Source organism: Nicotiana tabacum, chromosome 23 (assembly GCF_000715075.1).
Source record: "Nicotiana tabacum cultivar K326 chromosome 23, ASM71507v2, whole genome shotgun sequence".
Classification (NCBI taxonomy): Eukaryota; Viridiplantae; Streptophyta; class Magnoliopsida; order Solanales; family Solanaceae; genus Nicotiana; species Nicotiana tabacum.
The window spans coordinates 83533784-83605872 of record NC_134102.1 but is presented as its reverse complement, the minus strand read 5'-3'; the positions used below and the strand labels follow the sequence as shown (position 1 = coordinate 83605872).

Below are 72089 nucleotides of genomic sequence, written 5' to 3'. Positions count from 1 at the left end.
AAGATTATGTCTTTAAATTGTGTAGAGCACTGTTGCATACTAATTAAATTATTTTATTCTTTTATATTCATCACCATTAATATATTTTCGTATTTTAAATTTTTCTGACCTGTTCCTGCTAAGTGTTTTACATGTTTAGTTGAAACTCTATTTCTTTTGTTCCGTGCATTATTTGAAGGTTGGATTTCTTAATTTAAATATTATTAAAAATAAAGTATTTTACATTTAAAATTTTGATGTTAAGTCAAGATGTTAAATTTGTGAAATATTATTTTTGCTGGATATTTTGTGAAGATTTTTGTATTCATTGTGATTGATCCATGAGCTCCGTATTGTGAAAATAATGGATATTATTCTGCCGAATATTTTGTGAGACTTCGTACTCATTGCGATTGAGCCGTGAGCTCCCTATTGTGGAAAATATTATTGTTGTTGATTTATTTTGGCAAATTGAAATATTTGAATACTTGAGGTGCAGATTGTGATATATTGTGAAATTGATACGCATGCGGTGAGATAAGGGTGACTTGATACGCGTGGTTAGTAGACGAACTACTAGAAGTCATGCGGTGTGATAAGGGTGGCTTGATATGCATGGCTAGTAGGGGAACTACTACACGTCATGCGGTGTGATAAGGGTGGCTAAAACGCGGGATGCTATTTCGGAAATTTTTTTTAAATAAAATTAAATGTGAAGGCTCTCGCGGTGATATAAGGAAATGAGATATAGTGAATTTATTTATGATTTGGAACTACGAGGCGGCACTTCGGGAGTGCCCTTGTTGATATTTATTTATGGTCGCAGTTGCCTTTGATTATTGTTGTGATTTTCTTAAAGTTGAAAAATTTTTGTTTTGTTTCCGCGAGGTATTATTTGCCCTTATTATGTGTAGTTAAATTGTGACATACTATTTACTTGATTCATTCCCATTGTCATTATTACTGTGATATTGTTAAACTTTCTGCCCTGTCTTTTATTATTTCAAGTAGGGCCCTGACCTGACATCGTCACTACTCTACCGAGGTTAGGCTTGGCACTTATTAGGTACCGCTGTAATGTACTCATACTACGCTTCTCCTGTAACGACCCGACCAGTAGTTTTAAAAGTTGTAGCCCCTTTTTCCTATTTACTGCTCATTCTGTACTTTATAACTGATATATGACTTGCCGGAGTAATTGGTTTAGGTCCGGTGAGGTTTTGGAATGAATTTGAATACTTAGTTCCAAGTTTTAAAGCTTAAGTTCAAATAGTGACCGGATGTCGACTTATGTGTAAACGACCCTGGAATAGAATTTTGATTATTCCAACAACTCCGTATGGTAATTTTGGACTTGGGGGCGTGTTCGGATTTTTATTTGGAAGACCGTAGTTAACTAAGGCTTGAAATGGCTAAAATAGGAATTTAAGTTTGGAAGTTTGACCGGGTAGTTGACTTTTTGATATCGGGATCGGAATCCAATTCTGAAAATTTTTATAGTTCCGTTATGTCATTTATGACTGGTGTGCAAAATTTGAAGTCAATCGGACTTGATTTAATAGGTTTCGACATCGAATGTCGAAGTTGAAAATTCTTAAGTTTCATTAAGCTTGAATTGGGGTGTGATTTGTGATTTTAGTGTTGTTTATGTGATTTGAGGTTTCAAATAAGTTTGTATGATGTTTTAGGACTTGTTGGTGTATTTGGTTGAGGTCCCGAAGGCCTCGGTTGAGTTTCGGATAGTTAACGGATCAAAAGTTGGACTTAAACAGCTGCTGCAATATTTTATGCTAGAAATTTGGGGCCAGAAATCGAAGGCTGAAGACCGAGGCCTAGGATTGAGGCCGAGGGTTAAAGGTCGAGGATCGAGGACGAGAATCAAAGGCCCAGGATCGAGGCCCAGGATCGAAGGCCGTGGACCGAAGGCCCAGGATCGAGGCCGAGGATCGAGGCAGAGGATCGAAGGCCGAGGATCGAGGGCTAAGGGCAGCCTAGACAAAACCGTTAGTTATAAAGTAGGGACTTCATCCCATTTTCCATTTTTTATAAATTAGAGCTTGGGGAGAGTCGATATTTGGGAGATTTTCAGAAAAAATATCTGGGTAAGTGTTCTTAACTCAATTATGGTTAGATTACCCGAATTCATCATTTGTTTTTCCCATTTAATTAGTGTTTTGAGACTGAAATTTGGAAAATTTTTAGAAATCTCATAGAAATAAATTTTTGAAATTTCGGTGTCGATTCAGAGTTGGATTTGAGTGAAACTTGTATGGTTGGACTCGTAATTGAATGGGTTGTCGGATTTTGTGAGTTTTGCCGGATTCCGAGACGTTGGCCACACGGGCGCTTTTTGAGTTAAATTCAGATTTTATTGAAAAATGTAGTATTTTCTTATTTCTTATGAAAAATGTAGGATTTTATTGAAAATGTGAAAGATTATGTCTTTAAATTTTGTAGATCACTGTTGTATATTAATTAAATAATTTTATTTTTATATTTTAAATTTGCTTGACCTTTTCCTGCTAATTGTTTTACCTGTTTAGTTGAAACTTTGTTTCTTTTATTCTGTGTATTATTTGAAGGTTGATTTTCTTTAATTTAAATATTATTAATATGAAGTATTTGACATTTTAAATTTGGAATTGAAGCAACGTATTAAAACTTTTGAAATATTATTTTTGTTGAGTTATTTATTCCCGAATATTTTTGTGAGATTTCTTTTGTACTCGTTGTGATTGAGCCGTGAGCTCCCTATTGTGGAAAAATATTATTGATGTTGTTTATTTTGGCAAATTTAATTATTTGGGCACTGGAGGCGCAAATTGTGATATATTGTGATATTGATACGCATGCGGCGGATAAGGTCTGGGTGTTGAAACGCATGCGGTGAGATAAGGGTGGCTTGATGCGCGTGGCTAGTAGGGGAACTACTAGAAGTCATGCGGTGTGATAAGGGTGGCTAAAACGCGGGATGCTATTTCGAAAAAAATATTTTCTTTAAAATAAATAGTGAAGTCTCCCGCGGTAATATAAGAAAATGAGATATTGTGCATTTATTTATGATTTGGGACTACGAGGCGGTACCTCGGGTGTGCCCTTGTTGATATTGATTTTGATGGCCGCAGTTGCCTTTGATTATTGTTGTAATTTTCTTAAAGTTGAAAAGAATTCTGTTTTGATTCCACGAGGTATTATTTGCCATTATTTTGCGTAGTTAATTGGTGACATACTACTTACTTGATTCATTTCCATTGTCATTTTATTTTTATTATATTGCTAAATATTTCACCTTGTCTTTTAATATTCCAATAGGGCCTGACCTGACCTCATCACTACTCTACCGAGGTTAGGCTTGGCACTTACTGGGTACCGCTATGGTGTACTCATACTACGCTTCTGCACATCTTTTTGTGCAGATCCAGGTACATCTTACTAGCCCAGACATTAGTTAGCTACCAGTGTACAGAGACTTCGAGGTATATCTACCAGCGTCCGCAGACTTCGGAGTCCCCTTCTATCATCATTATGTTACTTCCTTATTTTCTATAGACTTTGATATATAGAGATATTGAAGATAAACTCTTAGAAGTTTGTGATTTATTTTTACCGGGTTTTGGTAGTTATAATTATGTGAATTGCATATTTATTTATTTCATATTTCAATTGTTATTCCACATTGATAGGCTTACCTAGTCTTAGAGACTAGGTGCCATCACGACATCCTACGAAGGAAATTTTGGGTCGTGACAAGTTGGTATCAGAGCTCTAGGTTCATAGGTATTATGAGTCACAAGCAGGTTTAGTAGAGTCTTGCGGATTGGTACGGAGACGTCTGTACATATCTTCGGAGGGCTATGGAACTGTTAGGAAAATATTCACTTCTTTGATTCCTTATCGTGCGCACTGTTGACTTCAAAGTTCTAAACCATTGTCTTTCTATTCTCTCACAGATAGTGAGGACACGCACAAATGGATCCGATGATCAGACACCCGCCCCTCTCTTGGATCCGAAAAAGGCCGGGGCCGGGGCAAAGGCCATGCCAGAGGCCGAGTAAGACCACGTGGTACGGCCAGAGCACCTGCACGAGCTGCTGCAGCAGTGCCACCAGTAGCTCCAGTTGGAGAGCGGGAACCTGAGATGCTTGTTACTACTCCTGCACTTCAGGAGAACCTTGCCCAGTTTTTGAGCATGTTTGGCACTCTAGCTCAGGCAGGGTTGATTCCACTTGCTCCTGCCATATCTCAGGCCGGGGAGGGAGCACAGACTCCTGCCGCCCGTACTCCCGAGCCACGGGCCCAAGTTGACCATGCCCCAGAGGTTATACCAGTGCATCCATTTCTCCAAGTTCAGCCTGAGGTTAGGACAACAGTTTCAGAGGGGGAGTAGCTTAGGCTCGAGAGGTACAAGAAGTACCACCCTCCCAGATTCAGCGGTTTAGCTTCAGAGGATGATCAGCATTTTCTAGAGGAACATCACCGTATCCTCCGTACCATGTGTATTGTGGATTCCAGTGGGGTTTCTTTCACGATATTCCAGCTTAGAGAAGCGGCCTACCAGTGGTGGCGGGCATACGAGTTGGATAGTCCGGCTGAGGCAGCTTCACTTACTTGGACTCAATTTTCAGATATGTTCTTAAGGGAGTATGTTCCTTAGAGTCTTAGAGATACATGGAGCACATAGTTGGAGTAGCTGCGCCAGGGTTCTATGACCGTGTCAGAATATGCTGTCTGATTCAGTGATTTGGCTAGGCATGCACCAGTCTTAGTTGCTACCGTTCGAGAGAGGGTTCGCAGATTTATTAAGGGTCTCCACTCTAGTATAAGATTCAGTATGGCCCGAGAGCTAGAGATAGACATCACATACCAACATGTGGTGTCAATTTCGAGGAGATTGGAAGGTATGCAGATCCGGGAGATGGAAGAGAGGGAAGCTAAGAGACCCTGAGATTCTGGCACATATAATAATTCTCGTGCCCCAGCTGCAGCCCGTCATGGTAGAGGTTATGTGAGCCATCCTATTCATTCAACACTTCCAGCTTCTAGTAGTATTCCAGCTACTCCCAGACCTCAGGTTCCATATTATGCACTGCCAATGTCTTTTGTACCTCCTGTACGGGGTGCCTTCAGCGGGCAGTCTAGTCGATCAGGACCGAGCCAGTCCCAGCAGCCACGTCCTCCGAGGGCTTCTTTTGGGTGTGGTGACACTCGTCATATCATGAGGGATTGCCTCAGAATTAGGAGGGGTGCACCTCCACATATTTCTAAGACGTCACCCATTCCACAGGGCCCTCAGGCTTTTCGGGCCATGATTACTTCACCAGTTGCTACTCCACCTGCATAGCCAGCCAGAGGTGGAGGTCGAACAGGTAAAGGTCGCCCTAAAGGGGGAGGCCAGGCCAGATATTATGCCCTTCCTTCTAGGACAGAGGTCGTTGCATCCGATTATGTTTTCACATGTATTATTTCGGTCTGTCATAGAGATGCATCAGTCTTGTTTGATCCAGGCTCCACTTATTCTTATGTGTCATCTTATTTTGCCCCGTATTTGGGCGTATCCCGTTTTTCCTTGAGTTCTTCTGTTTATGTAGCTACACCCGTGGGTGAATCTATTATTGTTGACCGCCTGTATTGGTCGTGTTTAATTGTTATCAGTGGTTTTAAGACCAGAGCTGATTTATTATTGCTCAGTATGGTGGATTTTGATATTATTTTGGGCATGGACTGGTGGTCGCCCTATCATGCTATTCTTGATTGTTACGCCAAGACGGTCACTTTGGCTATGCCAGGTCTACCGCAGCTAGAGTGGAGAGGTACCTCAGATCATGTTCCTAGCAGGGTTGTTTCATTTCTTAAATCTCAACGAATGGTTGAGAAGGGGTGTGATACATATCTGGCCTATGTGAGAGATGTTAGTATTGATACTCCTACATGATGTATTTCCAGCGGATCTTCCGGGTATGCCACATGACAAGGATATTAACTTTGGCATTGATTTGTTACCGGGCACTCAACTCATTTCTATTCCACCATATCATATGGCCCCATCAGAGTTGAAAGAACTAAAAGAATAATTACAGGAGTTGCTTGATAAGGGTTTCATTCGGCCCAGTGTATCGCCTTGGGGTGATCCTATCTTATTTGTGAAGAAGAAGGATGGTTCTATGCGGATGTGTATTGATTACCACCAGCTAAACAAGGTTATAATGAAGAACAGGTAACCATTGACATGTATTGATGACCTATTTGATCAGCTTCAGGGTGCTAGGGTATTCTCTAAAATTGACTTACATTGAGGCTATCATCAGTTGAAGAATCGGGAGCCAGATATCTCGAAGACTACTTTTAGGACTCGGTATGGTCATTATGAGTTTCTTGTAATGTCATTTGGGTTGACAAATGCCCCAGCAACATTTATGCATTTAATGAACAGTGTATTTCAGCCCTATCTTGACTCATTCGTCATTGTATTTATTGACGACATTCCGGTGTATTCTCGGAGTCAAGAGGATCATGAGCAGCACTTGAGAACTGTGCTTCAGACCTTTAGAGAAAAGAAGTTATATGCGAAATTTTCAAAGTGTGAATTCTGGCTTGATTCAGTAGGATTTTTGGGTCATATAGTTTCATGCGAAGGGATCAAGGTGGAGACGAAGAAGATTGAAGCAGTGCAGAGTTGGTCCAGACCGTCTTCAACTATGGAGATCCGGAATTTTCTTAGTTTGGCAGGGTATTATCCCCGATTTGTAGAGGGTTTCTCTTCTATTTCTGCACATATGACCAAATTGACCCAGAAGGGTGCTCCGTTCAGGTGGACCGAGGAATGTGAGGAGAGCTTCCAAAAGCTCAAGACATCTTTGACTACAACTCTAGTATTGGTATTACCTACAGGTTCAGGGTCTTATACTGAATATTGTGATGTGTCAATTATTGGTCTCGGTGCAGTGTTAATGCAAGACGATATGGTGACTGCCTACTCATCCAGACAGTTAAAGGTACATGAGAAGAATTATCCGGTCCACGACCTTGAGTTAGCAGCTATTGTTCATGCCTTGAAGATTTGGCGGCATTATTTGTATGGTGTCCATTGTGAGGTCTACACCGATCACCGGAATTTACAACATCTGTTTAAACAGAAGGATCTTAATTTGTGGGAGCAGAGATGGTTGGAGTTGCTTAAAGATTATGATATCACTATTCTCTATCATCCCGGGAAGGCCAATGTAGTGGCCGACACATTAAGTCATAAGGCGTAGAGTTTGGGTAGCTTAGCATATTTTCCGGTAGCAGAGAGGCCTTTAGCCTTAGATGTTCAGGCCTTGGCCTACCAGTTTGTTAGATTGGATGTTTTCGAGTTGAGCCGAGTTTTGGCTTGTGTGGTTTCTCAGTCTTCTCTTTATGATGACTCCCATCTGCTTGTCCTTAAGGACACAGTTGAGCACGATGATGCCAAGGAAGTCACTATTGGAGATGACGGTGTATTACGGATGCAGGGTAGGCTATGTATGCCTAATGTAGATGGTTTGCGTGAGTCAATTCTCCAAGAGGCTCACAGTTCGCGGTACTCCATTCATCCGGGTGCTACAAAGATGTATCAGGACCTGAGACAACACTATTGGTGGAGGAGGATGAAGAAAGACATAGTGGTGTATGCAGCTCGGTGTCTCAATTGTCAGTAGGTAAAATATGAGCATCAACGACCAGGTGGATTGCTTCAGAAGTTAGAAATTTCGGAGTGGAAATGAGAGCAGATCACTATGGATTTCGTTGTTGGGCTTCCAACGACTCAGCGAAAGTTTGATGCAGTTTGGGTGATTATGGATAGGCTGACCAAGTCAGCTCATTTCATTCCTGTGATGACTACCTATTCTTCCGAGCAGCTGGCTCAGATCTATATTTGCGAGATTGTCAGACTTCATGGCTTACCGATATCCATCATCGCTGATCGGCGTACGCAATTCACATCACGATTCTGGAGGGATGTACAGTATGAGTTAGGTACTCGGGTTTAGTTGAGCACAACATTTCACCCTCAGACGAACGGACAGTCTGAGTGGACTATTCAGATACTGGAGGATATGCTTCGTGCTTATGTAATAGATTTTGGGGGTGCTTGGGATCAGTTCTTTCCACTTGCGGAGTTTGCTTACAACAACAGCTACCGGTCGAGTATTTAGATGGCTCCGTATGAGGCCTTGTATGGTAGGCGGTGCTGGTCTCTAGTGGGTTGGTTCGAACTAGGCGAGACTAAGCTATTGGGTATAGATTTGGTTCAGGATGACTTGGAAAAGGTTAAATTGATTCAGGATCGACTTCGTACAGCCCAATCGAGACAGAAGAGTTATGCTGATCGGAAGGTTCGTGATGTTGCATTCATGGTTGCTGAGCGGGTCTTGCTCCGGGTTTCTCCTATGAAGGGTGTGATAAGGTTCGGGAAGAAGGGCAAGTTAAGCCCTAGGTATATTGGGCCTTTTGAGATTCTTGACAGTGTTGGAGAGGTGGCTTACAGACTTACACTACCACCCAGTCTCTCTGCATTTCATCCGGTATTCCATATTTCTATGCTACAGAAGTATCACAACGATCCGTCTCATGTGTTAGACTTCCGTTCTGTTCTGTTGGTCAAGGATCTATATTATGTTGAGGAACCAGTGGTTGTTTTGGACAGGAAGGTTCGAAAGCTGAGGTCAAAGAACATTGCTTCCGTGAAGGTGCAGTGGAGAGGCCAGCCAGAAGGAGAGGCTACTTGGGAGACTGGGCGGGAGATGCAGAGAAAATATCCACACCTATTTGAGACTCCAGGTATAATTCTAAACCCGTTCGAAGACGAACGTTTGTTTAAGAGAGGGAGGAAGTAACGACTCGGCCAGTCATTTTAAAAGTTGTAGCCCCGTTTCCCTACTTACTACTCATTCTGTGCTTTATAATTGATATATGACTTACCGTAATAATTGGTTTAGGTACGGTAAGGTTTTGGAATGAATTGGAACACTTAGTTCCATGTTTTAAAGCTTAAGTTCAAATAGTGACCGGATGTCGACTTATGTGCAAACGACCCCGAAATAGAATTTTGATTATTCCAACAGCTTTGTATGGTGATATTGGATTTAGGGGCATATTCGAAATTTTATTTGGAAGACCGTAGTTAAATTAGGCTTGAAATGGCTAAAATAGGAATTTAAGTTTGGAAGTTTGACAGGGGAGTTGTCTTTTTGATATTGGGATCGGAATCCAGTTCTGAAAATTTTTATAGCTCCGTTATGTCATTTATGACTGGTGTGCAAAAGTATAAGTCAATCCGACTTGATTTGATAGGTTTAGACATCGAATGTAGAAGTGAGAAAGTCTTAAGTTTATTAAGCTTGAATTGGGGTGTGATTTGTGATTTTAGTTTTGTTTGATGTGATTTGAGGTTTCAAATAAGTTCCTATGATGTTTTAAGACTTGTTGGTGTATTTGGTTGAGGTCCCGAGGGCCTCGGGTGAGTTTCGGATGGTTAACAAATCAAAAGTTGGACTTAAACAGCTGTTGCAAAAGCTGCTGCAATATTTTATGTTGGAAATTCGTGGACAGAAATCGAAGGCTGAAGACCGAGGCCTAGGATTGAGGTCGAAGGCCGAGGATCGAGGCCCAAGATCGAAGCCAAAGATCGAAGGACGAGGATCGAGGCCCTGGATCGAAGGTCGAAGATCGAGGGCCGAGGGCAGCCTGGACAAAACTGTAAGTTATAAAGCACGGGACTTCGTCCCATTTTCCATTTTTTACAAATCAGAGCTTGGGGAGAGGGGAATTTTTGGAGATTTTTAGAGAAAATATTGGGGTAAGTGTTCTTAACTCAATTATGGTTAGATTACCCGAATCCACAATTTGTTTTCGCCATTTAATTAGTGTTTTGAGATTGAAATTTGGAAAAATTTTAGAAATCTCATAGAAATAAATTTTTGAGATTTCGGTGTCGATTCGGAGTCGGATTTGAGTGAAACTGGTATGGTTGGACTCGTAATTGAATGGGTTGTCGGATTTTGTGAGTTTTGCCGGATTCCGAGACGTGGTCCCCACAGGCGATTTTTGAGTTAAATTCGGATTTTATTAAAAATATAGTATTTTCTTATGAAATTAATTCCTATAATTTTTGTTGACCGTATTGAATTATTTTGGCTAGATTCGAGCCATTCAGAATTGGATAATCGAGGAAAAGGCCTACTAGTGGACTAAATTGGAGCAAGTCGAGGTAAGTGACTTGTCTAACCTTGTGAGGGAAAAATTTCCCCTAGGATTGGTATTGAAGTGATATATTATAATGTATTGAAAGTCGTGTACACGAGGTGACAAGTGTGTACACGGGCTAAATGTGGAAGATTATGTCTTTAAATTGTGTAGATCACTGTTGCATATTAATTAAATAATTTTACCTTATTATATTCTTAATCATTGATTTAATTTTTATATTTTAAATTTTCTTGACCTTTTTCTGCTAATTATTTTACATGTTTAGTTGAAACTTGGTTTTATTTATTCAGTGCATTATTTGAAGGTTGATTTTTTTTAATTTAAATATTATTAATATGAAGTATTTGACATTTTAAATTTGGTATTGAAGCAACGTATTAAAAATTTTGAAATATTATTTTTGTTGAGTTATTTATTCCCGAATATTTTTGTGAGATTTTTTGTACTCGTTGTGATTGAGCCGTGAGCTCCCTGTTGTGGAACAATATTATTGATGTTGTTTATTTTGGAAAATTGAATTATTTGGGCATTTGAGGTGAAAATTGTGATATATTGTGATATTGATACGCATGCGGTGGTATAAGGTCTGTGTTTTGAAACGCATGCGGTGAGATAAGGGTGGCTTGATATGCGTGGCTAGTAGGGACTACTAGAAGTCATGCGGTGTGATAAGGGTGGCTAAAACGCGGGATGCTATTTCGGGAAAAATATTTTCTTTAAAATAAGTTGTGAAGGCTCCCGCGATGATATAAGAAAATGAGATCTGGTGAATTTATTTATGATTTGGGACTATGAGGCGGTACCTCCGGAGTGCCCTTATTGATATTGATTTATGGCCGCAGTTTCCTTTGATTATTGTTGTGATTTTCTTAAAGTTGAAAAGAATGTTGTTTTGTTTCAAGAGGTATTATTTGCCATTATTTTGCGTAGTTAATTGGTGACATACTACTTACTTGATTCATTTCCATTGTCATTTCAATTTTATTATATTGTTAAACATTTCACCTTGTCTTTTATTATTCCAATAGGGCCTGACCTGATCTTGTCACTACTCTACCGAGGTTAGGCTTAGCACTTACTGGGTACCGCTGTTGTGTACCCATACTACGCTTGTGCACATCTTTTTATGCAGATCCAGGTACATCTTACCAGCCCAAACATCAATAAGCTACCTGTTTACGGAGACTTCAAGGTATATCTACCAGCGTCCGCAGACTCCGGAGTCCTCTTCTATCATTATTATGTTGCTTCCTTATTTTCTTTAGCCTCTGATATATAGAGACATTGAGGATAAATTCTTAGAAGTTTGTGACTTATTTCTACCGGGTTTTGGGAGTTGTAATTATGTGAATTGCAGATTTATTTATTTCATATTTCAATTGTTATTTCGCATTGATAGGCTTAACAAGTCTTAGAGACTAGGTGCCATCACGACATCCTACGGAGGGTATTTGGGGTGATGGCATCTGCACATCTTTTTGTGCAGATCCAGGTACATCTTATCAGACCAGGCATCAGTGAATTATCCGTACGAGGAGACTTCGAGGTATATCTGCCAGGGTCCGCAGAATTCAGAGTCCCCTTATATCTTATTATGTTGCTTCTTTATTTTCTTTAGACTCTGATAGATAGAGACATTGAGGAAAAATTCTTAGAAGCGCGTGACTAATTCCTACCGGGTTTTGGGAGTTGTAATTATATGAATTTCAGATTTATTTATTTTGGATTTCTATTGTTATTCCGCATTGATAGGCTTACCTAGTCTTAAAGACTAGGTTCCATCACGACATCCTACAGAGGGAATTTGGGGTCGTGACAAGTTGGTATCAGAGCTTTAGGTTCATAGGTGTTATGAGTCACAAGCAGGTTTAGTAGAGTCTCGTGGATTGGTACGGAGACGTCTGTACTTATCTTCGGGAGGCTGTGGGTCTGTTAGGAAAATGTTCATTTCTTTCATTCCTTATCGCGCGATATTGATTTAGCTTGAAACATATATCTCATATTCCTTTGCATCCACTCGTGTATGACATTGCACATTCGGTATCACTTGTGTGTCGACGGTTCGTGATGCCGCAGATGGACTACGAGGGAGGCAGAGATTTTCAAACATTGCCTCAATGTGTAGTTCTGACTGAAGATGTGGATGTATTGAGAGATCACCCAGTGGATCATGTGGGCAGGAGGAAACAAACCTTGGCATCTGGTTGATTTATACGAGCTGTGAAGGTTAATATTGTGGACCATCGGACGTTGTGACTTATGACTTCGCGCCGAGTGGGGGAGTACACTATCAATGGATGGATTGTAGGGTCATGTGTTATATCAGTTTTGGCCTGAAATGTACATATGTTGTACTGAAAGATTCTCCAAAATTTACACATGTTTATGGCCTGAGATTTCGTAGAGGATAAGGTTGGGACTTGCGGTATGTCCGCTTCCTTAATAACCCTATACTTCAGTACCAAAGGAGTTATAGAAACAACTTTAAATTTACAAAAGGTCTACGTAGGGTGGACATCACAGTTGCGGACTTTGGGGGTGCTTAGGAGGAAGTACAGTGGTTGACGAGATTCTGGACTATGTGGTTCACGCCAAGATTTGTCTGTATGGAGCTCTACTTTTGTGATCGTTGTGTATAAATAGGGGTAAGAGTTACCCCAACGAAGAATCGAAGAGTATGTTAAGAAATAGGTCAGCTCAACAGTGTTGAGTCAGCATAACAAAAGAAGAAATTGGACTTGGAAGAGATAATGCACCACCGGTGTTCGTGGAAAGCCTATGAAGGGTGCAGACTAGACAATGCAGCACCGCCCACTTGGCTCAGTTCTAAAAAACGCTTTTGAAAGAGTTTATTTCCAAGACTCTCCGTAATGCGTGGCGCATTACGTATATTCGTTATGCTTTCGATAGCTTTTTCTTTGTAGCTTCTTTATGTTTATTTTCTTATTGGTTAGTGTTTAATTTAGTAGCTTCTTTTTTATTTAGTAACTTCTTTTTATGTTTTAGTAGATAATAAACCTTTAGTTTTATTAATGCCACGGTGCTTTCCAAGGGTAGTTTTTGTGTGAATCGGGTGACTCTTCCCAGCGATGGATGGCATGACAACCTTCTTAAGGGACTGAGTCCGTTTTTATTGTTTAGGTAATAATAGTAATAGTAATGAATAAAAAGACCTAAGTAAGTTATGCTCGAAGAGTTAAACATGCTTCACTCGGTACCAACACACTTAACTACGTGCTTATGGTTAGAAACAAGGCTTTTGAAAGAAATAACTCTAGTTGGTGACTTTGTGACTCTTGTATTGACTTAGGTAATCATCGAGTGGTTTAATCAAACCATAGTGATTTTCAATCTTGAATGTGGTCGTTGTGGAACCTCGACTCTATCCTCTTTAACAATCCAGCTACGTGAGAGGTGAGATGTTGTTGTTGCTAGTCCAATTACCGGTTCGAATGGTCTAGAACTTGCCCCAAATGTGTTTCAAGGCAAAATCTTAAGTTTTTCTTGGCTTGAGAAGTGATTGTAGGCTCTCCTTGACCCGCTTGAAGTTTTCCATTACCCACCAATGTTTCTATCCGTAGTCAACCCATTTGAGCCTCGAACCTTTCTCATTTGATAACAATGTTACAAGCCTTTACCCATTTTGTCGTGACCCTCTTTTGGCATCTGAGCTTTCCTTAACACTCTTGTGAAACAATTGGCTAAAAACATAAGAGAGACGAGGAACTTGAAAGAGGTATCAAGACACAAAAAGAGAAAAAGAAATGATGAGAAGGAAAGGGAAATAAAAGAAAAGAACAAAAAGAAAAATGCAAAAAAAATGAATAAGTGGAAGAGTTGAAGGGATTCAAAGAGAGGTAATGATCCAAAACATGGAGAAACTAAAGAGGGAGACAATGAATTCCATGATCAAGAAAGAGTGATGTTAAGTCTCTCTAGTTTCCCAAGGAAAAGAAAGTGCCTCAAAGAATTGACAAAGTGTGAGCCGAGAATAAAACAAAATAGAGTGCTTAAGGAAAGGTGAACCCACTCAACCATAGTTTATCCAACCCTAATCTAAAAGCCTTCATTACATCCCGAAATAAGCCCTACTTGATTTCAAGCCGAGTGAGATTACATTAGTGGCGATCTACATGAGGGGCAAGCCTATGGTACTTGAAGCCGTACTTGCGACATTCTCTTGAGAGAGGTGAGTGAACCTTGCATAAATCTTTGGATTGAGTGCTAAAATTCTTAAGTGAGATATTCAAACGGAGAGTAGGAGAGGAGGAGTTTGGGATCCACAATGACCTACATGAGAGAGCGATCTTACTTGATGAATAAAGGCAACTCTTGATGCCCAAGTGTCACATTAGTACTATATGTGAATGAATGTTTAACTTGTCGCCTTGTTGATAATACATAAGTAGTGTAGGTAATTGTTGGTCCCAATTGATGTGTGAATGACTCACCTTTGACTAGCTAAAATGACCCTTAATTGTGGAAGTGGGAACTATTTTGTTTGCTTGAGGACAAGTAAAGACATAAGTTTGGGGGAGTTGACTAGCTAAAATGACCCTTTTAGTTTTTGTTTTAGTCTAAAGTGTTGAATTGTATTCCCGAAACTAATAAAATGTGCAAAATTGCAGGAATGTTGGATGTTGGACTCCCGAGATGAAATCCGACTCAAAAAGGAGTAGTCTAAATACAAGGCAATAAAAGGCACGGAAGCTTACAATGTGCGGTCCGTAGAATTCCATCTGCGGCCACAATCAAAGAAAGAAAACTCAGCAGACTTTTGAGCAAATTACGAATCGCACATGAATTGTACGGCCACAAAAGCTGGGCTAGGATCCAAGATCAGAACTTCCTCGAATTGCGGTCCGCACAAGATTTGCGGCCACAGAAGATTATCTTGCGGCCGCAATCATACTATTGCGGACCGCAGAAGAGTGTCTTGCGGCCGTAGTGCTAAATCTGCGAATCGTAGAAATATTGCCTCGCAGTCGCAGTTCAGAATTGTGCGGCCGCAGAATCCCAGCTCCGGCCATATGAAGAATTCCGCGGACCGCACATAGATTTGTGCGGCCGCCAAATCTCCCGAAGGGCATTTTTGTCCGAAATTTCTAGCCTTGTATAAATAGACGAGTTTCACAAAATTAGGTCAAGTGTTGACATTAGCAATTTCTGTAGGCGTTTTTCTTTGCCTCTTTTGGAAGTTTACTATATTTTAATGTATTTTACAATAGATTTTATTATTTTAAGCTTACAATATGAGTTTAATTAATCTTTCTTCTCTATTTTCTTCAAACCCAAGTATGAGTAGCTAGATGTTTACTAGGGTTGTGACCCAACCCTAGTGTGTAAACCTTATGGGTATCTAATTTAGTACTTATTTATGATTGGGTGTTTATTATTTAGCCTAGTTCATACTTTAATTTGTGGAATTAATGGCTGCAAACATTAGTTCATGCCTATTTGACTTAGTCTAAGAAAACTTGGCTAACAAGGAATTGGGTTAATGGAGAGATTGATTAACCCAATTAAAGGGTTTTACCTAGAGATGGTAATAACCCGACTTGAGCTTTTATCAACTACTTTGTGTGATACCAATTTGGTCTTGAGAAAGCCAAATTGGGCATAATCACTCTTTGACCGAGAGGTATTGAGTGGATAATTGAGAGTTGATAGCTATAATAGACCCCGATCAACAAAACAAGCATTAAGGTCTTTATCCCATTAGGCAAACACCTAGATAATGGTCACAATCCTAGGCTTTTTACCAACTTGAAAAACATCAAAAACAACTATTCCTAGTCTTCTTTCTTGATTCTGCAAACTTTAGTATAAAATTAGAAATAGAAACAAAACCTTTTTGAGGAAGTGTAAATCAAGACAATTCAATCTTGCGCATTAAAATATATACCCCTAACTCCCATCTTAGCTCCCTGTGAATTCGACCCCGACTCTTCGTTGGGTTACTATAATTGCAAACAATTGTTTCATACCTTTTTAGAGGTGTGTATTTGGACATGATCAAAAAGAAGCCATGCAGCTTAGGGAAGAGCTCAGAAGAGATAGAGAAGCTCATGATCAATAGATTGCCACTCTTGTGAAAGCCTTAGCCCCTCCCCTTCTTACCCTCGATCCTGGTCTTTTACCCCTTGTCTCCCGTCTATTTTGTTGGCCTAATGTGCTTTGCTCTTTTGTCCTTCTTGTCTAGTTCTGAGTAGTTTGCAGGATAGTTTAGTTTATTTTATTTTAATGTTTTAGTTCAAGGCCCTAGGCTTCATTTTGCACTATTTAATGAATTCTCTTATGTTGTTTACCTGCTTCTCACATAGTTTATATTATCGACATAGTTCATTTGTCTTGATATTTCCTGTGCTTGTGTTATAGCCTCCATGGCCATGAATCTTGCATTAACTGTTGCTTAGACTGTCTAACATCTTTTTGTGTTTTTTTCGATGATGCCAAAAGGGGGTGATTGATGATGTACTTGTTCTGAATTATATTTCTGTTGTGGTTCTCAACTGTGATGTAATGTGAGTGTTTATGAACGCCATTACCTGGTTCATGAGCACAAAGTTTGTCATCATCAAAAAGGGGGAATTTGTTGAGAGTTGAGGTTTTGATGATTAATAAAGTGTGTCTACTGAACGTGTGCTAAGAACCAGGTCCTCAAGGTAGCTGTTGAAGGTTCTTACAAGGTAGTAACTTTTACACAATGTTACTAATAGTCCGAGATTGCTGGAAAGGGCTCTTGATGCGATAAGGACTGTTGCCCAAGAATATCTACCCGCGTAAGTGAGAGATAATAGTCACAAGATTCGTGGAGTCCTTGGAACTTTAGGAATGATGTCAAACCAAAAGTTGACTGTGTGTAGGACTCCCAAATATCTCGGAGTACTGTAAAATTAATTTACTTTCCCTACAGACTGAAAAGACCATCCTTTTTCACATCAACTGAAGAACGACATACAACATTTCCAGTTCAGCACTCAAGTTGATCGTCGGTGTCAGTGTTCTTCTTGAGTCTGTTAGTTCATATGTATTAGAAAGTTGAGTTGTAATCAAGATGTCATTCAAAACTTGTTAGTTGGAGTAATTGTTTGAGTGTACAAGTTAGAGTAACTTGTAATTCATTCAAGTAGTTGAAGTACGAGAAGTGTGTGGGTATTGATTTACAGGCCTTATAATCAGTACATTTGGCTTATTTGTTCTAGTGGAATTGAAGTTAAAATCTTACGTGGTAGGTCGTAGTTTACGGTAGAAGAAGTAAGTTTTTACCCTTTGGAGAGGTACACTACTAGAAATTCGCTAAAAACCGACAAAAAAACCGACCAACGTTGGTCGGTTATGGCAAATTACCGACCAAAATGCGACCATTACGGTGTGGACGGTGTTTTGATGGTCGGAATGGCTTACCGACCAAAGTTGGTCGGAAATTACCGACCAACTTTGGTCGGTATATTAAAACGACCATCTGACAAGTTTAATTACTTACCGACCAACTTTGGTCGGAAACATATTTTATTAATTTAATTTTACCGACCAAAGTTGGTCGGTTTAACTAAATTATGTTTTTTATTAATTATTAAAATTAAAAAAAACCGACCAACTTTGGTCGGTAATTGAAAAATATATATTTTTTAAAAATAATTAAAATTAAACATTACCGACCAACTATGGTCGGTAATCTCAACAATGCAAGCAAAATACCGACCAAAGTTGGACGGTAGTGTTGAATTCTGGGAATTCAATGTTCATTAACCGACCAACTTTGGTCGGTATTTTGGAATAATTTATTTTTTTATTAAAAACCGACCAACTTTGGTCGGTTTTTCTGGGTTTAATTTTGGCATAAAATGCCTGTTTTGGCAGCTACACCACCTGCCAACAACACAACAACAACAACACAACAACAACAACAATAACAACAACAACAAGAACACAACAACAACAACAACAACACAACAACAACAACCAAAACATTCAATAAATACTTTAAAACTAACAAATTAAAGTTCAATTGAACATAAAAATCCAAAACCAAGTTAAAACTAATTACAACTAGTTCAAAACTGGTTCTATTTGTCTAGTTCAAAGTATATAAAAGTCAAGGGGTGTTTTCTACAACATCATCATCACCGTCTGATGAACTTTCATTTACAAGAAGATATAGAGAACGGTCTTTTGGAGGACGGGAAGCACGATCACGGGGAGGACGGGAGGAACGATCACGAGCAGGACGGGAGGAACGATCACGTGGAGGTCGACCCTCTGGAGATGACTCATGAGATCGGGGCAACGGAAAGCTCCACTAGATAGGAGAGTTCTGATCTGAGCATGCATGCCAAGGAATTGAGCATCTCTAAGCCTTTCTCTTTCCTTGGCCGCTTCTAGCTCTGATGTGAGCTTTGTCACTGTCTCCCGCATAGCGGAGAGGCTCTCCCTATTAAGTTGCTCGCCTTGTGAGGAAGTCCCTATTCCTCGCATTCCACACTTATAGCGATGGAAGTTTTTAGTAGGAAGCCCGTATAGCTTCCCCCATTTTGGACCGGTTGGGTTGGCTCAACCTAGTCACCAGCTGGATGACTACGGATGAATTCCTCCACGTTACTTTGGTAGCGACCCTATATTATTTTAAATTAAATCAGTATTTCAAGTTTTTTATAAAAGTAAATTATAATACTTAAATAAAATAGAAAGCTTACATATGCAGTCGAGGCCCGGTCCTCGACCCACCTATCTTGATCCCCCTCTTTCTTCTTCTTCACAGTATGTGTCTCCTTGAATAGCTCATCATGACTCATTGGACGCCCATACTTCTTTTCCTGAAAACAAATTAATTTAGTTAATAAACAAAATAGATATACTTAGAAAAGTAAAATAATTTAAGCAATTACGTACCAATCTTCTTTTTATTGTCCCTAGGCTGATCGCACCTCCAGTGTGCAAGGAGCCTCCCTTCTCGGATGCGCGAGCTTTCTTTCCTTTCTCGCTCCTCTCTAAGAACTCTGCGGTAAGCCATTGCCTTTGCAAATCATTCCACAAATTCTCAAGTAACCAGCCAAGCCTCTTGTTCTTCTTTCTAGCATCCGAGAAAGCATCCGCCAATATCTTGTGAGCTTTATGATGAAAATTTGTAGCCACTTTCGCACTATAGCGGTATTCCCATACACACTTGCTCTGTATTTCAAAAGTTAAATATTAGATGGAAACATCATAAATATAAATTATTAAACTGTTTAAAAGAACATTTATACCTTAAATTGATTGAAAATTTGCTCCTTCAGTGAGAATGGGCAATCAGTCCAAGTCGCATAAGGGTCATCATAAAGCTTTTTGATGGCATTGGTGATTATCCTCGTAGTCTTATTACCCGGCCTGAACCTGCAATTTAACAATAAAAACACATTAATATCTTAGTAAAAATGTTACAAATCAATAGACGCAAAAATAATGAATAACACTTACCCATCACCCTCAGGGACTATGATGATCCTGCCATATCGATCATAATGCACTACCTCATCATCACCATCCGAAGCATGTGTATCAGAGGCATGTGAAGACGGTGTAGGCAGGTCGGAGCTAATGCCTCACAGGCGAAGGCCTGCAATAGATGGAGTCGATGATGAAGATGGTTGCGATCCCTGTGACTGCCACATAGCTGGATGCGACCCAAGTGGATGTGATACCGATGGCTGTGACCCGAGTGGCTGTGACCCGAGTGGATGTGACCCGAGTGGCTGTGACATGGGTGGATGCGATCCATGTGGCTGTGATATGTAGGGATGTGATCCATGTGGATGTGATGCAGATAGCTGTGAGGCAGCTGGACTGTATGTCGGACGTATAGTCCTGTGGCCTTGTGATGGAAGACTGGGTGTCTGAATGAAGGTGTACGGCTCGTGATGCTGTGGAAGCTCAGTATAGCCGTGTGGTGGAGGATAAGACATAGGCATCTCTGAAAAGGGTGGACACGAGGGAGTATTATTTTCTACCCTCCTCTTTCCCTTCCTACCCTTTTCTCGACCCCGAGAACTAGTAGGGTCATTGTTACCTTGACCCTTGCCTGCCATCTGCATAATATAATACACATTTAGATTGAAACATATAAGAAACTAGCTATAAAACGAGAGTGCTTTAAAAAACCAACTTTTTAATCTTCATCGACGTATTGTTCCTCGTCCGAGAATTCTTCGTCCTCACTTGTTTGAGCTTCATCAATTGATTCTTCGTCCTCATTTTCTATAATTGTTACTTTATTTATATCAACTTCTTCCAATATGCGTTCAGGATGTTCCAAATCATTTTCTAACTGATCGTCCACTATTTGATGAACATTGGAGATATCGTTTTGATATGCAACATCTAACACATTCTCGATTTCCACCCTACCTACAGGCTTAGTTTTTATTACAACCCACCAATCGGACTTATTCCGCCGCAATGGATAAGGAGCATAATACACTTGCCTAACGTTATGTGCAATTATGAAAGGATCATAGCGATCATACTCCCTCGTATGATTAACCTCAATTATGTTGTATTGGTTGTATACTCTTGTACCTCTTGTTGGATTTGGGTCAAACCACTTGCATCTAAAGAGTATCAATTTCTTATATGGCCAACCTGTATATTCTAGTTGTAATATTTCTTTGACCACACCATAATAATCAATATCTCCAACTTGGTTACCATCATCACCTTGAACCCACACCCCGCTGTTGTTGCTATTTTTATTTTTAGAGCAATCCTCTGTATGAAACTTATAACCATTCACTACGTACTTAGACATTGTTGTGACCTGAAGCCCAGGTCCCCAAGATATATCTTTCAAAAATTGATTTACACAATTATTTGGATTATTTACCTACATAGAGTTAAAAATATTCATAAGTTAGCACAACTTATGAATCAATTTTTATACATTCACTACATATGTATATATATATATATACACTTACAAACTGTTTGAACCACGTATCAAATCTCGTATATACAGCATCATAGCCATATTGACCCACGAAGTGACTGTGACATATCAAATATTTTTAGTAGTTGCATCAATATGTAGTCACAGTAAATTTTACATTTTGATAACTAATAAATCAATACTTACTTGAGAAATGATACAACTTCGGGACAATTTAGCAACACATGAAGTGTAGCTGACTTGTACTCCATATCACTCAAACTTCTCTTTCTAACATCCTTAGAACATCGGTCTGGTTGATTGAATATGGACATTGGTGGATATAATGGATCATTCACACATTCGACCGTGTGCCTATTGGGCCTATTCCTAGAACATGGCACGTTACTCTCAAAATAATAAGAACAAAAATGTGCAGTTTCCTTTGCAAGATAGGCTTCGCATATAGATCCTTCAATCTTATTCCTCTGCTTAACAAATTGTTTGCATTTGCCAATTGTCCTACATAATCTCATGTTAGCCAAGAACATTCAAATAAAATAGAATATTACATCAAACTTATAATATTACCTCTCAAAGGGATACATCCATCTGCATTGAACATGCCCTCCAAGTCGTGCCTCGTGTACAAGGTGTATTGGAAGGTGTTCCATCACATCAAAGAAACCACATGGGAATATTTTTTCCATCTTACTAGAAATTACACGGATGTTCTGGTCCATCCGAAGTAGGTTTTCTTCCCTTAATGTGGTAGAACACAAGTCTTTGAAAAACAAACTAATCTCTATGATGGGTTTCCAGATTCTTTCAGGCAAACCACAAAATGCAATAGGCACTAAGGTCTCCATGAAAACATGGCAGTCATGACTTTTCAAATGGCTCAACTTCCCTACCTCCATATCTACTTTTTTCCAAGATTCGACGCATAACCCTCAGGCATCTTCAATTTCGTAACCCAATCACAAATTTATCGTCTTTCCTCCAAAGTGAATGTGTAACTTGCTTTGGGCTTGAACACCTTACCATTGTTTGCTGTCTGCAAGTATAATTCAGGCCGCCTGCAATATTCTTGTAAGTCCATTCTAGCCTTCGGGTTATCTTTTGTCTTACCTTTAACATCCATCACTGTGTTGAACAAATTATCAAAATAATTCTTCTCAATATGCATGACATCAAGGTTGTGTCGGAGAAGATTATCCTTCCAATAAGGCAACTCCCAAAATATACTCTGTTTCTTCCAATTATGATTAACACCATATCCGGGGAATCTATAAGGTGGAGCCTCAGTAACTTTACTGAAGTTCTGGACCCTCTCCCAAATTTCCTCACCTGAAAGTATCGGAGGTGGAGAATCATATTCCACTTTATTCTTTTTGAATGCATTTTTCATCCTTCTAAACTCATGATCATCAGGCAAGAATTGACGGTGACAATCAAACCATGATTGCTTTCGGCCATGTTTCAAAGTGAACGCTTTACTATTTTCCATGCAGTAAGGACAAGCTAGCTTCCCAGCAACCATCTACCCAGACAACATTCCATATGCAGGAAAATCATTAATAGTCCATATTAAATTAGCACGCATATTAAAATTCTGCTTGGTTGATATGTCATATGTTTCAATACCATCATACCACAATTGTTTTAGCTCATCAATCAAAGGTTGCAAATATACATCAATCAAACTTTTCGGATTATGTGGACCGGGGATAATACAATTTAAGAATATATATGGACTAGTCATACACAACTCAGGTGGTAGATTATAAGGTGTAAGAAAGACAGGCCAACATGAATATGGTGTCGCAGATATAGAAAAAGGCGTGAAGCCATCAGCACACAGACCTAACCGAATGTTCCTTGGTTCACTAGCAAAATCTGGATATGTCCTATCAAAGTGCTTCCAAGCTTCTCCATCTGAAGGATGACACATAACACCAGGTGGTCTTCTATTTTCAAAATGCCATCTCATATGAGGAGCAGAACTCATCGACGCATATAACCTCTTTAACCTAGGTATAAGAGGTAAATAATGCATTGCCTTGACAGCGACCATATTCCCGCTGGAAAGCCTCTTGAAACGAGGCTTTTCGCAAAATTTACAACTGTCTAAAGTTGCATCATCTTTATAATATAACATGCAACCATCTTCACAACAATCAATTCTCATTGACGAAAGTCCTAACTTAGAAACCAATCTCTTCGCCTTATAGAAATCACCAGGTAAGTTGATATTAGGGTCAACTAGTTCACTTATAAGGTCAATGAAAGAGTCCATGGCTGCTTGAGAAATATTCCAATTAGATTTGATACTTAGTAATCTAACTGCAACAGACAGCTCAGAGTGCGGACTTCCTTCACGTAGTGGACGACTAGCTTCCTCTAACTGTTCATAAAAATGTTTTGCGTCATCATTAGGAGTTTGTTCAACATTTTTATTAGGCTCACCCCCAAAAGCATCCGCAACCATATCCTGAATTCTAGAATCAAGATTTATATTCTCCACCGACCTACTACTTTCACCAACAACCATGTTATGAAATATCTCACGGCTACCATCGATCTCTCCATGATTAGTCCACACAAAGTAATTCTCTATAAACCCCTTCCTATAAAGATGAAGCTTAACTTCCTCCGATTTTTTAAACTTCATACAATCGCACCTGACACAAGGGCACCTAATTACTCCTTCACTTTGGTATGGTGGAAGTGACATTGCATGTCTAATAAAGTCATCAACCCCTTCTACAAAATCCTCCCGCAATCCCCGCCGATTAGGATAATTTCTATTGTACATCCAAGTACGATGTTCCATCTATACAAATAAAACAAGAACAAATTAATTTATTCTACAATTATAAATTAATTATATCTTTTTTAGTTAATTCAAGATAATTATTTTTTCCTAATTACATCAATTTATATCCTAAAAGTTCAATTCATATCCAAAAGGTCCAATTCATATCTTAAAAGTTCAATTCATATCCTAAAAGTTCAATTCACAAGAACAAATCCTAAAAACTAAAATTTCAATTCATATCCTATGAGTTTAAACATAAACTAACTAAACTAAAGAAATTCAACATATACACTAAAAGTTCGATTCACAAGAACAAATTAATTTATTCTACAATTATAAATTAATTATATCTTTTTTAGTTAATTCAAGATAATTATTTTTTCCTAATTACACCAATTTATATCCTAAAAGTTCAATTCATATCCAAAAGGTCCAATTCATATCTTAAAAGTTCAATTCATATCCTAAAAGTTCAATTCACAAGAACAAATCCTAAAAACTAAAATTTCAATTCATGTCCTACGAGTTTAAACATAAACTAACTAAACTAAAGAAATTCAACCCATACCCTAAAAGTTCGATTCACAAGAACAAATTAATTTATTCTACAATTATAAATTAATTATATATTTTTTAGTTAATTCAAGATAATTATTTTTTTCTAATTACACCAATTTATATCCTAAAAGTTCAATTCATATCCAAAAGGTCCAATTCATATCTTAAAAGTTCAATTCATATCCTAAAAGTTCAATTCACAAGAACAAATCCTAAAAACTAAAATTTCAATTCATATCCTACGAGTTTAAACATAAACTAACTAAACTAAAGAAATTCAACACATACCCTAAAAGTTCGATTCACAAGAACAAATTAATTTATTCTACAATTATAAATTAATTATATCTTTTTTAGTTAATTCAAGATAATTATTTTTTCCTAATTACACCAATTTATATCCTAAAAGTTCAATTCATATCCAAAAGGTCCAATTCATATCTTAAAAGTTCAATTCATATCCTAAAAGTTCAATTCACAAGAACAAATCCTAAAAACTAAAATTTCAATTCATATCCTACGAGTTTAAACATAAACTAACTAAACTAAAGAAATTCAACCTATACCCTAAAAGTTCGATTCACAAGAACAAATTAATTTATTCTACAATTATAAATTAATTATTTCTTTTTTAGTTAATTCAAGATAATTATTTTTTCCTAATTACACCAATTTATATCCTAAAAGTTCAATTCATATCCAAAAGGTCCAATTCATATCTTAAAAGTTCAATTCATATCCTAAAAGTTCAAATCACAAGAACAAATCCTAAAAACTAAAATTTCAATTCATATCCTACGAGTTTAAACATAAACTAACAAAGAAATTCAACCCATACCCTAAACTAAACTAATTCATAACTAATTGACTAATTAACAAAACTAATTAGTTAATAAAACTAATTAACAAAACTAATTAAAACAAGACCTAAACCCTAATCCTCAATAAAATGCAATGTTCAAATAATTGAAACACTAATCAATTAAAACTAATTCATAACTAATTAACAAAACCTAGAAATAATAAATAAATGGGTTGTAATTCAAACCTAGAATTTTTAGGAGATGGAGAAGGAGAGGGGCGGCAGTGGCAGTGGCAGCGGCGACGGCGACTGTGCGGCGACGGCGAGGGTGAGGGCTGGACGGCTAGGGCGAGTGCTGGGAGAAGGAGAGAGGGGAAGGTTTTGAGTAAAGAGGGAAAAATTTCAGAGAAATGGGGGTTTCCCCCATTTTTCACTTCTCTGATTTTAGAATTACCGACCAAAGTTGGTCGGTAATTTTGGTCGGTACATTAAGTGTTGACCGTTTGACCAAAAACCGACCAACTTTGGTCGGATTTTTTTAAAAAAAAATTTAAATTTTTTTTTTGTGTGTTTTTTTTCTTAAAATATTATAAACTATAAAAAAAATATTATAAACTACAAGCATTTATTTTATTTAACTATGCAATTATTATAAATAATTATAAACTATAAGCATAATCTATATAAATAATTATATTAACTATTTAATTTTAATAAATTATAATAGCATCTATCTAAATAAATTTTTTAAGTTATAATTAAGTATGTGAGTAATTTCTCACCCACACACATACACTATATTGTAATTGATGCTAATAACTTCTTTTTTCATTCGTTCATCACTAATAATGCATGACATAGATTAATCGATATATAGGTCGAGACGTTTTGATAAATCATCGATTAATATTCATCAATACATCTAAGTAAGTTATAAGTCGATGAATCAATTTACAAATAGATATATTTGATGATAAAGTATATATACTAATTAGTATCTTCCCAAGTCTATCCCTAAAAGAACCCGACCCTGTGGTCCTAGCGCTTCGTGTTCTTATATATATATATACACATACAAACACACTTATACACATACAAACACACTTCACTGTAATACTTTAACTATATATATAGCTTGTTATAGTATATGTTAGTGTGTATATATATAACTTGTTAAAGTTTGACCATGTTTGACCTATTAATTTAACTCGTTTACTTAATACTAATATCTTCTTTCGTTTATTTAATTTGTGATCCATATATATATATAGTCAAAGATGTTTAGTATTAATTCTTTTATTTTTCATTCATTCATCACTAATAATACATGGCATAGCTAGATTAATCGATATAAGTCGAGACGTTTTGTTTTTACTATTAGTCGATATAGGTCAAACGTTTTATTTTTAATATTCATCGATGCATCTAAGTAAGTTATAAGTCGATGAATCAATTTACAAATAGCATGTTATATATAGTATATGTTAGTGTATTCATTATTTGTATTACAAAAGTATTAACGAATTATATTTATATTATTTAGATAGTAAATATAAAAGTAATTCGAAAGTTTGATCAATGTTGACGTAATAACCGACCAACTTTGGTCGATTATTTTGCAGAAAATAACAATTACCGACCAGCTAGCTAGCGCAGTTACTGCCAAACCCAATTCTTTCCCTTTCCAAATCATAAAGCACATTGAATCCCCGCTGTTGAACGTAACCAATAATGCTGACATGCTCATCGTTTTCCTTTGCAGCAAAAGCCAAACACTTCACTCTATCATCTTTCATCCATAAAATCCCATTGTTTGACAACTTCACATCAGTAGTAGTACTAGTTCCTTCTCCAAAATGGAATTTAATCTCTGGTAAAACAATTTGTTCGTATCCCTTGAAGCTGTAGCAGGTGTCCATCAGCTCATCAACATTTTCTAATAATGTGTAACTCGACATCGACTGTCTAAAAGCAGCACGAAACGCAGAGTATACAGCTCGTGGCAATCGAGTGATTACCGTTCCACTGTCTATAACTGTTCCTTCATTAGTGAATGTTGTCGATGTGACGTTGAGTTTATTTCCAGCTACACTTATTCCAACTAGGTCAAGATAGTAGAATACTGGTTCGGGGCCTTTTACCAATGGTGTAAATTGGTTTGAACAAGCGTAAGATTTCTTCTTGGCTTCATTCCCAAATTCTAGATTTCCCACATGGCTATTTGTTAATGGGACATAATAACTAAACATTTGCGTTGATGACGCACTTTGAATTTGAGATGGAAAAGATAACTCTCCTCTGCCAAGTCCAAGTATTCCAGCTACATCACCAAAGTTATTGCCAGTTCCATCAACATTTTCTTGGCCACAACCAAATCGGAAGTTGTTTATTGCACCAATACCCTCTATAGTGAGAGTATCACATCCCCAAATGCCATTCGTATATGAGTTATCACCATAACCAACACGAAATGGAACCGATGTATTATTTGTATATGTCGAGGATTTTGAAGGGTCATACAGAGGATTCTCTGATTTGCAACCTTTGGTGCAGGATTGGCAACGTACCCAAGTTGGTTGGCTACCAGTATCCATCATTAAGTAATAATCTTGTTTTGGTGTGCCAAGACCTATCTTTACATTATAGACCCCCCCAAATTCATACTTACCTTCAATAGTTGGATCAAGTCCATCCTCAGAAAGACTGTTACTGTAAAGATGGTCATTCACTCTTTTATTGATTGAACGAACTCTAGCTTGATCCCAATTTAGAAGTTCGTTGGATGATGCAGTTTTCGTTCGACTAGTATTTGGAAAGCAAGGTCCAAATCTTGATACGATCTCCAATTTTTGCGATCCGATTTTCGAGCCTATATTATACCATAATAATTTCATCAGCACTATCAAAACAATTCCAATAGATGAATAAGGCAACTTGTTAAGCAATAGCCAGAATTTAAGTTTCGAAGAGGGGTGAAATAACAAATACGAGAGTAGTAAAAACTGCAGGGGTCAAACCCAGAAAAGTGAAAAGCGAGTTCAAAAATGAATAATAGACGATAGGAAAAGTAAACGGCACTAGATTAAAGAAAACAAAAGACGCAATAACTCTATGTGAAAAACAATTGAGTCAATAACACTAGCAGCATATTGGTAAAGGGGTAATGACCAATAATAACTAAAATAATAAAAATGATGTTTAGTGTGAAATGCTTGACAACTTCCCTCTACTTTTGTTATCACAATTGTCTTATGGTATGCCACAAGCTTTATTATTGTTACGACAAAATTTCATATATATGCCGTCGAGTGAACCATTAACTCTAATATTTATTAATTAATATATCATAATACGCATATAAACATATTATTGGGGATAGAATTTACGGGTAGATAAAGATTAATAATTAATATAATATACCTGAGCTTGACCTCTGGCAGTAGGGTTTTGGCTCCAAAGAGCTGACATTAACCACCTTATAGTGAGGTGGTGCTCTGATTGTTTCTCCATAAATAGGCAGTGTTTGGTAATACCCCAAAAAGAAGCATATTGTTACAATATGTTTAATGATCCAAGCCATATATATATAGAATGAAATTCAAAACAGGATTTTGTTTACGTTATATGTGCTATGATTCTTTGATCCTTTAATTTGTTTATACTATTATAGGATCAACCCACAATTTATAACTTGAGCTTGAATCACACATACTTAAAAAAGGACAACAAGTCAATGCTTCAGGACGACGACCTCAAGTCTTTGCATGTTTTTTTCTTTTTTCTTTTTTTTCTTTTTATTTTATTTTATCATCTTTTTTAGTTTAAGTTATCTTTTTTCGTGCCACACATTATTGACCAAAAGGTGGGGGGAGAGGAGAGGAACTTCATTGGAAGATTATTCTAAAAGTTGAACGCTATATTTATCAAATTATGAGATTATACCTTAACTCATCTTATTATTTTGTAAATATAAGCGTTAACAAAGAACTAAGAGAATATCCATTTCTAACAAGAAGTCGAATTAACTCACAAATAAGCCAAGCTATAAATCCTCCATTAGTTCTATATTATTACTATTCAGTATAATCGACCAATTTCTGGTAACTGGATATCGTAAAATAATATATATATCTGGTGAATGCCAGTTCAAAATTTTCTTTTCATATTATAAAACTTAGCATTTCAAAGAAAATCCCTGCAAACCCAAAACATTTAACTTTTAAGAAGAGCATTTAGTGGTAGGTCAATACAACTGTAATTTTTTACATCGTATAAATACAAGATTCAATCTTTACCAGATCGACCCTCTCTTCACCTTGGTCTTCCATCTATTCCCCAAAATAAAATAGAAGAAAATTAGAGAGTAAAAGGTGGACAACAATTTCAGACGAGCTGTGAAGTATAAATAGAACAAACAAGCACTTTTAAAACTTCAAATATGTGGCCTTCTAATTAAACTTTGTCACTTTAATTGAACCTCGGCATTCAAATAATAAAATTAAATTGTGCTATATGATGTAGATTCTAACTACGTAATATTTTATTTAAAAGAAATTAAGAAATCTATCATTTGACGCAAGAAAATTTATATTTGTTGATTATCATTAAATACGTAACAATTCAAAATTAATATAACACTGTGGTCCAAATGCCTTCATCATTCTCTTTACAAAAGGAAATCTCGAATTATAAGAACGTGACTGCTTAAAATTCAAAATTCATAAGTGAATATATCTCCGAAATAGTTAAGAAGAAACCTATAGTTTCACATCATAGTATTTATCTAGAACATCACAAATAGTGAAAAACAAAGGGTAAGATTATGCCATCATTCATGACATTGTGGAACGTGAACTATAACTTCTCTAGTCTTTGCCCTCAACAAAATAAATAATTGAATTAATACATACATATTTAAGGAGATTTGGAAAATGGAGAAATAAATATCATAATATTAGTATTTTGGATATTATTATTCCCATAAAGTAATAGGACCCTTGACCCAATCATAATTGAAGAGCAGGTCAGTCCGCAAGTAGTCCAAATGAATGGGGTCTTTCATCTTAAAGCCGGTCAATGAAACCAGAATATACGTCTATTTGCATGGTAGAAATTTTCCCTTTTACTATTCTACATATTTCTGTCCTTTTCTTTGATTGAGAATAGTGTTTAGTAACTAACTGGAATAGTAAATTATAACTAAATGTCTAATAGTAAATTAGTAATAGATAGAGTATTGGAAGTGGAAGAAGGGTTTTTGATTATTTAATATATATATATATATATATATATATATATATATATATATATATATATATATTAGATGTTGAATTTATTTGCCTAAAACTAAAATATACAACATATAATATAAAATGTATGTTTGGTTCTACACTAAAGAAATGTGGATAAACTTTTGTTTTTAACTTTAACTTTGATTCTCTTAAGACATTAGGAAAAGAGCTTTAGAGAAGAACACCTTTATCATTTTATTATTTTATCATAGGATAAGTGTATACGGTAAAAATCGATTAGTCCTTCGTACGAACTGGTCGAAATGGTAATGCATTGGATCGGAGAAGCGTCTTCATAATATCAGGTTGAGGTCCGAAGTCAGGTCACCAAGTTTCGAGCCCTAGGGACTGATCAATGCCGAGTTTGATGTCATTATCGAGCTCGAATCCAAATCGAACTATGATGCAAAGTGAAGTTATCGAGCTTATGAGGCAGAGACCGGCCAACACTGACCCCGAATCAATACAAGGATCCGAGTCAGAATCGAGCTCGAGTCAATATCGAGCTCATAGACAAGAGCCGTTGCAATCCCACTAGAGGAGAGAATCCTGGCAGGAATTATGAAAAAGTTAATTTACCATGGGTCTCCCACTATGTATTTTTAATTATATCTAAAGTAGAATCCCTCCACTATAAAGGGGGTGGTTATTATTTCTGTAAGAACCAGGTTTTTGCATACATTGTAACTGAGATATCATACACTCATATATTGAAGAGATATCCTTTTTTAGCTTCATAAATTAATTCATCTTGCTTAATCTATAAATCATCTTCTTCCCAACTTTGCTTATTTTTCATTCTCTACAGTCAACACTTGATATTTTTATTTATTCTTATGATTTGTTTCAAGTTAAACCACATATCCTTAGAACTACGAACAAATTTAACTCAATCCGTTTTTCAGGTAAACAGTTTGGTGCCCACCGTGGGACTAAGGGTAACAGTGGCTATTTGACACGAATCTCTAAAATACTCGCCATTTCATGCTTATTTTGAAGCATCTCTGATTTCATATTAGCAACAACGAACTCCCGATCAATGGCCTTGCCTATCGACAACGAAGCTGGCCTTCAAGATGAGAACAATAACTTGGCGCCCGGTGGAGAAAGGCCGCTCGTCAATGCCGTTAGAGCTCGAGTCGAAGTACCATTGGACGTTAACTCACATGTGGCCATCGAGGCAGGCCAACGTTCTGAACCCGAAAATAGCATTCATGGTGGTACTCGATCTGCAACTCGAGATACCCATAACGTTGAAGAAAACGGAGTCAGCTTGCGTATGATTTTTGAAATGTTGTAAGCTCAACAGGTAGCAATAGCTCAGTTGCAGAGTCAAACCCAGATACCGAGCGGGTCGGAGTCAAATTCGCCCCAGGAAGTCACTCACAAAACGGAACCAACTATGGTGAGGTCAAATGAGCATTAATCGGGGACTAATCCCGAAATTGTTAAGATGTTCGAGGAACTGACAAAATGAATAGAATCAGGAGAAAAGAGGATCGAAAAAAACAACAAAAAGGTGGAAACGTACAACTCCAGGGTTGATCATATCCCGGGGGCACCCCCAATATTGAAAGGCTTAGATTCCAAAAAAATCGTACATAAGCCTTTCCCCCCGAGAGTGGCCCCTAAACCAATCCCAAAGAAGTTTCGCATGCCCGAAATTCCTAAATATAATGGGATAACCGACCCCAACGAACATGTCACCTCTTACACATGTGCCATTAAAGGAAACGATCTAGAAGATGATGAGATCGAATCTGTATTATTGAAAAAATTTGGTGAAACCCTATCGAAAGGAGGAATGATATGGTATCATAATTTACCATCTAACTCTATTGATTCTTTTGCTATGCTTGCAGATTATTTCGTAAAAGCACATGCAGGGGCCATAAAAGTCGAGACCCGAAAGTCGGACCTATTCAAGGTAAGACAAAAGGATAATGAGATGCTAAGAGAATTTGTGTCTCGCTTCCAAATGGAACGAATGGATCTACCACCAGTCACAGACTATTGGGTTGTTCAAGCTTTCACTTAAGGTCTGAATGAACGAAGCTCGATGGCTTCACGACGGCTGAAGCATAAACTAATCGAATACCCAGCTATTACTTGGATCGATGTGCACAATCGGTATCAATCTAAAATAAGGGTCAAAGACGACCAGTTGGGTTCCAGGTCCGGTTTTAAAAAGGATACCGATCAAGAACCAAGTTCAAGCAAGGATTGATACCGGCCGTACACCGGAGATCGTCGGCATAGCGAATTTTTACGTAACCACGTATGAGGAAAAAAGAGAAATGATCGAAGCCAAGAGTCTCGGGGACTGATGAATAGAAATGGGTTCGATAGGCATACCGGACCTAAGGAAGCACCACGGTTATCGGAGTATAACTTCAGCATCGATGCATCCGCCATCGTGTCGGCTATCGAACGCATCAAGGACACTAAATGGCCTCGACCCATGCAGACCGATCTAGAGGAACCCCAATCAAATGTGTGAATATCATGGCACCCATGGACACAAAACGGAAGATTGCAGGCAACTAAGAGAGGAGGTAGCCCGGTTATTCAATAAAGGGCACCTTCGAGAATGTTTAAGCGACAGAGCCAAAAATCATTTCAAAAACAGGGATTTCGGTAAACAAAACGAACAGGAAGTACCAAAGCACGTCATCCACATGATCATCGATGGCGTCGATACCCCTCAGGGGCCGGTACTTAAACACACTAAGACATCGGTTATGAGAGAAAAATGATCTCGAACTTGGGATTATGCACCCATAGGAACCTTGTCCTTTAATGATGAAGATGCAGAAGGAGTCATGCAACCTCACAACGATGCACTGGTAATATATGTACTTATGAATAAAACTAAAGTTAAGCGTGTGTTAATTGATCCAGGTAGCTCGGCCAACATTATTATATTGAAAGTTGTAGAACAGCTCGGTTTACAAGATCAGGTCGTACCCGCAACCCTGGTTCTAAACGGATTCAATATGGCATGTGAAACTACTAAAGGCGAGATATTTCTGTCAATAAACATAGCCGGGACTATCCAGGAAACGAAGTTCCACGTAATATAAGGCGATATGAGATACAATGCCCTTTTTGGAAGGCCGTGGATTCACAACATGAGAGTTGTACCTTCGACCTTCCACCAGGTTCTTAAATTCTCAACATCGGAGGGAATCAAAATAGTATACGGGGAACAACCGGACACAAGGGAAATGTTTGTCGTCGAAGAAGAAATTCCGATATTCTCGCCTTCATGGGGTCGGGCTCGAAGGGGGAACGTGATGCCAAATAGCAATCACAGACATCAACTTCGAACCAAATAGAAGATCAGAAGATTGACGAAGATGATAAGCAAGGGATCCCAATATCCTTCGTAGTCCCTGATGATTTCGACGCTACCCAATCAATGGTAGAAGAATTGGAGCAAGTCGTACTACTCAAATATCTGCCCGAACGAAAGGTATACCTGGGAACGGAATTAACCCCTGAACTCAGGAAAAAGTTTATTCGATTTCTTATTGATAATATAGATTATTTTTCTTGGTCCCATTTAGACATAACAGGGATCCCAGCGGATATAACGATGCATCGGCTAAGCCTGGACCCTAGGTTCAAACCGATAAAGCAAAAGAGAAGACCCCAGTCTGAGGTAAAACACGCATTCATAAAGAACGAGGTAACTAAACTTCTCAAAGTAGGGTCCATTCGGGAAGTGAAATATCCCGAATGGTTAGCCAATGTGGTTGTAGTCCCTAAAAAAGGAACAAACTTAAATGTGTGTAGATTACAAGGATTAAAACAAGTCATAGCCCAAAGATTCTTTTTCACTGTCTAACATCGATCGCATGATCGATGCCACGGCCGAGCACGAGATACTTACTTTTCTCGATGCCTATTCCTGGTACAATCAAATCCAAATGAACCCGGAGGACCGATAAAAGACTTCGTTTATCACCAAGTATGGAACCTATTGTTATAATGTAATGCCCTTCGGGCTAAAAAATGCAAGAGCTACTTACCAACGCCTAGTAAATAAAATGTTCGAGGAATAAATAGGTAAATCAATAGAAGTTTATATTGATGACATGCTAGTTAAGTCCCTGCGCGCAGAAGACCATTTGGCTCATTTGCAGGAAACATTCGATATTTTAAAGAAATACAACAAGAAGCTCAACCCCGAGAAATGTGCTTTCGGGGTCGGATCGGGCAAGTTTTTTGGCTTCATGGTATCGAATCGAGGGATCGAGATCAACCCCGATAAAATTAAGGCCATCGAAGACATCACCGTCGTGGACAGTGTAAAAGCCGTGCAGAGGCTAACAGGACGGATTGCTGCCTTAGGCCGATTCATTTCAAGGTCGTCGGATTAAAGTCACAGATTTTTCTCTCTTCTCAGAAATAAGAACTTTCACCTGGACCCCGGAATACCAACTAGCATTAGAGGAATTGAAGATATACCTATCGAGCCCACCACTACTGCACACTCCAAAGGCAGACGAGAAACTTTGCCTGTACTTGGTAGTATCAGAAATCGCGGTAAGCGGGGTCCTAGTTCGAGAAGAGCAATGTACGCAATTTCCCGTTTATTATGTAAGTCGAACCTTAGGGGAAGCAGAAACTAGATATCCATACTTAGAGAAATTGGCACTGGCACTGATAAGCGCCTGTAGAAAGTTAAGACCATACTTTCAATGTCACCCCATATGCGTATTAACCACTTACCCATTTCGTAATATTTTACACAAGACCGAATTATCAGGACGATTGGCCAAATGGTCCGTTGAACTCAGTGGGTACGATATCGAATATCAACCCCGGACGGCCATCAAGTCTCAAACTTTAGAAAACTTTGTGGCCGATTTCACGCCAACCCTCGTACCCGAAGTCGAAAAAGAACTATTGTTGAAATCGGGTACGTCATCGGGGGTATGTACCCTTTTCACAAATGGGGTTTCAAACCTAAAAGGGTCCGGGATAGGCATCATTTTAAAGCTGCCTACGGGTAGCACTATTAGGAAATCTATCAAAACTACTAGGTTGACTAACAATGAGGCCGTGTATGAGGCCATGATTGCAGGTCTTGAGTTAGCTAGAATCTTGGGAGCAGTGGTCGTTGATGCCAAGTGAGACTCTTTACTGGCAGTAAATCAAGTAAACAAAACCTTCGAAGTTCGAGAGGATAGAATGCAAAGGTATTTGGACAAACTATAGGTAACTTTGTACCGTTTCAAAGAATGGACTTTACAGCATATACCTCGAGAACAAAACAGTGTGGCCGATGCACTTGTAAATTTGGGATCATCGGTCGAGGAAGATGAGATCAGCTCGGGGACTGTCGTTCAACTCTCGAGGTCTGTGATCGAAGAAGGTCATGCCGAGATAAATTCTACAAGCTTAACCTGGGATTGGAGGAATAAGTATATTGAATACTTAGAGAACAGAAAACTCCCATTGGACCCTAAATATTTGAGGGCCCTGCGAACCAAAGTTGCTCGATTAACATTGAATGCAGATGGAACATTGTACCGAAGGATATTCGATGGACAATTGGCAGTATATTTAGGTCCATGAGACACCGACTACATCCTACGTGAGATTCACGAGGGTACTTGTGGAAATCATTCTAGTGCCAATTCATTAGTCCGAAAAATAATCAGAGCAGGATATTATTGGATCGATATGGAAAAAGATGCAAAGGAGTTTGTTCAAAATGTGACAAATGTCAAAAGTTTGCACTAATGATCCATCATCCCGGAGAACAAATTCACTCAGTTCTATCTCCATGGACATTCATGAAATGGGAAATGGACATCGTCGACCCTCTGTCATCGGCCCAGGTAAAGCTAAGTTCATTTTATTTATGACTGACTATTTCTCTAAATGGGTTGAAGCACAGGCGTTCGAGAAAGTGAGAGAGAAAGAGGTTATAGACTTCATCTGGGATCATATCGTATGTCGATTTGGGATACCCGCCGAAATAGTGTGTGATAATGGGAAATAATTTATCGACAGCAACGTGACTAAATTCCTAGAAGACCACAAAATCAAAAGGATATTATCAATACCGTATCACCCTAGTGGGAACGGACAGGCCGAATATACGAACAAGACTATCATTCAAAACCTAAAGAAAAGGTTGAACGACGCTAAGGGAAAATGGAGAGAGATCCTGCCCGGAGTTATTTGGGCATGTCGAAAAACATCAAAATTCAGTACGAGGGCAACCTCGTTCTCTTTAGTATATGGCTCTGAAGCCTTGATTCCTGTCGAAGTCAGGGAACCTAGTCCCAGGTATCGATATACAACAGAAGAATCAAATCGTGAGGCTATGAATACTAGCCTCGAATTATTGGACGAAAAATGAGAAGCCGCTCTCGTCCAATTGGCCGCCCAAAAGTAGCGGATTGAAAGATACTATAATTGAAGAACCAATCTTCGCCATTTTAAAATCTTAGTGCTAAGGAAAGTCACCCTTAGCACCCGAAATCCAAATGAAGGAAAACTGGGTCCGAACTAGGAAGGACCTTATCAAGTACTCGAAAATGTCGGTAAAGGATCCTACAAACTCGGTATTATAAACGGCGAACAACTACCAAGCAATTTAAACGCATCACACCTAAAACGATACTACTGCTAAGGTACGACCCTCCCATATTCGTTTATATTTCGAAACTAACCCTTGCAGGAGTTCAATCAAAGAACAAGGATGGTTCATTCAACACGAAGCCTTAGGTCTGAAAGCACGCGTTGCACTTTTTTCCCTTAGACCGGTTTTATCCCAAATGGGTTTTTTGGCAAGGTTTTTAATGAGGCAACCATTGATCGTGCTAACAGTATCCAAGACCTATTTACAATCAACCTCGAATACTAATGGGGCATTACTCTCAAATATATCAAGTTCGATGCAAGAAAGTTACTTCATAACAACAGGGTTCCGAAAGGAAAAATTGTAAGAGCCAAATGGTCAAAACGAACCATGCTCATGTAGATTGTTCGATCCCTGGTATAACAAATAAACACATGTATAACAATATGAAAAGAAACTTCTTTGCCCATGTCTCGTGTTATCCTCTATTTTCATGATCTATTACGCAAACAGGCTCAAGGGCCGATGATTATCCCATAAATCGGGGACTGCCACTCGACCATTAGGCCTAAGGGCTACATTACTTCGAGTTTGAATCACTCACTCAGCTACTAAGACTACGGGCTACCTTATTTTGAGTTCGAGCAAACACTCAATCAACCATTAAGCCTACGGGCTACCTTATTTCGAGTTTGAGCAAACACTCACTCGACCATTAAGCCTACGGGATACATTACTTCGAGTTCGAATCACTCACTAGACTAATAAGCCTACGGGCTACATCATCTCAAGTTTGAGCAATAACTCACTCGACCATTAAGCTTACCGGATACATTACTTCAAGTTCGAATCACTCATTCGACTACTAAGCCTACGGGCTACCTTATTTCGAGTTCGAGCAAACACTTACTCAACCATTAAGCCTACGAGCTATATTACTTCGAGTTTGAATCACTCACTCGACTACTAAGCCTACGGGCTACATTACTTCGAGTTCGAATCACTCACTCGACTAATAAGCCTACGGGCTACATCATCTCAAGTTTGAGCAATCACTCACTCGACCATTAAGCCTATGGGCTAATTACCTCGAGTTCGAATAACTAACTCAACTAATAAGCCTACTGGCTACATCATCTCGAGTTTGAGAAATCACTCACTCGACCATTAAGCCTACGAGCTACATTACCTCGAGTTCGAATCAGTCACTCGACTACTAAGCCTACGGGCTACTCTTATTTTGAGTTCAAGCAAACTCTCACTCGACCATTAAGTCTACAGGCTACATTACTTTAGGTTCAAACAATCACTCAACTCAACTACTAAGACTATGGGCTACCTTATGTCAAGTTTGTGCAAGCACTCACTCGGTTATAAAGGCTACAAGATCCAAATTCGATCAAATTGCCTAAAGCATTATGAAATACTTCATAAGGCATGAATGAAACAAAATCTTCTCTAGGAAGAGAATAAAATAGAGGTGAGTCAGGAAAAGAAAAGATCTTTATATATACAAGAATATTTACAATGTTCGAACAGGACGCTGCATAAAAAACCAAAATTAAAACTAAGGGTTAAGTTTCTTGGTTATCTACGGGGGAAGTCTCTTCTCCATCGGGCTCCTCCCTGCTCTCGGACCCACTTTTGCTCCCATCATTGCCATCATCATCATTACCACGATCATTATCATTGGAAGCCAAGGCTTCAGCATCGGCTTCAAGCTCTTTTGCTCTTTTTATCTCTTCGGTGAGATCAAAGCCTCGAGCATGGATCTCTTCGAGGGTCTCCCTCAGAGATTGGCATTTAGCAAGTTTAGCAACCCAATGTCCTCGAGTATTGGCGGTCTCGGCTTGCCTCTCTTTTTTGTACCTGAGCAGCTTCAGCATCCGCCTGATAGACGGCCATTAATGCATTTGCATAGGACTTTGCTTTTTCGGCATTAGATTTGGTTTTGGAAAGTTTGGAGGCCAACTGAGCCTCGAGTTCCTAAATTCTTCTCGCTTGAACCGAGCTCTTCTCCTTCATGTCTTGAAGTTGGCTTGTAGTCGATGACAATTGGGCCCGACCAGTCTTCTTTTCTGCAGCAAGATAGTCCATGCCATCTTTCTATCCCTTGGTCTCCGCCCTTATTATATCAACTTCCTCACGAAGCTGCCCGATCGTCTCGAGTTTCTGTTGTAGTTGTGAGATCGAAATATTAGCCTTCAATCCTGTATCAAGCCCATGAGTTCTTAATATTATCATTACCTTCTCGGTCACGTCGGTCTGGTCTTGATAAGCCTTGGCCAACTCAGCTCGAAAGCCTTTGATTTCTTCTTCTCTTTGCTTGGAAAGGAGTTTGAGGGCGTTCCTATCCTCTGTAACCCGTCGGAGGTCGGCCTCGAACCGATGCAGCTCAACTCGAGACCAAGAACAAGCTTCTCGATGAACTGCCACGGCCTACGAAGAAAGAAAAAAAGAAGTTAGAAAAGAATAACAAACATAAAAGTAATATAAACGAAGAGAGTTAAAGCTTACCCGATTCAGAGCTTGCTGCACTTCACAGACTAGACACAACACATCACTAGGGCCAGCATCATCCTTGACCCCAGTAAACAAATCACAGAAGCGGTCCTCCCCTTCATGAGATCGGCTCATCTCGAGGGCCCCTAAAGGTTGGGCTTCTCGAATTGCCCCTTTGGAAAAGGCAGGGAGAGTGGGAGAGTCTCTGATTACTACTTCCCCTAGCGACTCACTTGGGGCGTTCTCCTCAGTTCGGAGAGCTTCAGGACCGGCCCCTTCCGATATACCCACCATTTGTTGACCTCGGTGGGAAGCATCCTCGATCTTTAATGATTTGGGGACTCCGACTGAACCTTTCTCTGATACCTCCTCTGTCTGAGGCGGAGCTTTATAAATCACCATCGATTCAGCTGCCTTTAGCGCATCGATGGTTTTCTTTATTCGGGCCACCAATACGGACCCGTCATTTTCTTCTTCTTCTTCTTCTTCGTCTTTATCCCTTAGGCGCAAAACTGATTCTACAGTCAAAGGAATGGTGTTCTTCCGCAGCTTACGAGCCATCCTCGCCTTCGGTTTTGGATCTTCGGAGGTGGAGGCCCTTTTTCTCTTATTATCCTTCACCAGCTTTCGATCATAAGCCGAAGCCTCTTCCTCGACGGATGAGGGCCTCAAAACTACATCTTTGCCCACACCTACATATAGAAAAATTGATTTGAGTATATGGGAGGCATCTCGTTCGAACTACCAAAGATACGAGAAAGAGGCTCACCATGATTTTTGGACTTCCATCGACCCTTTGACAAATCATGCCACAAGAGCTCAGCGTATGTGGAAGTCGAAGCTAGATCCCGTACCCAGTTCTTGAGATCGGGGACTGCACGGGCATCTAAGGAACCGCTGCATCACAAAAAGGGGGATATCGGTGAGAAAAGGAACGAAGGGGAAAAATAGTAGTAGGAGACAACAACAGAATTACACTTATGCTTTATGTTCCATTCCTCGGGAAAAGGCATCTTTTCAGTCGAAATCAGTTTCGAAGCCTTTACTCGAATGAACCTGCCCATCCAGCCTCGATCCATGTCTTCGTTTATACTCGAGAGAAGAACCTTGGTAGCCCGACGCTAAAGTTTTATTAGCCCGCCTCGAAAGAGGCGAGGACAGTACAATCGGATGAGATGGTCGAGGGTGAAAGGCAAACCCTCGATTTTGTTCACGAAGTAACGGATCAAAATAACAATCCGCCAAAAAGAAGGATGGATCTAGCCTAGGGTTATTTGGTATTGATGGCAGAAATCAATAATAACAGGGTCGAGGGGACCTAACGTGAAAGGGTAAGTATACATACTTAAAAACCCTTTCACGTAAGTGGTGATATCTTCTTCAAAAGACGGGATCGCTATTTCTTTGTTCTCCCAATTGCAATCTTTATTTAGCTGTTCGAGGTGCCTCTTGAATATCGAACACATATACCTCAAAACATGCTCACATCGGCCGGGAACCGACGAGCCTTTGTCGATCTTAAAATCAGACGTAAGAACACACGCCCCAAAAATGCATTCCTTAGGTCGTGGCTCCATCAGTGTTTTATCGGTGGCACGCTGTGAAGAAGAAGCCTTTTCTTTCTGTGGAATGGTTTTTGATATTTTCGTCATATTTTGGATTTAAAGATCGAGAATAGAAGGACGTAACAAGGATTTGGTGTTTTTGAAGAAAGATTTTTGCAGAGAAGAATCACAATTTGCTAGTGAATTCAGAAAGTGTGAGAAAGAAGTTAGAAAATTTAGAGTTTGAAGATGTAAAAGTGATTAAAAGTGAAAAGGGGGTTATTTATAGGTATAACAATGGCGGTTCAATTTCGATAATGGCCGACCAACGTCTGACACGCATTAAATGCCTTGAAAAACTAAATTGACGGGACAGCTATCACGTGTGACATGATCGAGCCCAATGTAAACGTCAGCTTATATCTGATCGAGCCGTTGGGAAATCATATCGTTTCTCGCTACATCCTTCCCGAGAAACGAGAGAACTATCTGTATACGGTAAAAATCAGTTAGTCCTTCATACGAACTGGTCGAAATGGTAATGCATTGGATCGAAGAAGCGTCTTCATAATATCAGGTTGAGGTCCGAAGTCAGGTAACTAAACTTTGAGCCCTAAGGACCGATTAATGTCGAGCTAGATATCATTATCGAGTTCGAATCCAAATCGAACTATGATGCAAAGTGAAGTTATCGAGCTTATGAGGTAGAGACTGACCAACACTGACCCCGAATCAATACAAGGATCCGAGTAAGAATCGAGCTCGAGTCAAGATCGAGAGCTCGAGTCAATATCGAGCTCATAGACAAGAGCCGTTGCAATCCCACTAGAGGAGAGAATCCTGGCAGGAATTAAAGAAAAGCTGATTTATCATGGATCTCCCACTATGTATTTTTAATTATATCTAATGTAGGATCCCTCCACTATAAAGGGGGTGGTTATTATTTCTGTAAGGACCTAGTTTTTGCATACATTATAACTGAGATATCATACACTCATATATTGAAGAGTTATCCTTTTTTAGCTTCATAAATTGATTTATCTTGCTTAATCTATAAATCATCTTCTTCCCAACTTTGCTTATTTTTCATTCTCTACAGTCAACACTTGATATTTCTATTCATTCTTACGATTTGTGTCAAGTTATACCACATATCCTTAGAACTACGTATAAATTTAACTCCATGCGTTTTTCGAGTAAACCAATAAGTAATAACGATTTATCCAATATTTTTAAATATTTTTAAATTTACAATTGTGATACAGAATATAGATTCTAACTGTGTAAATTTATTTTTTTAGTATTTAAAAAGGATATATGAATTTTCGATGAGAATTAGACCTCTGAATCTCCTTCTAATTCCTTCATTTTTAAAGATGTAGTACTTCAGAATTAGGGTTGTTTAAGGGGAGGGTACTGGGTTCTTAAGGGTTAAGGGTACGAGGAGTGTAGAGGTAGGGGAAGGGTTCCTCAAGGTTTTTTCGTTAAAGAGATTTAAAGGTATGGGGTAAGGGTACGTTTTCTGGTACCCTACCAGTTCCCCTACCGGTCCTAAGGGGAGGGGAGGTATTTAAAGGTGCAGTACGAGTATTTAGGGGTATTTTTAAATTAAAAAAATTAAATATTATATTTAAATACAAACAATCATTAATCCTGCTTGAAATAGATTTCAATAATATCGATTAGTTCTTCGCTTGAAATTGATAGCACTTATTCTTCTGCGTCCCCACTATCTCCGGTAGATAGTACTTTACTATAGGCTAGGCATCGCCGTCTTCTTGAATTATTTCTGGAAGGCCAAAGTTTCTTCTCTTCCAATATTTCAGCAAGTCTTCATTTCCTTCATCAATGCAAACATTATTTCTAACAGTTGTTCTAGGAAAATCTTGAAAAGCATGATTATACATTTCTTGTATGTAACGGCTAAACCCGTACTGGTTAGAATTTGTTTTAAAATGAGGACTCCCTCCTTAGCATTACCCTTAGTCAATATATTACACATTTTTCTTAATAATAAAAAATTAAAATTACAATACATAGCAACACAAATATAACAAAAAATAAATGCGAAAATTAATATGAGTGCTAGAACGTTAATTGCAACTAGAGAGAGAGAGATGGAGAATTAGAGAGATATGAGAGTTTTGTGTGAAAATGAAAAGAATGAAATGGGGGTATTTATAGTTTTAAAATAGAGTCAAAGTGTATTTGAACAAACTTAGACGTTAAAAAATATAAATTAGGAGGTGTGGGTGTTAGGGGGCTAGGGAGGCAAAAATAGTTATTTTGGCTGTTGCCAACGACTATTTTTTATATTTGGTTAATGGTACAAAAATAACCACATTTAAAAAAAAATATAAGGGTACCGGTTCGGTACCTTAAGGGTACCAACTGGACCGGTACTACCAGTACTTTTCCCGATACCCTCCTAGTCCCCTTACTCTTTATCCAAATCCCCCACCCTACCCCCAATTTGGACCGGTACGGTGACGGTACCGGTAGGGGTATTACCCTCCCCTTAGACAAACCTATTCAGACTAGCCCAAAATAAACGGGTTTTTCGGCCGACTAGATGTCTTCACAGGGTAAGGGCTTTAGCCCATTAGCCTACAGTAAGGGGTGATTTGCGAGAATGGCCTTGAAAGTGGGTGATCTTGATATTTTAACCTCATTTTTCATAGCTAGAATTTTGAAGTTTAACAAGTGTTGCCCTTCGCCTGCCCCACAGGCAATACTTTTGGCCTTAAAGATTCACCTATGGGTATAACTTCTTGTATAGAAAAAGGTGAAAAAAGAAGGGAAAAATCCAATTTTGCATCTGAGAGAAAAAAAATATCAATGTTAACTAACTCATAAAATGCGATCAATATTAGCCAATTACTCATCAAATACTACTAATATTAGCCCAGATGACTTTTTGATTGCCTACTTCAACGTACATCAAAATATGTTCAATGAACAACTAACTCTTAAAAGTGAACAACATATACTGAGAGAGGATAATCAAAAAAAAAATCCATTCAGAAGAAAAAAGTATGCATATCATTGTCTTTGATTAAGAAATAACTATGCTTGCCGGTCTTTATATGGACATGAAAAATCTCCACAATAATAAATTATGATCTTAATTTCAGTCCCTTAACAAATGCTGTCAGGAATCCAACTTTAATAATTTTATCCTACGCAAGTAATCAATAAAAAATTGGTCAAGAGCACTAACAAGAGTTATGTTGCACCCTATTTTGCATGAGTCAAAATAAAATTCAACTAGTGGTTTCCCTCACCACCTAATATTTAAAGGTATATTAAGGTACTTATTTAATTGTTAAGATCATTATCCTATTAGTTTGTTAACCAATGAGATTTGAGTAAGGGTTCTTGTTCTTCTAAGGGGAAGGTGTTAGACACCCCCTAGAATCTACCTAAGGTAGCTCTATAGGACTTAGACTAGGTTCGAGGAATAAAAATATCTATATCTACTTAGTTAGTGCTTAAAGATGTGCGCCTTATCTAAGTGTATGTTTTAAAACCTATTAATTTTGGAAGAGAAGCAGTGTATATACCTTGAAAAAGTGTAGATTTTATTTGAAAAAAAAAGTCTTTTGAAAAATGTCTATTAAATGAGTGCTTAGAAAAGTTGGTTTATAATACCTACTTCACTAATAAAATGAGCTTATGTTTTAAAATATTTGACGTTGAAACAAAAGTGGCCATTTGTATAAAGTAAGAATCATTTAAGAAGGTGGAATTTAGATATACCTTGAAAATTTGATTTCAAACCTTATATTCAAATTTGAAGAAATCGTTTGAAGATCTTTTAATCGCAGCAGTGTTTGTTTGATTTGCAGAAATAGCCAGCTTATGGAAATCATTTTCTGGTGTTTTCAGTTTTAATATATGTATAATTCATGTATAATATGTATATAATCGAATATAATCTGTATATACTGATAAGAAAAAAATAAATTGCAAATCCGACCGATTACTTTTGTAATGATTCCAAAAACTAAGAGGCCGTTGGTTAGAAGAATTGGAGAAATAATTCCAGCATTTAATAACATATGTATAATTCATGTATAATATGTATACAATCGTGTTTAATCTACGTATACCAATTAAAAAAGCAAATAATAAATTTGGCCAATTATTTTTGTAAAGATTCCAAAAACTAAGAGATCGTCGGTTAGAAGGATTGGAGAAATAATTCCAGCATTTAATAACATATGTATAATTCATGTATAATATGTATACAATCGTGTTTAATCTATGTATACCGATTAAAAAAGCAAATAATAAATTCGGCCGATTATTTTTATAAAGATTCCAAAAACTAAGAGATCGTGGGTTAGAAGGATTGGAGAAATAATTCCACCATATAATAATATTATGTTTGGTTAGAAGAATCAATATTAATAATAACAATAACCCTAGCATAATTATATGCAATGTTTCACTGGCGGGGAAAGACTAATTCGCATAATTTTATGCAACATTTGGTTGGCGATATTAAATAATTATTGTATTAAGTTTAAAGAAAATTACATATTATATTATGTGGGTTAAAATTAATATAAAATAATATTAATATTTGTATTATCAATACGAGAAGTAAGTGTTCTACATACACTAAAAATATCCTTAAAGTAAGTAATGCTCGCATAACAATCCTTTGATTATCAATTCCTGCACAATTTCTATAATATTAAATACCGCACAATACTTCATCATTATTCACCACACAAATATTAATTTCTTGCAATTATAACCTCTAACATAACTAGCATGTGAATCAAAACGATCTCTGCGAAATCAAAAAAGGCCACTATGTTATCACTAGAAAGTGGCGATTTCCCTTGTGTCTACTGAACGTGCACATCCATTGGGGGGTCCAAAAATTCATTCAAATTAAAAGAATGAAAAAAAGGAGAAGGAAATAACTGAGAAAGAACACCAAAAAACTTTTCAACCCCGTGTTGTTTCCACCTTCATCTCTTCAACTGGGAAATACTATTTTAGGGTTGTAAGCAACTCTTTTCAACACAAAGTGGAGATTTAATCTAACCATAAAATTTATGAATTTGAGCAATTTATATTAATTGGGTCACGAATCTAACTGCAAATTGAATTAGAACGTAATTTTGAAAATCGAGTAACTGCTTAAATTTTCCAATATGATTGTTGGATAAACCAAAATTAAACAAAAATAAAACTAAAAATGAAATTCCATAATTAAAGTCGTGTATTCAAATTTCAAAATAATCGAACAGATAAAAAGACGGATTCTAAGAGACTGGTTGGATAGGAATAACAAGTAAGAGAATGACAAATTATATGGTTAATTCTAGAACATTATGATACTAGAACTTTAAAGAATATGTTAAAAATGGGTAATTGATGATACTAAAATGGAGAAATTCAATGATTATAGGGATAATTAATTCCCAAATGACAGTACATTGTGTTTTTATATTGTTCATACTTCAACGACATGATCATTGGAAACAGTTTAGAACTATTCGGCACTCCCTTAGCTTGAGCTTTTCAACTACTGACATGTTTTAAAACTTTTTTTTTTTTTCACATCTGGTGCTTTTATGCTTGGAACAATTGATAGAATCCCCACTATCAGGAGAAATTCAAAGTACGATAGTGTTTTTTTCTTATTCCAGTGGCAAGAATACACATGCATAAAAGGTCAGGATAATTATGAGCCAGATTCACACAGTAAAAGAAACCATAAGTAACTTAATTTGTAGGAATAAATGAGCTTGTAAAAGATTATAACATGATTACACAATTATGCTAATGAAGCAGAAATATGAATCGGCTTTTATCATTAAACACGACCCCACAACTACGTTGTTTCCAATTAATTTTCAATATTCTTCTAGGTCTGATCAGCTATCACAGTTACTAGCAAATCCAATTCTTTCCCCTTTCAAATCATAAATCACATTCATTCCTCGCTGCTGAACGTTACCAATAATGCTATAGCTTTCCGTTGCAGAAAAAGCCAAACATTTCACTCTATCATCTTTCATCCATAAAATCCCATTGTTTGACAACTTCACATCAGTAGTAGTACTAGTTCCTTCTCCAAAATGGAATTTAATCTCTGGTAAAGCAATTTGTTCGTATCCATTGAAGCTGTAGCAGGTGTCCATCAGCTCATCAACATTTTCTAATAATGTGTAACTCAACATGGACTCTCTAAATGCAGTACGAAGTGCAGAGTAAACCACCTGTGGCAATCGAGTGATTACCGTTCCACTGTCTATAATTGTTCCTTCATTAGTGAATGTTATCGACGGGACGTTGAGTTTATTTCCAGCTACACTTATTCCAACTAGGTCAAGATAGTAGTATACTGGTTCGGGGCCTTTTACCAATGGTGTAAATTGGAATGAACAAGTGTACAATATTTTTAGCACTTCCGTCCCAAAATACATATTTCCAACAAGGCTATTTGTTAATGGGATAAAATAGCTAAACATTTTCATTGACGAATCACTTTGAGATGGTAAAGATAACTCACCTCTGCCAAGTCCAAGTATTCCAGCTGCATCACCAAAGTTATTGCCAGTTTCATCAACATTTTCTTGGCCACAACCAAATCGGAAGTTCATTATTGCACCAAAACCATCTATAATGAGAATATCACATCCCCAAGTACCATTTGTATACGAGTTATCACCATAAATGACGTTAAATATACCATTGCACGAACTGTTTGTATATGTCAAAGAGTTTGAAGGATTGTACAGAGAATCGTCTGATTTGCAACCTTTAGTGCAAGATTGGCAACGTACCCAACTCGATTCACTACCAGTATCCACCATTAAGTGATAGTCTTGTCGTGGTGTGCCAAGACTTACCTTTACTGTATAGGACCCATAATTATAATTAACCGGATCATTACTGTAAAGGTGGTCATTAACTCTTTTATTGATTGAACGAACTCTAGCTTGATCCCAATTTAGAAGTTCGTTGGATGATGGAGTTTTCGTTCGACTAGCATTTGGAAAGCAAGGTCCATATCTAGATACGATTTCCAATTTCTGCGATCCGATTTTTGGACCTATATGATACCATAATTATTTCGTCAGCACTTTAAAACCAATTTCAATAGATGAATAAGGCAACTTAACTCTAACTCTAATACTATATCATAATACGCATATAAACATATTATTGGGAACGATGCGATTCCATACCATCACACACATACTAATGAGACACCCAAGAATTTACGGGTAGATAAAGATTAATAATTAATACTATAATATACCTGAGCTTGACCTTTGGCAGTAGGGTTTTGGCTCCAAGGAGCTGACATTAACCACCTTATAGTGAGGTGCTGCTCTGATTGCCTCTCCATAAATAGGCAGTGTTAAGTAATACACCAAAAACAAGCATGTGGAAATATGTTTAATGATCCAAGCCATATATAGAAGGAATGAAACTCAACACAGAATTTTGTGTTCGTTACATGTACGTTGATTCTTCTCTCACTCTTTATACTATTATAGGATCAACCCACAATTTATAACTTGAGTTTGAGGCACATATACTTGCAAAAGACAAGAAGTCAAGCCAACGACGACTTTGTTTTTTTTTTTTTTTTTTTGATAATAAAGGAAGCTTTATATTAGTACTACGAAGTTTGCAAAATATTACAACACATAGTTATGTCACTTAGGACATTTTCATTCCCTAGACTTGCTAGTGTATTACATATACTTTCTGGTAAATATTTAAAAAAGGGATTATCTCCTTGCTTGTCCTTTACATAAGTTTGCACAGCAACATGGGGTGGACTTGCAAAGTCTTTTGCCTTCTTGAGGTTGGACTGACTGGAAGCTTTCTTAGCTAGTATATTCCCTAACGACGACTTGGAGTCTTTGGAATTCTTTTATCCTTTTCCATTTAAAAATAAAAACTTTTTTCCACACATTATTGACCAATCTTGAATCATTGACAAGGTGGGGAAGGGGAAGGACATCTTTGGAAGATTATTTTAGAAGCTTTGAACGCTATATTTATCAAATATGAGGTTACACCATTAGAAATAACTTGTTTTATATTATGTATTTTTATTAGTAATTAATATAAGCGTCAACGAAGAACTAATAAGAGAATATCCATTGTAATAACAGGGAATTAACTCACGACTAGGCCAAGATATAAACCTCCATTTATTCCCAATTATTGACCATGTCTCCTAAGGGTGAATGACACGAATGAGACACTTAGTGCTAACTTCAAGTTTAATAAGTGTTGGCCTCCCTTGCTCCATAAAAATGCTTTAAATAGCATTTTTGACTTTTGACATTAAAATTTTGCCCATAGGGCAAGCAAAGGTCAAAATATCAAGAGTGGCCAGGTAAAATACATACATGTTAATCCATTCTCGCTAAATAAAGTACTATACATCTAGGGATTGAAAGTTCAAACTTTTCTAGTCATAATACAAAAATATCATTTGAATGAATCACACTCAAATTCCCAAACTCACTTAATTTTTAAAAAGAGCATTGAGTGGTAGCTAGCGTACTAGAAATCTAGAACTTATATTATTAGGCCTCAACATAACTAATTGAATTAAGTTTCATTTACGTGCATACAGTTAAGGACATTGGAAATTTGAGAATTAAATGTCATAATTTTCGTATTATTGAAATTATTCGAATCAAGTACTAGGCTAGAGAACCTTTGACCCAATTATAATTGAAGAGTAGGTCAGTCCACTAGTAATCCAAATCAACGGGGTCTTTCATCTTAAAGCAGGTCATTGAAACCAGAATATACGCCTATTTGCAGGGTGGAAATTTGCACTTTTACTATTGAACTGATTTCTTAGAAGATCACTGGACTAACAAAAATTACTTAAGAAAGTTATTTTACTTTGTTTTGTAATTGAAAAGTTACTTTACTTTGCCCATTATAACTGAAAAGACAGTTTATACTTTCAGGAACATTTCTGGTTGTTTTCTACTTATGCGTCAATTTTCTTCTCAATCCAACTATTTAAGAAATTAAAAGAATCCAATACAACTATTTATCAGCCCGCTTCAGCACCCTACTATTTATCTATCAGGGATTTTTTATTTTTTAGAAGATAGTCTAACAGATGTAAGAAGGTTGCCTTTAAAAAAAAAATTAACATTATCCATGTTAGAGACACATGCATGTCATACCAACGGCTTTTCTTTGGTCCCCTTGTACTGCAGTAAAAAAAGTAGTAATTATTTTTGGTAAAAAACTGAAAAATATCATCATTAACAAATAAAAAATAATACACCTAAAGAGAACCTTATTAATTCCAAGAACATCTCATAATAGGGCCTCAAGTTAAGCACTAATTACAGAAAAGATTACATCTACGAGCTCTTTTTGACTTCCTAAACATTCCTATTCTCTCCTGAATTTGTGTTTGTATCCGCTGTAAAATACAATCTTTCTTGGAACGATCCGACCGGTCGTTTTAAGAGTAATAGCTCTGATCCCCTATTTTTTGCCTTCTCCGTGTGTGTTTCTTCTTATGTGACTTGCCGGGAGGTCTTGTTTTTGGTTACGGAGTGTTTTGGGACACGTAGTCCCTAAAACGGAAGCTTAAGTCTTAGGATTTTGACCGTAGTTGGAACTATGTGAACACGACTCCGGAATAGAGTTTTGTTGGTTCCGTTAGTTCCGTTGGGTGATTTTAGACTTAGGAGCGTGTCTCAAATGTGATTTGGATATCTGTAGTAGAATTAAGCTTGAATTGGCAAAAGTTGGAATTTGGGCGAATTTGGCCGGTAATGGAAATTTTGATATCGGGGTCGGATTTGATTTTCGGGAATTGGAGTAGGTTCGTGGTATCATTTAGGACTTGTGTGCAAAATTTGAGGTCAATCGGATGTGGTTTGATAGGTTTCAGCGTCGTTTGTGGAATTTGGAAGTTTAGAAGTTCTTTAGGCTTGAATCCGGGTGTAATCTGTATTTTGATATTGTTTTGGGTGATTTGAAGGTTCGACTAAGTTCGCATTGGGTTATATGACTAGTTGGTATGTTTGGTTGAGGTCCCGGGGCCTCGGGTTGATTTCGGGTGGTTAACAGACTTGATCTAGAGTTGATGAAGCAGCTGAAGTGCTGCTGCTACAGGTGTAACCGCACTTGCGGAGTGGGCACCATAGGTGCGAGCCCGCAGAAGCGGCCAAGGATGAGTTGAGTAGAGGTTGCAGGTGCGAAGATTTTCCCGTACATGCGATGGCCGCAGAAGCGGGAAGGTGGGCACAGGATCGAGATCGAGCCGCAGGTACGATGGGTTTCCTGCACCTGCGATAGGCGCATATGCGGTCCTTTGATCGCAGAAGCGGAGTCAGCGGATAAGTGACTTCCGCAGGAGCAGGAATGTTTCCGCAGAAGCGGCCCCGCATATAAGAAAAGTCTAGGCCGAAGGTTTAAAAGTAAGAGTTCGCGATTTTAGTATTATTTCAACATTTTAGACTCGGGCTTAGGCGATTTTGGAGAAGATTTTCGAGGTGATTATTGAGGTAAGCTTCTTGTACTCGTTTTGGATCATAAAACTTGTTTCCCCACTAATTTCCCAGCCTAATTAGTGAGATTTTGAGGTGCAATTTGCGGGTTTAGGGCTTGAGTATTGGAGAGTAAAATTTGGGGATTTGGATGACCAAATGGTGTCGGATTTTGATAAATTTGGTATAGTTAAACTCGTGAATGAATGGGCTTTCGAGTTTTGTGACTTTTGTCGGATTTCGAGGCATGGGCCCGGGAGCCGGGTTGAGCCTATTTCGGATTTTGGCTTACAATTTTATATTTTTCTTGTGGAATTAATTCTTTTAGCATATATTAATTGTATCGTACTATTATGGCTAGATTTGGGGCGTTTGGGGACTGATTTTAGGGGCAACGACATTTTGGAGTAGGATTTTGCACAGCTTTGGCTTGAGGTAAGTAACATGTTTAAATCTGGTCCTAAGGGTATGAAACCTCAGATTTTTGGTATGATGTGATTATTTTGGAGGTAACGCACATGCTAGATGATGGGCGTTTGGGCGTGCACCATGGGGGATTGGGACTTGGTCCGTCCCGTGAGAATATAAAGTCGAATAGCTTATTGTTAATTACATGTTCCCTCTATCTTCTAGAAATTTGACTGCCATTCATGTCAGAAATCATGCTTAGGCCATATGTTATCACTGTTGGGACCCGCAGCGGTCAAGTACTTGTTGATTAACTGTTATTTGCTGTCTTGAACTCAGTCATAGTGCTACTTGCGAGTTATATCTCTGTTTCCTTTGTTTTCTTGTTGAGACTTGTTATTAACTCTTTTGGCTGATTTGTATGATTTCTGAAAGCCCGAGAGGGATGGAGAGGTTAGTGACTGAGATAGGGCATGAGTGCCGAGCTGTGAGCTATGTGAGGGTATATGGATAGGGTTGCACGCCGCAACGAGCCTTATGGCTATTTATGGACTGTGGATCGGGTTGCACACCGCAACGAGCCTTATGGCTATTTATATGATTTGACCGGGCTTCACGCCGCAACGATAAAGTGCTTGGGATGAAAGGATCCCCTCCAGAGTCTGCACACCCCCAGTGAGCGCAGGTACCTATTGAGTGTGAGTACTGAGGGCTGAGAGCCGAGTGATTGAGCTGTTGTGACGAGTTGAGTGAGTGTTGCCCAGAGCGGTTGTACTTGCTTTTTATTTGTTGATGCACTTAGTTGCTATTTGTCATTGTTGTGAAATTTCTGAAAGATGTTATATCTAGATCACCTGAATTTGAACTGTATAAAACTGAGTTGACTTAAACTACCGGATTTGAAAGCATGTCTATTCTTTGCTGGAACTGTTGAAAATAAACTGTATTTGTATAGCTCATCACTACCTTCTCAGTTCCTTATTTATTTTTGTTACTTACTAAGTTGGTTATCTCACGCTACACCCTGCACTTCGTACGCAGATCCAGGTGTTCTCAGTCATAACGGGTGTTGATAGTTGAGCAGCTGATTCCGGAGACAATCGAGGTAGCTGCATGGCATTAGCAGGCCTTCGCTCTCTTTCATTTTCTTTATCGCATTTCAGTTCTTATTCCTTAGATGTTGTATTATACTACTCCTGGTATAGATGCTCATGTACTTAGTGACACCCCGATGTCGGGCTAATTTTTTTGCACTTATGCTATTGGTTTTTACCCCGTTTTTATGAAAAACTCCGGTTATTTTAAATGTCTTAATTCATTTCTGTTAAATGTTGAAAGTATTTTGGAAACGTCGGCTTGCCTAGTATCGCGATAGGCGCCATCATGACGGGTTAGGTTTTGGGTCGTGGCAAGTTTGTCACACCTCCTTTTTCCCGGGGGGTGGGGGGATAATGGAGTTTTTTCAATTAAAGTGACATTAATCGAAATGGGATTATTTATTTATTCAAAGTCGCCACTTGAAATAATTTAGGGTGTCCCAAGTCACCGATTTATTTTAAATCTCAAATCGAGGAAACTTGACTCTGTTTTAAAGTCTGCGAAACCAGAAGACCGGGTAAGGAATTTTGTTAACCCGAGAGAAGGTGCGAGGCACTCCCGAGTTCCGTAGTTTTAGCACGGTCGCTCAACTATTAATAATTGGCCTAATTATCTGATTCATTACATGTTTAAAACCTATTGTGCATTTTTAACCTTTTAAACCGCTTTTAATTATTTATGGAATCTGTTTGAACAAGTTGCGATCTCGCACACTCGTTTTTAACACATTGCGAATCACATCACATGAAATGCACCCTCGATTTACAACATATTTATTTTATTATTATTCGAAGTTATGGTCGAGTCACATGAAATGCACACCCGAATTGGTGATTATATATCGTGACTATGCCACGAGAATCATACCCATAGTCACGATGATTTGTTTAAAACGCGTCTAAAGCACTCTAACGGTATTCATTATTCTTCCTAAACTTTTAGATTATTGCAAGGTCGTGAGATATGAATAAGTAAATTAATTATAGAAAAGGTTGGCTAGCTCATGTGCTTACAACCTCCAACGATACTCACTGAAACTCGACCCGAGAGAAAGCTAGCAGTGACTAGAGACGGAGCCGCTTATGGGTCTGTTTCGCAGCTTGATTTGCTGCGATTTGAGGCTAGTGTCGCGGCTGTTTTGGCGAGGGGGAAAAGGAAATTTCTCCGGTCACTTCTCCATAGACGGTGGCGGCAACGCATCAGCAGTCCTAAGAGAAGAGAGAAAGGAACGTGAGAGGGAGAAATGGGTTCGACTGGAATCAGTCTTTCTCCTAGGGTTCGGCAGTTGTGTATTGTGTTTTTATCGTGTCATTTTTTAAGGAGGAGGAGTTTTTATCTATGGTGGCTGTGATTTTTTGTTTTGAGGAAGAAGAAAGAGTTTTTCTTTGGGGGTGCGGCCCCTATCTCCAGAATGAGAGATAAAAAGATGTAGGGTTTTGGGGAGGAGGAAATCTGATGGGCTATTGGCTATTGGGCTCAGGTTTGGTCCAATTTGGGTCATGGCTTGACATTTGAACAAAGCAAGACTTTAGGAGAACTAGTCCAAATTAAATCTTCTTTCTTTCTTTGATTTTGATTTTCTTTTATTAATTAATAGATGAAAAAATAAAAATACTACTCCTAAACTTGAAATAGCAAGGTAAAATACTAATCACTCAAAGTTTATTTATCAAACTAATATATTTTTTGGAAAATATTTTCTTTCTTTGTAAATGAAAATAAAGCTTATATTAAAAATGTGACTCTTTTTTTTTTATTGTTTTTCAATTTTCTTAAGTAAAATATATAAAAGGAGAAATAAAAACTAAAATATGTAGATTAAACTTAAAATATATATACATACTAAAAAGTGATAAAAAACTCAAATATAGTAAAAAATTAGGTGCTCACAAAGTTAGTATCAGAGCCTAGATTACATAGGTCTCACGTGTCATGAGCAGGTTTTGTATAGTCTTGCGGATCGGTACAGAGACGTCTGTACTTATCTTCGAGAGGTTGAAACTTCACATTCTTGAATTCTTGTCGTGCGAATCTTTTGATTCTGGTAATTAAATTTTTATTGTTCTAATTCTCTTACAGATGGTGAGGACACGTACTACGGTACAGGATGGACAGCCACTAGTACCACCAGTCATGGTCGCAAGAGGCCGAGGTCACGGTAGAGGCCGTGGTAGGTGCAGAGTTGCAGCTCGCACCGCAGCTAGGGTAGCACCTGCAGATCCACCAGTTGCCCTAGTTCAGGAGCAGGCTCCAGATGTGGACGAGCCTGTGGGACCAGCTCAGGCACCACCTGTGCCTATTGTGATTCCAGGACTTCAGGAGGCCTTAGCTCAGATCCTGACAGTGTGTACCAGTATTACTCATGCGGTCTCTGTTCCGACCACCGCAGCCACTTCTCAGGCCAGAGGAGGTGCTCAGACTCCCGCCTCGTGGTCAGGGTGGATTTAGCGATGTTCCTTCTGGGGGTCAGTTCTAGTAGAGGTCGTCCTTTCAAACATACTCAGACGCTCGCCCAGTTCACCGTGGTGCATCATTTGGCCATGGTTCACACAGTTATCAGCAAGGCCATTCATCTCTCAGTGCTCTTCCAGCTCGGAGTTCATCCCGCGCTCTATTGGGTCAGGGCTCGTCTATGCCAGGTCCTTCTACCAGTTATCCCGATGCCAGGGGCTCTCTTCAGTCCCCAGCACTAGCACCGGGGAGTTGCTATGAGTATGGAGAGTTTGGTCACATGAGGAGGTAGTGTCCCTGCCTAGTGGGAGGTCCAGCTCAGTAGAGGAGCCAATTTATGACATCAGCACCAGTTTCTTCACCACCCGCTCAGCCAGCTCGGGGTGGAGCCCAGTCAGCTAGGGGAGGCCGATCAGGGGGTGTCCAGGCCCGTTTCTATACTCTTCTTGCCAGAACAGATGCCATTGCTTCGGATGCTGTGATTATAGGTATTGTCTCAGTTTTCTATAGAGATGCCTCTGTATTATTTGACCCTGGTTCCACTTATTCATATGTGTCCTCGTATTTTGCTCATTTTCTGGATATGCCCCATGAGTCTCTAGTTTCACCTGTTCATGTGTCTACGTTGGTGGGCGATACTGTCATTGTGAACCATGTAAATCGGTCACGTGTGGTGACTATTGGGAGTCTGGAGACTAGAGTGGATCTCTTGTTGCTTAGTATGGTCGATCTTGACGTGATTTTGGATATGGATTGGTTGTCTCCATGTCATGCTGTTCTAGATTGTCACGCTAAGACCATGACGTTGGCGATGCCGGGGTTGCCGAGGGTTAAGTGGAGCGGCTCTATAGACTATGTTCCCAATAGAGTGACTTCATACTTGAAGGCTCAGCAGATGGTTGAGAAGGGTTGTTTATCTTATCTGGCCTTTATGAGGGATGTTGGTGTAGAGACCCCTGCTATTGATTCTGTTCTAGTGGTGCGAGATTTTTTGGATGTGTTTCCAGCAGACCTGCTAGGCATGCTGCCCAACAGGGATATTGATTTCGGTATTGATTTGGTGCCGGTCACTCAGCCTATTTCTATTCCACCGTATCGTATGGCACCGGCGGAGTTGAAGGAATTGAAGGACCAGCTTCAGAAACTCCTTGATAAGGGGTTTATTCGGCCTAGTGTGTCACCTTAGGGTGCACTAGTTCTATTTATAAAGAAGAATGGTGGTACTATGAGAATGTTCATTGATTGCAGGCAGTTGAACAAGGTCACAATCAAGAACAAGTATCCATTACCGCGTATTGATGATTTGTTTGACCAACTTCGGTGAGCGAGGGTGTTCTCCAAGATTGATTTGAGGTCTGGGTATCACCAGCTGAAGATTCGGGACTCAGATATTCTTAAGACAACTTTCAGAACCCGATATGGCCATTATGAGTTCTTTGTGATGTCTTTTAGGCTGACCAACGCCCCAACAACATTCATGCATCTGATGAATAGTGTATTTCAGCCTTATCTTGACTCATTCATTATTGTATTCATTGATGATATCTCGGTGTACTCTCGTAGCCAGGAGGAGCATGCCCAACATCTGAGGATTGTGTTACAGCGGTTGAGGGATGAGAAGCTTTATGCATAGTTCTCCAAGTGTGAGTTTTGTCTCAGCTCAGTGGCATTCTTGGGATACGTGGTGTCCAGTGAGGGTATTCAGGTAGACCCGAAGAAGGTAGAGGCAGTTCAGAGTTGGCCCAGACCGTCCTCAGCCACAGAGATTTAGAGTTTTCTCGGTTTGGCTGGTTATTACCGTTGTTTTGTGGAGGGCTTCTCATCTATTGCATCGCCCTTGACTAAATTGACCCAAAAGGGTGCTCCTTTCAGGTGGCCAAAGGAGTGCGAGGAGAGCTTTCAGAAGCTCAAGAGTGCTTTCACCACGACTCCAGTTCTAGTTCTACCATCAGCTTTTGGTTCTTACACAGTGTATTGTGATGCCTCATGGATCGGTATTGGGTGTGTTCTGATGCAGGAGGGTATAGTGATTGCTTATGCTTCGCTCCAGTTGAAGCCTCATGAGAATAACTATCCTGTCCATGACCTTGAGTTAGCTACTATTGTTCACGCCTTGAAGATTTGGCGACACTCTTTGTATGGGGTCCATTGTGAGATTTATACTGATCATCGGAGTTTGCAGCATCTGTTCAAACAGAAGGAGCTCAACTTGCGTCAAAGGAGGTGGTTGTAGCTTCTTAAGGACTATGATATCACCATTTTGTACCATCCCGGAAAGGCCAATATGGTGGCCGATGCCTTGAGTCATCGGGCGGAGAGTTTGGGGAGCTTAGCATATCTTCCAGCAGCAGAGAGGCCGTTGGCATTGGATGTTCAGGCCTTAGCTAGCCAGTTTGTTAGATTGAATGTTTTTTAGCCGAGTCGAGTATTGGCTTGTGTGGTCTCTCGGTCTTCTCTTTATGATCGTATCAGGGAGCGTCAATATGATGACCTCCATCTTCTTGTCCTTAAGGACACGGTCCAGCACGGTGATGCTAAGGAGGTCACTATTGGGGTTGATGGTGCATTGAGGATGCAGGGCAGGCTATGTGTGCCAAATGTAGATGGTTTGTGTGAGTTGATTCTCTAGGAGGCTCACAGTTTGCGGTATTCTATTCACGCAAGTGCCGCGAAGATGTATTAGGACTTGAGGCAACATTACTAGTGGAGGAGAATGAAGAAGGGAATAGTGGAGTATGTAGCTCTGTGCCTAAATTGCCAGCAGGTGAAGTATGAGCATTAGTGACCAGGTGGATTGTTTCAGAAGTTAGAGATTCCGGAGTGGAAATGGGAGCGGATCACTATGGATTTCATTGTTGGGCTTTCACGGACTCAGCGGAAGTTTAATGCAGTTTGGGTGATTATGGATAGGTTGACCAAGTCAGCTCATTTCATTCCTATGATGACTACATATTATTCCAAGCAGCTGGCTCGAGTGTATATCCGTGAGATCATCAGGTTTCATGGCGTACCGGTATCTATCATCTCTGACCGGGGTACGCAGTTTACATCACGGTTCTGGAGGGCCGTGCAGCATGAGTTGGGGACTCGAGTGGAGTTGAGCACAATATTTGACCCTCAGACGGACGGACAGTCCGAGCGCACTATTCAGATAATAGAGGATATGCTTCGTGCGTGTGTGATGGAGTTTGGGGGTTCGTGGGATCAGTTCTTGCCTCTAGTGAAGTTTGCTTACAACAACAGTTACCAGTCGAGCATCCAGATGGCACCATATGAGGCTCTGTATGGTAGGTGGTGTAGGTCTTCGGTGGGTTGGTTCGAGCCGGACGAGGCTAGATTATTGGGTACAAACTTGGTTCAGGATGCTCTGGAGAAGGTTAAGGTAATTCAGGATAGACTACGCACAACCCAGTACAGACAAAAGAGTTATGCGGATTGGAAGGTTCGCGATGTTGCATTCATGGTTGGGGAGCGGGTCTTGCTCCGGGTTTCAGCTATGAAGGGTGTTATGAGGTTCAGAAAGAGGTGCAAGATGAGCCCAAGGTTCATTGGTCACTTTGAGGTATTGCGGCGAGTTGGGGAGATTGCTTATGAGCTTGCTTTACCTCCCAGTCTAGCGGGAGTTCACCCAGTATTCTATGTTTCTATGCTCCGAAAGTATCACGGTGATCCCTCTCACGTGTTGGATTTCAGCTCAGTTCAATTGGACCAAGATTTATCTTATGTTGAGGAGTCGATGGAGATCTTGGATAGTCAGGTTCGAAAGCTGAGGTCAAAGAATATTTGTTCTGTAAAGGTTTAGTGGAGGGGCCAGTCGGTCGAGGAGGTGACCTGGGAGACCGAGCATGATATGCGCAACCATTATCCTCATCTTTTCACCACTTCAGGTATGTCTCTATGCTCATTCGAGGATGGATATTTGTTTTAAGAGGGGGATGATCTAAATACCCGGTCGGTCATTTTGAGAGTAATAACCCCGACCCCTTAATTTTTGACTTCCCCGTGTCTGTTTCTGCTTATATGACTTGCTGGGAGGTCTTGTTTTTGGTTTCAGAGTATTTTGGCATATGTAGTCTCTAAATCGGAAGCTTAAGTCTTAGGATTTTGACCATAGTCGGAACCGTATGAAGACAACTCCGAAATGGAGTTATATCGGTTCTGTTTGCTCCATTGGGTATTTTAGACTTAGAAGCGTATTCGGAATGTGATTTGGAGGTCCGTAGTAGAATTAGGTTTGAATTGGCAAAAGCTGAAATTTTGGCGAATTTGGCCGGCAGTGGAAATTTTGATATCGGGGTTGGATTTGTTTTCCGGGAATTGGAGTAGGTTTGTGTTGTCATTTAGGACTTGTGTGCAAAATTTGAGGTCAATCGGATGTGGTTTGATAGGTTTCAGCGTCGTTTGTGGAATTTGGAAGTTTAGAAGTTCTTTAGGCTTGAATCCGGGTGTAATCTGTGTTTTGATGTTGGTTTGGGTGATTTGAAGGTTCGACTAAGTTCGCATTGGGTTATAAGACTAGTTGGTATGTTTGGTTGAGGCCCCAGGGGCCTCGGGTTGATTTCGAATGGTTAACGGTCTTGATATAGAGTTGATGAAGCAGCTGAAGTGTTGTTGCTACTAGTGTAACCGCACCTGCGGAGTGGGCACCGCAGGTGCGAGCCCGCAGAAGCGGCCATAAATGAGTTGAGTAAAGGTTGCAGGTGCGAAGATTTTCCCGCACATGCGATGGCCGCAGAAGCGGGCAGGTGGGCGCAGGAGCGAGATCGAGCCGCAGGTGTGATGGGTTTCCCGCACCTTCGATAGGCGTAGATGTGGTCCTTTGATCGCAGAAGCGGAGGCAGTAGATAAGTGACTTCCGCAGTAGCGGGAATATTTCCGTAGAAGCGACCCCACAGGCTCGGATAAATGGCCGTAGGTGCGAAAAGTCTGGGCAGAAGGTTTAAAAGCAAGGGTTCACGATTTTAGTATTATTTCAACATTTTAGACTCGGGCTTAGGCGATTTTGGAGAATATTTTAGAGGTGATTATTGAGGTACACTTCTTGTACTCGTTTTGGATCATAAAACTTGTTTCCTCACTAATTTCCCCGCCTAATTAGTGAGATTGTGAAGTGAAATTTGGGGATTTAGGGTTTGGGAATTGGAAAGTAGATTTTGGGGATTTGGATGACCAAATGGTTTCGGATTTTGATAAATTTGGTATGGTTAGACTCGTGAGTGAATGGACTTTCGGGTTTTGTGACTTTTGTCAGATTTCGAGGCATGGGCACGGGAGCCGGGTTGAGCCTATTTTGGATTTTGGCTTACAATTTTGTGTTTTTCTTGTGGAATTGATTCTTTTAGCCTATATTAATTGTATCGTACTATTGTGGCTAGATTCGGGGCGTTTGGGGACTGATTCGAGGGGCAAAGGCATTTCGGAGTAGGATTTTTGCACGGCTTTGGCTTGAGGTAAGTAACAGTTTTAAATCTGGTCCTAAGGGTATGAAACTTAGGATTTTTGGTATGATGTGATTATGTTGGAGGTGACGCACATGCTAGGTGACGGGCGTGTGGGCATGCACCGTCGGGGATTGGGACTTGGTCCGTCCTGTGAGACTGTAAAGTCGAATAGCTTATTGTTAATTACATGTTCCCTCTATCTTCTAGAAATTTGACTATCATTCATGTCAGAAACCATGCTTAGGCCATATGTTATCGCTGTTGGGACCCGCATCGGTCGAGTACTTGTTAATTAACTGCTATTTGCTATCTTGAACTCATTCACAGTGCTACTTGCGAGTCATATCTCCGTTTCCTTTTGTTTTCTTGTTGACACTTGTTATTAACTCTTTTGACTGATTTGTATGATTTCTGAAAGTGCGAGAGGGCTGGAGAGGTTAGTGACTAAAATAGGTCCTGAGTGCCGAGCTATGAGCTATATGAGGGTATATGGATCGGGTTGCACACCGCAATGAGCCTTATGGATATTTATGGACTGTGGAACGGGTTACACGCTGCAACGAGCCTTATGACTACTTATATAATTGGGTCGGGCTGCACGCCACATCGATATAGCGCTTGGGCTGAAAGGATCCCCTCCAGAGTTTGCACACCCCCAATGAGCGCAGGTACCTATTGAGTGTGAGTACTAAGGGCTGAGAGCCGAGTGATTGAGTTGTTGTGATGAGTTGAGTGACTGTTGCCCTGAGAGGCTGTATTTGCTTTTCATTTGTTGATGCACTTAGTTGCTATTTGTCATTGTTGTGAAATTTCCGAAAGATTCTATATCCGGATTACCTGAACTTAGACTGTATAAAACTAATTTGACTTAAACTGCCGGTTTTGAAAGCATGTCTATTCTTTGCTGTAATTATGGAAAATGAACTGTATTGTATAGCTCATCACTACCTTCTCAGTTTCTTATTTATTTTTGTTACTTACTGTGTTGGTTGTACTCCCACTATACCCTGCACTTCGTGTGCATATCCAGGTGTTCCCGGTCATAGCGGGTGTTGATAGTTGAGCAGCTGATTCCGGAGACTATCGAGGTAGCTGCATGGCGTTCGCAGGCCTTGGTTCTCCTTCATTATCTTTATCGTATTTAAGTTCTTATTCCTTAGATATTGTATTAGACTGCTCCTAGTATAGATGCTCATGTACTCAGTGGCACCTAGATGTCGGGCTAATGTTTTCGCACTTATGCTATTGGATTTTATCCCATTTTTATGATAAACTCTAGGTATTTTAAATATCTTAATTCATTTCTGTTAAATGTTGAAAGTGTTTTAAAAATGCCGGCTTGCCTAGTATCGCAATAGGCGCCATCACGACGGGTTATTTGGGTCGTGATATTTCTGTATAATATATCCTTTAAATAGTAGCCTTTTCCTTACTATCCATGTATGACATGTCATGTCATGACCCAATTTCTACCGTGGGCCGTGATGGTACCCAACGTTATCGCTAGGCAAGCCAACGGTGAATTAAACCACGTTATTACTCTTTTAATAAGTTTTGAAGTAATTAAATTCTATTTAATAAGGAATTAAAGAGTGGAAAATTCAATAAATTAAACGAAAATAACTGAGTGACAATCATAGTAAGTGCTCCAAAACCATAAAGTCTACTACTGTGTGTGCCATGACCTGGTGTCACAAGTGTATGAGCAATTAGAAGAATATACAAAACTCTAACTACTGTCCGAAATAAAGTAGACAGAATATAAATACGAAAGAGAGACTCTAGGGGCTGCAGAATGGCTCAGGATGCAGCTCACCACTAGGCCTCGGGATATCCGATATGCGCGCTGGTAGGACCGCCAAATGCACCTGCCTCAGCCCCTGCACGGTTAGTGTAAAAGTGTAGTGTGAGTACATAAACAACATGTACCCAGTAAGTATCAAGTCTAACTTCGAAGAAGTAGTGACAAGGGGTCGACATCGACACTTACTATGGCCCAAGAATAATAAATTAAGAAGTTCTAAATAAGCATGAGTTATGCATACAATTACAGTAATTCAATAACAACCAGGAAATAAAAAATTCCTTTACACATGATAAATCCCAAATAACTTTCTATCTTATATTATTTCAACCTCTCAGACCATGAAATAATATCAAATATATAAAAAAATAAATCCAAGTATTATCACGCACGATTATGCCGAGGTCATACGACCCGATCCAGAATAACGTGTACACTGCCGAGGGATGTGTGGCATGATCCACAGATGCATCTATCTACTGCCGAGGTGTTCGGCCCACTCCACAAGAAGAAAGGATACTTTATAAACAATCGGTTTAAGAGAAAATACAAGGCTAATGTACAACGAAACACGATTTTCGTTAACGGTCAAGTAACCCGCCAAAACTCAAGTGAGTGAAATTAGGTCATTTACAATTCCTCTAACAAGTTCCAATATAATTTAGGCACTTTAATTAACAAGAAGGGTGTAAACATTACAAATATTTCATGATTCGGGTCCTAAACTACCCGGATATAAGCATAATTAGTAGCTACGCACAGATTCTCATCACCTCGTATGTATGTAGCCCCCCACAATTATAAACAAATAGCAATTTAAAGCACCTATGGGATAAATTCCCTCTTACAAGGTTAGGAGACTTACCTCATCTCAAGGTTCGCTTTATGGTCTCAAATTCGCTCTAAAACCTCAACTCGGTGCCGAAAAATCCAAAACTAGTCAAATATTATATAAATTAATCAATATATGTTCTAAAGTTCATAATTTAATTATTAGAGTAATTACCCAACCCAAATTGGAAGATTCTTAAAATTTACCCCCAGGCCCACGTGCCCGGATTTCGAATATTTTCGAAGAAAGTTGTTACCCATAACCTCACAAAGTCAAATATATAATTTTTACTCAATCCCATAACAATTTTTGTGGTTAAATCTCATTTTTATCAAAACCTAGGTTTTTCATCTAAACCCATGATTTTCATTATTTTACATGTTAAAATTTACCCATAATCTATGTATTTAACTCACATTGGATAGAAAATCACTTACCTCAAAGTGCTAGGTGAAAACCCCTCACCAAAAGCTCCAAAATCACCCAATAAATGAAAGAGAATGAGTCAAAAATGGTTTAACTCCCGACTTTAATGAACCTCACTGCTAACAGGACTTTCGCACTTGCGGTCACTGGGCCGCATCTATGGTACCGCTTCTGCGGAGAAAGGTCCGTTTCTGTGGAATTCCCCAGGCCCAGCACTGGCCGCTTCTGCGGATGGTCAAACGCACCTGCGACCTCATTGCACCTACAGGTTATTCCTCGCAGAAGCAAGGCCGCCTCTTCGGCCACTGGCCAAGTGCCACAAAGCTGCTTCTGCGGCCATAAGCTCGCATCTGCATCTGCGGCCATAAGCTCGTAGGTGCGGGCACACTAGATCTGGTGCACCAACAACCCTTTTGAGTCCTAAATCGATCTGTGCAGCGTCCGGATTGCACCCCAGGCCCCGAGGCCTCATCCAAACATACGAACAAGTTTGTAAACATAAAAAGGACTCGCTCGCACCCTCGGAACACAGATAACAACACTAAAACTAATAATCATACGCCAAAACCAATAGAATAAACTTATGAACTTCAAGTTCTTCCAGCTTACTCCAAACGCGCCGAATCATACTTAAACTATTCGGAATGACTCCAAATTTTGCGTGCAAGTCTTAAATCACCGTACGAAACTATTCCCAGGCTCAGAATACCAATTAGACCTCGATAACACCAAATCCTACCTCAAACCAAATTTAAGGAACTTTAAAACCTTCAATGCACCAACTTCCAATATTAAGCACCGAAATGCTCCCGGATCATCCAAAACTCGATCTGAATGTACACCTAAATCCAAAATTAACATAGGAACTTATTTGAACCGTCAAATCTCGGTTCCGAAATTGTTTACCCAAAATGTTGACCAAAGTCAAACTTAGCCTTTTTAAAGCTAAACTAAGAAATCAAGTGTTCCGATTTCAACCCGAAACCTTCCAAATCCCAAACTAACCACCCCTACAAGTCATAAAACGATAAAATCACCTACGGAGAATCTTATTTAGGGGAACGGGGGATCTATAAAGCAAAACAACTGATCGGGTCGTTACATTCTTCACCTCTTTGTAGCGACCCAGCCGGTCATTTTGAGAGTTATAGCCCCGATCCCCTGTTTACTATTTTCCCATATCTTTTTCTGCTTATGTGACTTACCGGGAGGTTGTTGTTGGGGTTTCCGAGTGAATTGGGATACTTAGTCCCTAAACGGAAGCTTAAGTCTTGAGATTTGTTATCGTAGTCAGAACTATGTGAAGATGACTCCGGAATAGAGTTTTGTCGATTCCGTTAGCTCCGTTGGGTGATTTTGGGCTTAAGGACGTGTCCGGATTGTGTTTTGGAGGTCTATAGCTGATTTAGGCTTGAATTGGCGAAAATCAATTTTTTTGGAGATTTTGACCGGTAGTGAACTTTTGATATCGGGGTCGGATTCCGATTCCGAAAGTTGGAGTAGGTCCATAATGTCAATTATGACTTTTGTGCAAAATGTTAGGTCAATCAGACGTGATTTGATAGGTTTCGGCATCGGTTGTAGAAATTTAAAGTTTCAAGTTCATTAAGTTTGAATCGGAGGGTGATTCATATTTTAGCATTGTTTGATGTGATTTGAGGGCTCAACTAAGTTTGTATGGTGTTTTAGGACTTGTTGGTATATTTGGTTGAGGTCCCGAGGGCCTCGGGTGTGTTTCAGATACTTTACGGATTGAATTTGGACTTATGCAAATTGCTGAAGTTTTTTGGTTTCTGGTGTTTTCGCACCTGCGGTTGGGAGACCGCAGGTGAGGACTCGCACGTGCGGAAGGAGGAGCGCAAGTGCAGTTTAGTCAAGCTTGGTCTATGGGAATAGGTGCGAGATTGGCCCGCAGAAGCGAAGCCGCATCTATGGTAGATAAAGCGCAGAAGCGGACGGGGCCTGGAGCGTGTGGATCACAGAAGCGGAAGATATACGCAGAAGCAGGCGCGCAGGTGCGGCCCCTTGCTCGCATATGTGGACCCAGCCCCCCTTAAGTCATTTCTGCACCTGTGAGGGAATTTTCGCAGGTGCTGCTGGATGCCCGCAGGTGCGAGATCGCTGGGCAAAAAAGGGGAAATTTCGAGGGTTTGATCTCATTTTCATTTTGGGTCTTTGAGAGCTCGGATTGAGGCAATAATTCAAGGATTTTCAGAGAGAACTTTGGGGTAATGATTCTTAACTCGTTTATGGTTATATTCCACTAATCTATAGTTGAATTCATCATTTAATGAAGGAATTTGGTTGAAAAATTGTGAAAAAGTTGGAAGGTTCTTCAAATAAGTTTTCTTGAGTTTTTATTGGGATTTTGATATCGGATTTGGATAATTTTGGTATGAATAAGCTCGTGAGTGAATGAGTGTTCATATTTTGTGACTTTTACCCGATTCCGAGACGTGAGCCCAGGTCGACATTTTGGGAAGATTTTTCTAAATTCTTGCTTTAGCTTTGATTTCATTAATTAGATCAATTTCTTATAGTTGTATTTATGGTATATAATTGATTTTTGCTAGATTTTGGCCATTCAGAGTTGGATATGCGTGAAAAAGGCATTGTTACCGATTGATTGAGCTTTGTTCAAGGTAAGTGGCTTGCCTAACCTTGTGTGGGGGAAATCCCCTTAGGATTTGGGACTGCTGTGATATGTGAGTGTCGTGTACGTGAGGTGACGAGTACGTACACGGGCTATTTGTTATAAAACCCGATTTATTTTACTGAGTAGTAACCTGTTTTTTTTCCTATAATTTGAGTTATACCGTTTAAATGAGTATTAGTCTGTTTTTCATTCTTAATTGAGTTATTCCAATATGTGTAGTTATCATGTTTTGACTAATATCTCATGTCTACGTGCTTTAACTGCTTATTTGAACTCTGTGAAGCATGCCTAGTTGATTCCTATTTTTCCTTGTTCTTTATCAGTATAACTGTAGAAATCTTGTTGTTAACTGTTGCATTTATTGGTTAAGTTGTGTGTTTACTTTTTGAGACTACGACGCGGTTCCTCAGGAGTTCTCCCTATACATTTACTTTTGAGACTACGAGGCGGTTCCTCGGGAGTTCTCCCTACACATTTACTTTTGAGACTACGAGGCGGTTCCTCGGGAGTTTTCCCTGCACATTTACTTTTGAGACTACGAGGCAGTACCTCGGGAGTTCTCCCTGTATATTTACTTTTGAGACTACGAGACGGTACCTCGAGAATTCTCCCTGCACATTTATTTTGGGACTACGAGACGGTATCTCGGGCGATCCCTTGTTGTATACCCATGTGTGTTGTACTGTTGCCTTGCTGTGTTTCCTTTTATTAAATTCTAGTCTCTTATTATATTGTATATGCTCCTGTCTTATTTATTATTTACCAGTGGTCCCGACCTGACCTCATCACTACTCAATCGAGGTTAGGCCTGGCACTTACTAGGTACCGTTATGGTGTACTCATGCTACTATTCTGCATATGTTTTGTGTGCAGATCCAGGCACTTCTTATCAGCCCCGCTATTAGCTAAGAGTGTTTGCTGTTATATAGAGACTTCAAGGTATATCTTCCGCGTTCGAATACCTCGGAGTCCCCTTCTATTCTCCCCTATGTCAATTACCTTTTGTACTTCTTTTATTAGACTCTGGTGTATAGAGATACTACTTTTCCTTCTGTAGCTTGTGACTTATGATGTTTCGGGTTTTGGGAATACTGTGTATTACTAGAGTGTTGGTTATTTTACATGCCGGACGACATTGTTACCAGTTATTTTTGTTATCTGTTGCAGTTAGTTGTTAAATTTTACTTCCATTTTTGTTATTTCCGCAATTTGTTAGGCTTACCTAGTCGTAGAGACTAGGTGTCGTCATGACGTCTTACGGAGGGAGAATTGAGTCATGACACTCTTAAACAAACGTTTGTCCTCGAACGGGTCTAGAATCATACCTGGAGTGCTGAATAAGTGGGGATATCTGCTCCACATGTCCTCCCCGACCTCCCAGGTCGCCTCGTCGACTGGTTGGCCCCTCCACTGAACTCTTACCATTGAAATCTTCTTGGACCTTAACTGGCGAACATGCCTGCCAACAATAGCAACTGGCTCCTGCTCGTAACCTAGGCTCTCATATAACTGAACCATGTCGAAGTCTAACACACTGTCGGCATGATATCTCCAGAGCATAGACATGTGAAAAACCGGATGAACTCCCGATAGACTGGGAGGCAAAGCAAGCTCATAAGAAACTTCTCCAACTCGCCCCAACACCTCAAATGGACCTAAAAACCTTGGGCTCAACTTGACCTTCTTTCCGAACCTCATGATTCTCTTCATCAGCGAGACCTTCAAGAGAAACCTCTCACCCACCATAAATGACAAATCACGCGCCTTCTGATCCGCATAACTCTTCCGTCTGGACTGTGCCGTGCGAAGTCTCTCCTGGATCAGTTTTATCTTTTTCAAGACATCCTTCACCAAATCAGTACCATATAACTTAGCCTCGCCGGGCTCAAACCATTCGATGGGAGAACGACATCGCCGACCATATAAAGCCTAAAATGGAGCCATCTCGATGCTGGACTGATAACTGTTGTTGTAAGCAAACTCGGTCAAAGGTAAGAATCGATCCCACTGTCCTCCGAAGTTAATCACACCTGCTCTGAGCATATCCTCTAAGATCTGAACTATCCACTCCGACTGCTCGTCAGTTTGCGGGTGAAATGTTGTGCTAAGCTCTATACGGGTCCCCAACTCGCTATGTACTGCTCTCCAGAAATGCGAAGTAAACTGAGGGCCTCTATCTGATATGATGGAAACAGGTACACCATGCAATCGAACAATCTCCTCAATATAAATCTGGGCTAACATCTCTGAAGAATATGTGGTTACTACCGGAATGAAATATACCGACTTGGTAAATCTGTAGATAAGATTGTCACCGACAGTTCATCTTTCTCTAAGAATCATATTTTAAGGATGCAATTGAATAAAAAATAAGAACTTGTGACACCCTCAAGAGGGTGGAACGTATAATGGTAATGTTATTCGAACTACAACTGAACCCGGAAAATGACACATTTGCTAGAATAACTTCCTTTGACGATGCAGTTATGACGAGGGTATTGTAGTCATATATAAGTTTCTTGTTTGAGTTCTTGATGGAGAATGTGAGGTTGAGTTTTACGGAGAGTTGGGTGGCATCCTCGGGCCGGGGTGGTAGTAAGATTAAAGATAGAAATATTGAGTGAGAAGATGGAGAATATGGGGAACTGAGGATGGTTGAGGAAGTAGAAAATAACTTGTGTAATGGCTTGCGAGGAGGATATAGACAAAGTAAATGCTATTTCTGAATTAAATATAGCAAGACAAAAACACTAATTACTCAATATTTAATTAATAGAGCCCCTCACTTGAAATTAAACATAGACAAGATAAAAATATATATTTTTTGGAAATTTTCTTTCTTGGTAAATGAAGATAAAACTTTTATTAAAAATGTGACTCTTGTTATCATTTTTATTTGTCTTAAATAAAACCTATAAAAAAGTGAAACAAAACTAAAATATCAAGATTATACTTAACAAATATTTAAACACACACAAAAAAAGGTAAAACATTAGGTGCTCACAGTTAAAATAAAGAAAAATATTTTTGTAATTTTTATTTTAAGAGAAAATCAAGCAAGAATGGTCAAAAATAAGCAAAGTAACAATATTAGAACTAAAAGAAATCTAAACACTAAAAGGGGTAAAATTTCAGGGATGTGACGACCCGATCGACCGTTTTGCGTAATTGCGCCCCGTTTCCCCTTTTTATGCTTCACACATGTGAGTTTATACTTTTATGACTTGCGAGGTTGATTAGTTCTGTTCCGGGAAGCCTTCGGGTTGATTTGGATCCTTGATTCTAGACATAGAAGTTTTAATTTGAAAATATTGACAAAAACTTTGAATTTTGTGAAAATGACCCCGGAACTATATTTTTATGACTCCGATAGCTTCGTATCGTGATTTCGGACTTGGGCATATGTCCGGATTTAATTTTGAAAGTTCGTAGGTTGATTTGTGTTGATTTGCCAAAATTGGACAATTTAAATTTGAAAAGTTTGACCGTAGGTTGACTTTTAGCTATCGAACTCGGAATTTGATTTTGGGACGTGGAATAGGTCCTTTATGGCATTTAGAACTTGTCTGCAAAATTTGGTGTCGTTTGGAGTTGATTTGGTAGGATTCAGACGTTTAGTCGTAATTCTAGAAGTTCTTGAAAATTTCTTTGAAATTCATGCGTTTTAGAGCTCAATTCATAGCTTTAGATGTTATTTATGTGTTTTGATCGTGTGAGTGAGTTCGTATGATTTTTTAGACTTGTATGGATATTTGGTTTGGAGCCCCGAGAGCTCGGGTGAGTTTCGAACGCTTAGCGGAGTGTTGTTGGAATCAAAGTTGCTGGTTTTTCTGTACAGGCCTCAGTGTCGCATTTGTGAGGTTTGGGTTCGAATTTGCGAAGGTAGGCCAAGTCTGCTGGGTTCGCATTTGCGAAGTGCACCTGGGGAGAGCTTTTTCGCATTTTTGATCAACAGGGTCGCATTTGCGGAGGTCCATGGTTCGCAATTGCGATGACAGCAAAGATGGAAGGGTCTTCGCATTTGCAAGGGATTCTTCGCATTTGCAGGGTTCACAATTGCGAACTCCAGATTGCAAATGCAACATCTTCGACTGGACAAATAGCTGAGGGATGGGATTTTTGAGTTTATTCTCTCATTTTTGAACCCTAGACTCGGTAGGAGACGACTTGGAGAGGAGATTTTCTCCTACAAACCTTGGTTAAGTAATTCTAACCTAATTCCAATCATATTTCATCAACATGTCTTAGATTTTAACATCAAAACCATGTGAATCAAGTGAAAATTTGTGAAACTTTGCCAAAATTTTGAAAAATAAGAAATTAAGTTCTGAGAGTCGATTTGGACTCGAATTTTGAAACTAATCACATATATGAACTCGTGGGGTCATGGGTAGACGAAATCTACCATTGGACCCGGGTTTTGACCGGGCAAGCCCCGGGTTGACTTTTGTTGACTTTTTTAAAAAAATATAAAGATCAAAACTTTATTTATTGTAACTGTTTTCTCTTGAATTGGTTGATGATATTGAGTTAAGTTTGGGTAGATTTATGCATTGTGGAGGCGAGTTTTAGGGAAAAAGAAATTTCTGAGGGTTGAGTTGGCTTAGTCGAGGTAAGTGTCTTGCCTAACTTTGTGTGGGAAAACCTTAGGTTTGGTATTGTTAACCAATTGTGCTAAGTGAAATCTGTGTACTCAAGGTGACGAGAGGGTACACGGGTGGTACGTGGAAGTTGATTGTTTTAGGCTATTTAGACTATTTTCATGCTTAATTGAAATGCCATATCATGTTCTAAATCCTCATAGTCAATTTATCCTTAATTGTATTAGATTATACGTACATGCCTTAGTTGACTTGCCTAGCACTTGTTCTACAACGTACTTGCTTAATTTCTCCCATGCTTAGTTGAACTTGTTGTCTCTTTTAATTGTTAAATGCTATCTCCTCATTGATAATCATCATTATTTGAAGTTATTGTCCGTGTTATCTCTTTCCATATTTAATTTTTGTTACTTGAAGTAATTGTTCATGTAATCTTCTTACTTGTGGATTTCCATTAATTGAGGCTCATCGTTAAATATTATCTCCTTCATTGCAATTTAGGCTTATCTAATATCGTGGTTATATATTGTTTCTCTCATTTTTGAGTTTATTGGTGATGAAGTTGTGAAAATCATTAATACATTGAGGCGATGTTAGTTATTGTTGAAATCTCTATCTTATCGAGCA

General features: G+C 39.0%; 2 protein-coding genes across 2 annotated transcripts; both read right to left on the bottom strand.

Moving 5' to 3' along the window:
- Positions 1-26817: 26817 nt before the first annotated feature.
- LOC107790177 (aspartyl protease family protein At5g10770) lies at positions 26818-28960 on the bottom strand. Its single transcript, XM_016612078.2, has 2 exons — positions 28711-28960; positions 26818-28159 (listed from the first exon to the last, which is right to left on the bottom strand). The coding sequence occupies exons 1-2, from the start codon at positions 28868-28870 to the stop codon at positions 26934-26936; spliced, it is 1386 nt and encodes a 461-aa protein (XP_016467564.1). The 5' UTR covers positions 28871-28960; the 3' UTR covers positions 26818-26933.
- A 17993-nt stretch (positions 28961-46953) lies between these two features.
- LOC107790176 (aspartyl protease AED1) lies at positions 46954-48780 on the bottom strand. The gene is made up of 2 exons (XM_016612077.2): positions 48517-48780; positions 46954-48306 (listed from the first exon to the last, which is right to left on the bottom strand). Exons 1-2 carry the CDS (start codon positions 48671-48673, stop codon positions 47126-47128), a joined length of 1338 nt encoding a protein of 445 aa, XP_016467563.1. The 5' UTR covers positions 48674-48780; the 3' UTR covers positions 46954-47125.
- Positions 48781-72089: the final 23309 nt, after the last annotated feature.

What these genes read in the sequence shown, in the direction of transcription:
- LOC107790177 (XM_016612078.2), bottom strand. Translation starts at nt 28,870, where the DNA reads ATGGCTTGGATCATTAAACATATTGTAACAATATGCTTCTTTTTGGGG. An exon ending in CTGCCAGAGGTCAAGCTCAG is followed by an intron (nt 28,160 to 28,710) that starts GTATATTATATT and finishes GGTATAATATAG; the next exon opens with GCTCGAAAATCGGATCGCAA.
- LOC107790176 (XM_016612077.2), bottom strand. Translation starts at nt 48,673, where the DNA reads ATGGCTTGGATCATTAAACATATTTCCACATGCTTGTTTTTGGTGTAT. An exon ending in CTGCCAAAGGTCAAGCTCAG is followed by an intron (nt 48,307 to 48,516) that starts GTATATTATAGT and finishes GGTATCATATAG; the next exon opens with GTCCAAAAATCGGATCGCAG.